The following is a 71355-nucleotide window of genomic DNA, read 5'->3' on the forward strand; positions in this document are numbered from 1 at the left end:
CAGCTACGCTCTTTCTTACTTTCTTTGGCTCCACATAGTTCTTATTTTAAGTAATCAAAGAAAACATGGATGATGGGGTGGTAGAGATTTCAGACCATGCTGTAGATACATTTGTTGATGAATTTCTGAAGAATACCCGGACTTGCAGTCAAACTCACACTTGTAACCCACCTGGCCCTGATGCTGCACACACATACTTGCTACCACACCCATACCCAAGTTCTTCCGTCGGAAGATGATGATGGTGCTAAGAATAAAGAGCATTCCGTTCCCAGACCACGAATAAGAAGGCCTTCCAGAAATAGAGAAGCAGTTCGAAAGTACAAGTAGAAAAAGAAGGCGCATACAGCTTACTTAGAAGAGGAAGTAAAGAAATTGAGGCTGTTGAACCAGCAACTTGTTAGAAAATACAGGGGCAGGCAATTCTTGAAACATAGTTTTTAAGGCTCAGAAGCTTGTTTCTGGACCTTAGAGGAAAGATTGATCATGAGTTGGGTGCTTTCCCCTTCCAAAATCAGTGTAAGACTTCTTCTGTTCTAACGGAAGGTGATTGTAATCCACAGTTTACTGTTCGGGCAGTTGGACTTTGTTGTCAAACAGATTTACCATGCTTCTGTTCACCTGTTGGGTCATCAATGCAGGCTAGTATCGGCACAAGCGCGAAAGCAATGGTGCCATTAGGAGGAAATTGTCAGCCTGCAGTAATTGATTGCCAAGCAAATACAAATGAGATGGTTAGTGCAGTACAAAACTCTACAAATAGTAGAAACCTTTGTATCGTTGGCAACAGAAGCTGAGTAAATATAGCATGTAAGTTTCTTCTATACCAGAGCAAATATTTTTATACTACTACCTATTGCTATAACATATTTTAAGAGTAATAGATTAATATAGTATTTAAAATATATGAGTGCTATTTTGATGTCCATATTTAAAATCCTTTACGGTGATACGAATTTAGGTCAATAAAGTAGCATACTTGTTGATAATGTTTGTAGTTTTGGTTTCTCTGAATAACTTATATCATATCCATCGTGTATATAAGACTTCCTCTCTTTGTTTCTTGATCTATGTTTAAAGAACTTTTGTTGATGAAAGTTCTTTTAGTCAATAACTTTCAGAACATGAAGTGACATGGAACTCAATCACTAATGAGGATAATGTCATCCTAGGATCAACTGCGATGTAGAAAGAAAACCATTTGCATCGAAAATGAGTCGTGTATCTTTGGCAAACTAAGTTTTCTTTTGAAGTTCTTAATGCATGCAGTGTTCCTACTGAATTATTAAATTGGGACTAGTTGATGGAATGTTACAACAGAGAAAGCTGATGATGGCTACATCAATTTTTTGCAACTTTCCCCCAAGATGGAGATAAAGATCAAGTTATAAATGAACAAAACTTTTCACCTCTGCATGTTCGTCATTTCTGAATCTCGAGTCAAAATCTCAGTCTATTTCAATGGAACTGTTTCTCATTTCAGCATACAAACACCATTTCCTCATCCAAAATGAAAAGATGTCATCAAACTCGTCTGGTGCCCTTTCCATGATGTTGCTAGTTTCCGTAATTCTCTGAGCTGTATAAAATTTGTAAGTTGCTTTGAAATCTTAGAAGGTCTCAACAAGGAATGGTATTGCATCAGCTTTGCCATTAGCTTCAATGAAGTTATTGACGAAAGCAGAGCATGCTTGATGAAACTAGCTATCTTGTGAAAGAACAAAAGGAATAATAGAATAAAAGGAAAAGAGAAACTCATGCTTCGAAACTGTAAATGCAATAAGAACTATTTTTAATGTTTAAAAAAAACAATAAAGAACTATTTTTCTTATCAAGAAGCTCAATAAAGAAACTGGGCCAGAAATCCTCTCGTCGTGATGGCAGCGTGACTCTGTTTTCGTGGAAGAAAGCTATGCGAAATTACAAAAATAATCCTTGTAATATGAATATTTTTGTAATTCGATAAGTTTCTAATTTTGACACATATACAAAGATATAAGAGATATTTAGTGATATATCCATTTTTAGCACTAATATTGTAAATAAATCATACACAATTGAATTTCTATAAACAAACCCAAAAAAAACTCAAAAAATGACAACTGCCATTATTGAATTTAATATTAAATTACTTTGATGTCCTATTGAGTGTTTTGGATATTTTTATGAGATTTTGGAGTTGGGCTTATTTTAAGAAATTGATGTCAATTTTGTAATTTATAATAAGTTAAAAGCTTTTTTGTTATGTTGTAAATGAGTTTTGGGTGTGTTTCTAAAGTCCATTTCATATGGGTTATTTTTATAATTTTGGCCTTTATATTGGGTATAATAATGAATCTCCCAAGATATAATTCATCTGAAACACATATAATGCACATATGTCAAATTATAATTCGCATAAATTTAGTTCTTACCTACTTCTGTCTTCAGAAACACATATACACATGTCAAATTATAATTCGCATGAATTTAGTTATTACCTCCGGTAGAATGAGGCAAATATTTTCCTTTTAGCTCTTTAGTTTGTTTGTCCAAAGATTGCAATACAAGGATATGACCTAAATTATCTTAATCAAATTGATGAAAAGAGAACATGTTGCGGTACAAATTATGTGTTTTTAGATTTTTTGGGTTTTTTGTTTTTTTTTTTTTTTGGTAGTAGATTTTTTGGGTTGTCTCACTTAATTATAGGTAACATGTCACACCAACAATATTTAGTCGTCTTCAATCGACAGTTTGGATATAACATTGAAACCCAAACCCAAAATTTATCTCAAATTTCATATTTGCAACCCTAAGCCCAGTGTTGGGTTGAAATGACGTTAATGTTAACTAAAATTAAATTAGACTCGTGAAAAAGTTTGTAACCCCAAATAAGCTCTAACTCCTCATTGTAAAAGCTCTCATTGTTTACTGCAGTTCCCTTTATTTTTAACTCAAGGTTAATAAGTTCATGTTCTCCAATTAACTATTGTTTTCCAATTAAAGGAGCAAAATTTATAAAATTAAAAGTTTTAATCTACACGAACTAGAAGAAAAACTGAATTTTAGCAACTATTTTTATAATTCGGCCATAAAGCTAACACTCAAACTAAACACAGAAGGATTGAATAATAGAAAATGATATGCTTACTACATTTTATACCACATTGTGTACTGCCTCTTTAATAAAGGTGGATTTCATTCTATTTGTGGGCTCAATCTCTATTAAAGAGGTGGTACACAATGTGGTATAAAAATGTGGTAAGTCTAGTATAATTGTAAATTATATTATATTTCTCCAAGAGGAGGATATATATATAAGTACAAGTTGACTTTTTCTATAAGGAAAAGTAATTAGCTAATTACAAGGAATCCTAACTAGAAAACTATTCTAATTAGGTGACGTGAATACACCAGAAAATCAAGGATCACGGGATCCCTGAACTATGGCTCACGTCAACATTCCTTCTCAAATTGGTGCGTAGATGTCTCATATGCTCAACTTGTCAAGTGAGTCATGAAAAACCTTTGCTAACACCGCATACATTAAGATATCTACCAACTGTTCTTCTTACTTTACAAATATTATATTGATTAGCTTTTCTACCAGCTTCTCCTTGATATAATGCCTATCCACTTCAACAAGCTTAGTTATGTCATGTTGAATTGGATTATTTGCTATCTCTCTCGCAACTTGGTTGTCACAATAAAGCTCCATGACTTTCTTTAGTGGAAAACCAATTTCAAACAAGAGTATTCTTAGCAAAAGAAGCTCACAAACTCCTTGTGCAATGCCCTTGTATTCTGCCTCAGCAAAAGAACGAGCCATTACATTCTACTTCTTACTTCACCATGTAACCAAATTACCCCCAATGAAAGTGAAGTAACCTAATGTAGAACATCTATCTGTTATATTACCTACCTAATCTGCATCTGCATAACCCTTGACAACCAAATGTCCTAGCTTTTTGAATATTAAGCATCGGCCTAGAGCTTTCTTCAAATAACTCAAAATCCTCATAACTGCAGCTAAGTGATGACAGGACCCGATCCAAATTCCGCTTTGGAATTTGAGTCGGACCCTGTGCGTGTCCGACACTTGGCAATTGTCGGGCACAAAAGACATATTTGCCCTTCTAGTTACAAACTTGATTTCAATTTAGCCTTGACTCCTACCGAAAATTCGGCAGAGTCTCCCCTGTAATTTGCTCAATCCTAAAATTTACACCTGTCAAAACGAGCATAAATATCTACACAACCAACTGCCAGCATAATTAAAGATACAATTCACAGTCCAGTTCTCAATCTAGGGCAAATATCATAGCAATTCTAATAGTTTACAGATGAGTTAATCCTTTTACAAAACAAAAGTTCTGTAAAGCAAAAGAAAGGCGTGGAAGACTGAAAAATGGCCCGGTGGTGGATTTCCTGTGCACGTCTACAGCCTGGGGGAGCAAAACATTCAAAAAAATGTGAGTGGACAAAAATAAAGGTTCAGAAAATAGCATTAGAATATACTAACCCCCACTGTAAAAATAGTTAAGTACAACTGAATATTTAAACTGCCTTTGAATCATACTAAAATCAAGGCATTCACATATTTATATATCTGCAAATCATATTCAAGATCCATAAAACTCGCATAAAAGTACTGTAATCAATTTAAAACTACCACCTAGGTGTATCCCTTTATTTCTGTCAATTCTTGATATCCGTCAATTCCCCTGGCAGGTCTCGGGGACACAAAGTCAACCCAAGCCGCAAACTGGCAGGATTCAGGGGACCGTAGTCAGCCTGATCCGCAATCCTGGCTATCACGGTCCGGGCGTCTCCGAAACTCGTGAGGCAAATGTCAAGTGCACTGACAAAACTAAAGGTAAACTGGATGTCTGTAGACATCGTCATATCTGAAGGCAACATATACTGAAAGCAAGCTGTTTTCTATAACTGGGTACCCACGGTGGTTTAAAAAAAATATAAAATTTCTGAGAAAATATAACAAGTCTGGAAGATCTGCTGAATAACTGAATTTTTATTAAATCAAGAACTCTGCTATCATAAGAAAATATAAGGTTTCTGAAAAATCTGATAAATAACTGAATTTTTGTTAAGTCTGGAACTATGCTATCATTTTATCTGATATGAATCTCAATCTCTGCTTTTCATATCTCTTTAGCATATTCAACTAAGCAGCATATAAATAAGGTATTTAAATTCAACAAATCATGCTAGGAAATTTATACTCAATAAAACTTATTCAAGATCAAATAATGAAATTCATTTGCATAAAATTATTTATAAAAGAAAAGTCCACTCACTCCTGGTCCGAGCTAACTAGACCTTCTGAAGGTTCCTCCTGTAGGTCTGCCTGGTCCCGGGTGCCTGGTTAAACCATCATGAATATTTAATTAATAAAACTGCTCGATATAAGTTAGGCAATTAAAACCCTGACCCCCGGCTTCTAGAAGTGCGTGCACTAACTTTAAAGTCATTTTTCTGCCCACTTATGCATTTCAGATGTTTAGAACTGCCTGAAAAGACCCGAGACTTCACTAAGCGATAAACTTCCATTTTGGTCGATACGGAACCTCATGGGGTCTACGACCTCCAATTACCAATCTGAGAGTTCCTATAGGTTCCTCACATTTAAGTAACCATGTCCTGCTAGTCTGGTCTGAATCGGACGATCGGATTGACCACGATCGTGTAATCGCATAATTTCTAAACCCTAGCCCCAGGGTTCGCGATTTCGGAGTATCCGGACTCCGATTCACAATCCGTTGAATCCTACACGATTATGAAATTATCTAGAACAACATATCTGAAATTGAGTACGATCCAACGGCTCAACAGTATTGAACCCAGAAATCGCACAATATGGAAAATTCGTTCGAGGCTCAAACGGTATCCAAATTGAGATCCGCGAAATCCTACGCGCTCGTGACAACCTGAGGATCGTAACAAGATACAGTGCCACTGCACTACGCTCACCCACGCGCTGCCGCAGGCGCCGGCAGCGATGGGTGTCCAAAGCGATTACACCTCGTCGGAAAAACTTAAAATCACGGCTCCAAACTCCTATCCTAGGTAAAACACCATATTTGGAACCACTTTTATTCTTGGACCTACCCCAAAAATTGACCGAAAGTGGCCGATCACGGAGGTCGAAAACCGGCTGAAACTTCAATCTCAAAAATCCAATAGCTACACCGAGAATCGATCAATTCCTACCCAACAGACAGCTAGAACAGCTCGAGAGGTTCAAAATTCATACCTGGGTCGACAAAAATGGTGGCCGGAGGAGGGAGATCGGCGGCTGTGAAGATCAGATGACGTCGGCCGCTTCTTCTCCAATTTCCGGCGAAACCGCGGCGGCTGGAGGCGGGAGGTGGCTGGGGTTGGAAGAGGACGTCGTCCCGGTCATTTTGGTACTGGCCTCGTCCACAGCCGTGGCTGGTGGCCGGAGTTACGAAGTGAAGAAGGAGGAGGGGCAGAGAGAAGTAGCGGGAGGGAGGGAGGGAGGGAGGGAGGGAGAGAGAGAGAGAGAGGGAGAGCTGGTTTTTATAAAATCCCACTTTGAAATATTTACGATTGTGCCACTGGGATTATTTTGACCATAACTCTCTCGTTACAACTCCGATTCGAGCCCACTACGTGTCTATGAACTCATTTCACCGTGCTCTACGTAACGGTATCTGTAGAATGGTCAAATTCCTTTTCGGTCAAAAAGTCAACTTTTCCTTAATAAAATATTTCAAGGGGAAAATTGTCTTTTCTCAAAATAAATTATTCCTTAATTATGAATTTTGGGTTTGGGTTATTACAAGTGATCCTCACTAGGAGAATGCATGAACTGGCTAAAAATACTAATTGCATATGCGATATCTAACCTAGTGTGCAAAAGATAAATTAGTCTTCCCATTTACCTCTGATATCTCTCCTTGTTGGTTGGCACTTGATCAGGATAGATTGCTAGGTGATGATTCTGCACAATAAGGGTTTCGGCTAGTGCACACCCTAACATACCAGTTCCTATCAACAGCTCTAAAACATACTTATTTTGAGAGAGATAAATACTAGTAGCAGAGCAAGTTACTTCAATTCCCAAAAAATACTTCAAAGCCCCCAAGTCCTTCATCTCAAACTCTGAAGCTAAGTACTTTTGTAATTTACCCATTTCAACAACATCATCACCAGTAACTACCATATCATCGACATAGATTATCTGCAAAGTAATCTTACCATCCCTGCATTTGATAAATAGGGTATGATTCGAGTTACCTTCATGACATCCATACTTCTTCATTGCTTTAGTGAACCACTCAAATCATGCTTGCGAAGACTGCTTCAATCCATAAAGGGCCTTTCGAAGCCTACACACCTTCCCACTGTTATTAGACAACCATAACGAGGTGTCATGTCCATGTACACTTCTTCTTCTAGATCTTCATGTAGAAAGGCATTCTTTACATCAAGTTGTTTGAGAGACCAATCTAATTATAGAACTCGCATCGTATTCATTTTTGCCACTGGTGCAAACATATCCTAATAACCACTCCATACGTGTGCGTATACCCTTTGGCTACAGGTCTTGCTTTATATATGTCTATTGTACCATCAGCTTTATGCTTAACTGTGTACACCCATCGACATCCAATAGGTTTCTTTCCTTTAGGTTGCGAAACTCTCTCTCATGTTCCATTCTTCTGTAAGGCTTCCATCTCCACATTCATTGCTCCCACCAATTTTGTGTTTTGCAAAGCTTCTTCCAATCAATTAGGAATTTTAATTCCTTCCATCTGACTGAGAAATGCTTTAGCTTGAGAAGACAATCTGTGTGTGCAGACATAATAAGTAATGACATATTTCACCTTGCCTTCTAGTGAGAATATGTTTGGTGGTATTCCCCTATTTGATCATGTAGGTAATTTTTTCACAATTTCAACAATATTTTGAGAAGCACTGGGATCCGAAGGACTTACCTCAAGGATGTTCAGTAGAGCATTAGCAGGTATGTTCAAGATAGGGGGTCGCTGTTATCCAATTCAGAATCACTGCTGCCATGTTCGGCTCTACTAGACTAGTCAGCAGCTGCTTGGCTCGGCTCAACTAAGTTGAGCGGCTATAGTTCCAGTGCACTATTTTGTGCTTCTTTCCCCCGTATTTCTATCTCAAACCAGTTATGTGCTTCCTTTATTGTATTATCCCCATGAAGAACATGATTGGGCAAGTCTAACAGAAGAAAAAAACATCTCATTCTCCACAAACGTAACATCCATAGTAACATAAAAGCGGCTACTAGAAGGATGGTAACACTGGTAACTCTTTTGTTGAGGTGCAAAACCCACAAAGACACAGTAGAGGGCACACGGATGTAATTTGGTCTAGTGAGATTTATTGAGATGGACATACGCCACATAATTAAAAAAAAATGCACGGAGTGAGATTAAGATGAGAACAAACAGGAACATGAGCAACCAATGTCTGGAGTGGTGTTTTGAAACCCATAACACATGAAGGCATACGATTAAGAACATAGATAGCATATTGAATAACTACGGTCCAAATGGTTTAGGGAACAAGCCCCCTATAAGGAAATCTTAGGCAGTCTAAAGAATATAGCGATTTTTGCGTTCAGCCATACCATTTCGTTCTGGAGTCTGTGAACACGTAGTTTCATGGATAGTGCCTTTGTCAGTGAAGAAGTCTGCGAGTGTGTGGTTAACAAATTCCCCTCCATTATCTGAACGAACAACTTTAATCGAACGAGAATATTAAGTTTGAATCATCTTGTAAAAATTATTGAATAAAGAACCAACTTCACATTTATGCTTCATAACATAAAGCAAAGTTAACCGAGTACAATCATCAATGAAAATCAAAAACCACCGAACACCAAAAACAGTAGTAATCGGATATGGCCCCAAATATCTGAATGGATTAAATTAAACGAAGATGTGCTTTTATTCAAACTAGGTGGATAAAAAGTTCATTGACTTTTTTCAAGAATACAAGTCTCACACTGAAAATCAAAAAAATTTAGTCCACTAAATAGAGATGGAATTAAAGACTGCAAATAAGCAAAAGAAACATGACCCAACTGCCAATGTCATAACCAAATCTTCTTATGCTTCTCACTAACACCACCCCCGAACCTGATGAACATGACCTGGTGCAATGTCATCCATATAGTAAAGCCCTTATCTCTTAGTACCATGCCCAATGATGTTTCTGGTAAGAACATCCTGAAGCAAACAAAAAGAAGAGAACATGAGCATGCAACAATGTAAGTGTTCGATAACTTGTCCAGTAGATAATAAATTATGGGACAAAGTATAAACAAGCAAAGTTTTATGGTGGGAGTAAGAATGATGGAACCAGCCCCAATGACTGAGTTAGATTCGCCATTGGTGGTAGCCACACTTGTTTTAGTAGGAGCAGTCATAGAATGAAAAAAAAAAAAAAAAAGCTTTATCATAGGTCATATGATTAGTAGCACTCGAATCGATAATCCAACTTGTATCTCGTTGGTCGGAAAGCGTCAAAACTTTTCCCCTGTTACCTTCGGAGTGAGCGGACTCTGGAAGGGATAACTGGGAGAGAACAGTAAGAGAATTATCAACTGAATGAGTTGTCGTGTGTGAGGTTAAGACAACTGAGGTAGCATCGGCTACAACGGTAGCAGCTATACTGCTCTTGCCAGTCTTTTTATTCCCATGGGCTGCCCTTCGTTGCTTCTGGCATTCAAGGAACCACTTTGGAAACCCATTCTGGTAAAAACATGTAGCCTCTGTATGACGGTTCCCACTATAGAAAGTGCAATGCATGTTTTCTTTTTCCTCAGGGGTTGAATGGGAAAAATAAAAACTAGCAGCAGGGGCTTTGGAAACCGTTACAGCAGAGGATTCAATCTTTCCATCATTCTTGAGCATCACCTCCCTGCGTTGGGCCTGACACATGAAGCAATATCATTGTTCCATTCAACCGTATGGTGAATGTGTCGCGAAAGTATCATTGCGAACTATAACAATTGGTTGCGTTCTATCAAGAGTTTTGCAGGTTTCTGAAGCGCTGGATCTTGCAGCGACGGTGGGGGTGTCTAAGGCATCTTCGAAACCATGGACAAAGAAAAAGTTTCGAAGGTAGGTTGTGCCGGCTAGGATTGGCGGGTTTGTGTTTTTAGGGTCTTTTGTCGCACTAGGTTTGTGACGACAAGGATATTGTCACTATTTTGTGGTTTTTTTTTTTTTTTTTTTTTTTGGGTTGCCATAAATGGTAGAGGTTGCCGATGGCTAGGGTTTTTGTATCTTTTTCTGAGAGGCCAAGTTTAACCGGCTCTGATACCAACTCAAACACAGAAGAATTGAATAATTGTGAATGATATTATATTTCTCCAATAGGAGGATATTGATGGGTTTCCCTCCTTTGTGAAGGATAGAAAAAGAATGGAAAATAAATAGTAAAATAAAAAACGGAAGAATTTGACGAAAACGAATGGAAGAGAAAAGGAGAAGTGTCTCAACATGCATTGCCCCCAACTAGTTAGGAATATTGACTATAAAAGCAATTGTCTTCTTTTAGTTCATTGCATCCCTCAGAAAACCAAAACTTATAGAGTTTTGAGAGATAGTTCAACCTCACTTGTGTGTGAGAGTAAATCCTCTTAAGAAAAAAAATCAAGAGAGAGTTTAGCCACCGATGTTTCGTAAGATTATTGTATTCCCATTATTTTTCGTAGTGGAAGATATTTAGTGTTATTTTTGTTTGCCCATTTTATTTACACAACAGATCATGGGATTGCCAAATTTATTTCTTGGCTTTTTTTTTCCCCATCTTTCTCAACAGATATATATATATATATATATATATATATATATATATATATCAGTACAAGTTGACTTTTCCTATAAGGAAAAGTAATTAGCTAATTGCAAGGAATCCTAATTAGATAACTATTCTAATTAGGTAACGTGAATTGCATCAGGAAATCAGGGATCACAGAATCCCTGAATTATGGCTAACACAAACACTAACAGGTTTGAGAAAATCAGCTTAGACTAAATCACCTATATAAGCCGTAGCTAGGGTTGCAAGAATAAGAGCTTCAATACCACTTGTTCGGGGAATTGATAAGTTAATTCATGTGGATGTCTATTTGTCGGGCTGTCCACCATCACAAGCAATACATTTATCAAATTCAAAATGGATCCTAAGAATGAACCGGATATAGACAGTTCCAATAAGATTATTTCATCCTTAAAAAAATCCATTTTTTGATTTACTTGATTCCAAAACCTTGGTTAATGAGTATGAACTTCTTGGAGGAAAATCGTCTAACACTTTTGTAGTTGCATACCCCTTTCTCTCCTATGCCAAAATCATCTACAATTTGCTCGACAAAGCATAAAATTAAATAGTTATGGTTGTATTAAATTTTTCCTTGTCCTGTATATGCTGGGGATATAATGATGGAGAGAAAGGGACGTCTATGGTCAAGGCCAATGCTCCATTTTTCTCGTGTTTTCAATTTGAGTGGTGAGGGAGAGATGCAAGGATCCTCAAAGCTAGACTTTACCAGATCTCATCCATCCCACTTATCATTAACAAACAAAATTACTTATTCAACTAACGCAACCACTTCAGAATGTAAACAGTATTTGCCCCTTTCTGTTTTTGTATTTCCATGAAAGCTTATAAAGTGGGCCAACGTAAGCCCAACTCACAACACAAACAAATACTAAGAGAATAAAATATAAATAATAATCAGAAATATAAATAATAAACCTTCGCTTGGATTTCGCGGATGCGGAGATTGTTAGTGTAAGTGGCTGGATACAAGCCATAATGTATAAGTCTCATATCAAAAAATACGATGACTTGAACTGTTCTTCTTTTATTTTATTTTTCCTAAATCAAGGATATCCTTACAAAAATAACTAATCAAATAAGAAACCATTTAATCATCTACTTATGACCATTAAACAAAACAACATGGTACTTCTTCTGATAAAGTGATCAAATTGTTTTTGACTTTGTTCATGTTTTGCTGAGGCTATCCTTAAATTGGAATCTAAAAATGAAGACCGAAAATAAGTGGAGGAGCGCCTAGTTGCATCCACGAAGTGGCCACATCTCTCTCTCTCTCTTGGAAGACCCACATGATTCATTCATGCAACTATTTGCCCCTTAATAATGTTGCCATAACAACCATTTGCCTCGTAAAACCTAGACTAAGACATCTCATGGCCAACAAGGGGGCACATGGCTTCCCTGCTCTTCTGTACCCCCAAAAAAAAAAAAAACTGCAAATTCTTAATCTTTAATGCTAATTACATGTGAAGAACAAAAAGATTTGAAATTACATTTGGTAATTGGTTGAGAACTCAATCACACGCATGTCCCACGTCTAACCTTTATGGAAAAGTGCTTCAAAAGAAAAACTACAGATGCCCTGCGTGACAAGAAATACTCACTTGGGCAACTCAAACAACAATAAAAAGAGACAAAAAGAACAAATACGTGGTTAGATAGACTGGGTAAGGTACATAAGGAAATTGGAAAAGGGAAAAATCCAGCCGCCTATAAGTCTCTTAGATTTATAGAGAAATGGGTGAAAATCTCTTAGATTTGAAGGACTTGTGTAAAAATAATAATATGTATATTAAATTTTTAGAAAATTTATCCAAAACATGAAAACAGATGTAAACTTGAAGAGAAAACCCTAAAAATATTAAAAGTATCTTTAAAGATATTAATATATATAATATTTTTTAAAATAAAATGGAAGGAGCTCGGGACCACACTGGTCCCTTAGTGGCACCGCCCCTGAGAGTCCACCACGTAGTTCCAGCCTTTACCAAAAAAGACAGAATTTTTTAATTTCCCAAAGAGTAAATCTTGTATTTTTTTAATCTTGAGTTGGAAGACGTTCAAAGTTAGTGGTCTTATTTGTCTAGTTTTTTTTTTTTTTTTTTTTTTTTTTTCCTGTAGGAATTTTATAAAGGTGGTTAGAATGGAAATGACAATGACTGAAAACGCATACCAATCATGATTCTTGTTGTATTTCTCTCAACTTTACTAGAGGTATTGAATTCGAAACTCACTTTGAGGGGAAAAAAAAAAAAAAAGTAAATTACCAAAAGTACATATATTAATCATAACCAACAGAAACTATCTAATTTTCTCTTTCTTCTAGAAATTGAGTTAAATCAGAGTTTTAATTTGCGATACTTTTATTCAGGGGCCCACAAAATACAATTAAGATATTGACTGAGCCAATGAGTCGTAAACAAGCATTAGGAGCATCGTTCAATGATTAATCCAACGTGAAAATGACATATTGCGGCCATTTGCATAGAATCTGGACCACATCGCATTTTAGTGTGCCTAATTGGTCAAACAATAATAAATAATTCCTTGCAACATAAAAATATATACTCTAAGTGTACGATTCTTGAAATTATTCCAATTATGTTGAATCCAATCTAAAAAAGTATCTTCAGAAAAACGATGGACATTAACAATGTCATCCAATTGTATCAATGCATTTTAGTATAACTGCAATCCAGAAAAGATAATCCAAAGTTTTTAAGTTTGTATTACAGAAAATACAAACGGGGGGCTAATATTTTTATGTGTTGCAAGTTTTTTCTTCTTATACAATTGGGAATTGAAATTATTTCATTTCTTCTTATACCCATTGATAGTACTAAACATGCCATAAAAGAAGAGCGATAAACTCAATTATGTTCCCAAAAGAGAAGTTCATACATTGTTTGAGTTTGCTCAATCTCGTTACATGCTAAAGATTAAGGTAGAGCTCTTGGGAGTTACTAGGATGATTTCCAAGAGGTTTGAAGAAGTTTTAAAGGTCAATGATTTTCACAAGGTATTTAGGCTGGAGATTATTGATGTTGGCTTACCTAAAGATATGGAAGGAGTGAAGGAAGATACCGTCAAAACAGTTGTAGTCATTTTGAGTGGGCTCTACCGCTAGAGCGGCGCGAGTGGCGCTCAAGCGGGAGCTGCGAATCCAGCACGTATCCCTGGCGAATATGGACAGATTTTCTCCTAGTTTTGGGGTGGTTTTAAGTTTCCTATTATTTGTATAATTGTAGTAAAGCCCTCTGACATATAAATAAGCACTTTAATGCTAGGTTATGATAACATGAGAAAGCTAAGGCATCAAATTAGGTTTGAACCAAGGGTGAGAAAAAAGAGTGCTAGGGTTTGTGAGAGAGCAACTAGGTTCTTCATTTTAAAAAAATGGGTTCTTTCATACTAATGAATTTATCGAGGATCACCAAGAGGACGTAGGCACAACGTGGAATTTCTATAAATTCTTATGTTCTTTGTGTGCTTGTTTACTTTTTGGTTTATGTGTACTTTTTCTTTGTCTGGCTTGCATGTAATAGTCGTGTAGTCCATAAACGATAAGGTCTTGGAGTGTTTTCGAACAACAAGTATTTCTTTTTTGCATACTTGGTTGTGGGTTTGGCTCTGATCCCTTTGATTTTCACAACAAGGTGTGTGACAGACGGTGGAGGAAAGGTAGATCTAGGTGTTTATTCCCCGTCTGATTTTTGGTATTCTCTCGTGCCTCGGCAGACAATGATGTTCCTCTCTCCTCTTGGCAAATATGGTTGTCTCTGTTATGGATCTGGATGGCTTTTGTTGGGCATTATTTGTAGAACAAAGTGTTGTTGCTCATTTAGTCTGTGTTGTTTGGTTTCATAGATATGGTGTAGTTTGTTATTAAAGTCTAGAAACTCTATGAGTTGTCTTGTTTTCTCTTATAATTCCTAGAACTTTTGTTGAATTTGTTGGATGGTCTAGTTTCTCTAGGAGAGTTATGCCGGTTAGCGGTCAGGATTTGTCCTTGATATAATTGACTTGATCTAGGACAAGTAGATGGTAGATAGGGGTTTTAGACAAGTTCTTTGCAGTTTATTCTCTCCAAATCGTTTCAATTCTAGAGCTGACTCTAGTCACTAGGGAAGCTTTATCCATGTACATCGTATTACTAATCGAAATTTCTCTCTATGTACTTTTTCAATTAATCTAATAAAATACTACTGCTTGTTTGGTCAAAAGAAAAATAAACAGTTAAAATCATGATATTACATTATGAGTTTGCTCAAACAAATTATTAATTTCATGTAATTTACTATCTAATTAGCTTATATACACATATATTCTCATATGTTGACAACCGGATATTATTATTGTGCGCTATATATTTTATACTACCCCTCCTTACTTTCCTGCATGTTTACAATCGCATCCGCACGATAATAACGTGCGGACATCCATATAAGAGAATAACTATATATATGTGTGTGTGTGTGTGTGATTTTACACGTGTGTATATTATTAAAGAAGCTCTTTGTTTTTTTTTTTTTTTCTTTTTTGAGAAAATTAAAGAAGCTCTCTTTATTGTTCAGTATCTTTTATAATATATTTAAGGATTGAAGATAATAATTAATATGGTAATTGTAGAGTTCTGTTTCCCTTCCAATTCTTTTTTTATATGTATAAATACAAAGGGAATAGGTGTTTTCTTACATACACACTATCAATATATCACGGATGTTTGAATCTGAGATCATTAATCTTCAAATCAATGCCATTTTTCACTAAACTAAACCCCTTTGACGAATTATCTAAATTTTAGTGTCATATTTGTTCTCCAACCATTCCCATTCCTATACTCTAACCTTCTCTTTTTTTTTTTTTTTTTTTATCATCAAGCTGTAACATACATCACATCCTTATAGCTAGTCCTAGTCGACATATATATAAATAATACATTTAAACTTTTAAGTTGATGCAGACTTTGTATGCACCAACGACAAAGTATAATCTAAAATTTGATGGAGAGGTCCACTCAAGTCTCAAACTGTATACAGCCGCGGCGTCGCATCTCATACGATGCCCCGTCTTCCACATATATAAATTAGTCAGGCAGTTCCAAAGCTCTCTATTTCTCCTTTTTGTTTTTCTTATAATGCGCTAAAATATCAAATGTTCCATGTATTTTATTCCTTTTGCTAATTTAGTACTTCTGTTTTTAATTTAGGCAATTTGATTCATATGTTTGTTCTCGTTAGTCTATGCAGTCAATTCCGTCAAATAATTTTATTTTTTTAAGATTTAAATGTCAAAATGATCACTATATACTTCTTTTTTAAATGAATTTTGGTCATGCGTTTTTTTTTTTTTTTTTGACAATTTGTCCAATTTGGGGGTGGGTGTGGTTGGTACAGGGGCGGATTCATATAGGGGCAAGAGGGACCCTGCAAGTTTAGAATCCACCATTGAAGACGAAGATGTTGACCCCTACAAATTATCCATAAACTGCTTGATGAAATGATCCAGATGACGTAGTACACCAGACCAGCAAGCAGCGCGCTCGCTGCTTGCGCGTAGCACTTTGTTTTTGTTTTCCTGACGTCAAACGACAAAGTTGTAGAGATTACCTTATTTCCATTTTCAGCATTTAAGTAAATTTCTTTATCCTTTTTACTTTCATTTATTTTATAGTACTCGTTTTACTTAAGTTGACAATGTAAATAAAGAAGTACCCCCAATTTGGATTCAAACAAAAATACTAGAAAATTAAATTATCATCAAATCAAAATTTGAAAAATCGGTTTTAGTGCAAAATACAATTTAGGTTAAAAATGATGGCTTATTAAGTCAATATATATACTTCATACTAAAATCTCATAAATCAAGTTTTCTTATTTGATGTGTAAGAAATAAAAGCCACCAAAAATTATCTTGAGAAAATGATTATTCCAAAAAATCATTTTTCATACTTAGCCAATATTTTTACATAAAACCATTTTTCATGTATGATATGAATGCATGAAGGGACCTAAAGTCAATCTAGCTAAAAAGCCTTAAATGTTCAATCCACAAAGAGTTTTACAAGAATAACCTAACTCTTACATATTGAAGAAATATTTGCTTGAATAAGCTCCCCCTAAGACAATACTCATGAGGATCCAAAGTTTGAGAGTTAGAGCCCAAAAGAAATGTAGATAAAGCCCAAAACCAAAACGACGACGGACCTCAAAAATGACGTAAATGCCTTAGTGAGCAGGATTGCACCAATATATGCCAGCTCTTACGTCAAATAGACAGGATGCCTTGGGAAGAGAAAAGGATTACGCTAATTTTTTTCATTTATTATCACATTCTTAGATATATTTCTAGTTTATTATAGTATGGCTATTTTTTTATGTTGATGCAGTTCTCTTTGATAATGAACATGAGCATTTTGTATGGTTTTATATATTAACTATGAATTAGAATATTATCGTTTCATTTCGATGGGTCTATTTTGTATAGAAATTTTTTTAACCTTCTATACGTTGACCCTGGAATGAAAATTCCTAGATCCGCTGTCACACCCCGGATCGACTCCGCCGTAATACGTTATTGTCCGCTTTGGGTCCCCATTGCCTTCACGGTTTTGTTTTTGGAAACTCACGAGCAACTTCCCAGTGGGTCACCCATTCTGGGATAAACTCGCTTAACTTCAGAGTTCCCATGACTCCGAAGCCAGTGAGCTCCCAAAAGGCATCGTGCTAGTTGGAAGTGGGCATGTACATATCAGGCACATCACCCCCTCTCCGTTGGTTGATGTGGAATGTTACAATCCACCCCCCTTAGGGCCCGACATCCTTGTCAGCACACTCGCACCACAAGGCAAAGTGGCTCTAATACCATTATGTTACACCATGGATCGGCTCCATCGTAGCACGATATTATTCTCTTTGGGCCCCCGTTGTCCTCACGGTTTTGTTTCTGGGAACTCACGAGCAACTTCCTAGTGGGGTCCCCCATCCTGGGATTGCTCTAGCCCAAACTTGCTTAACTTCGGAGTTTCGATGACTTTGAAGATAGTGAGCTCCCAAAAGGCCCCGTGCTAGATGGAGCTAGGCATGTACATATCAGGCACATCACCCCCTCTCCGTTGATCGATGTGAGGTGTTACATCTGCCACTAGTTAGGTGACAAGTTGCCGAAAAGAGGAGTTGGGAAGTTTGCCGAAAGGTAAAACGACAGGAAAGAGAGAGCAGGGTTAGTGCCTTAGGTTGGGCTATTGGTTTTCATTCTTTAAGTTTTTTTTGTTTTACTTCTTAATCTCATTTTTAATCATTTTTAACCTTAACCTTTTATTTTCAACTAAAATTTTTATATTTTTCAAGTAGTCACTTATGAACTTTTTTAACTTTAATTTTATGAAATGAGTTACACCAGCTAACTGAGTGAAACAAAATAACTATATTGACTAATTTGGTCAAATAAATCAAACACATAGACCATTTCAACATTTAAGCATTTAAATATAAGCTCTTTCGTCCTCTAAGACTCAATTGAAAACAATTTGGAGTTTCAAATAAACTTTTCTGTTTGTCTCCCACGCACTTCTCTTAATAAAGAAATTATATGTGCTCATACTGTGCAAAGAAACCCTGCACAAGTGTGAAGTATATCAACTTGAATTTCAAAGTAGATTAGTTTATTTAGTTCCTAATATCAGGTGTGCTAAGTGGGGTAGAAAGTGAACTTAATAGTTCTCTTATATCATGTGTTTGATTATGTTTAATTTAAAGTTGTCTCATTGTCTGCAGGCCACCAATGTGCACCACTCAACTATTTTAATACAAGAAAATTAGAGGGTATCTATAGCCTAGGATTTCAGATAGCGAAAGGAAAGTTTTTAGCTTTTCTTAATGGAAGAGGAAAGTTAAATTCAATCAACACAGCCTTCTAGCTCCAACTAAAAAGATTATTTACTTCTTCAAGTTCATACCAAAAAAAATATTAATAGTAACTTTATAAAGAGATGCGGATTAAATTAGTTGGTCAAATAAAAAAATAAAAATAAAAAGAGTTAGTTGATCAAAATAGTGAGTCCACCTCTTTGAATATGATCAAGAATATGATCAATTATTCAATCTTCATTGCTGCAAATAGTTTAGAATATCATATATATTGTTAATATAAAAAATTAAAAATTAAAAAAACCAACGCTATGGGCATTCCATTTTAGCTTGATACACTACTTCTAGTACAAAAGAAAATGGGTTAATCATTTTATTAGTCCTAAATTTTGACCCAATTTGCATTTGAGTACCTCAATTTTCAAAATGGTTCCCATTTTCCTTTAACTTTAGTTTCGTTTGGACAAATGGTCATGTCGTCAATTTTGTTAACTTTNTTATGTTAAATGCAGGGGTAAAATAGTATTTTTATATTTAAACAAAAATAAATATATAAAAAATCACACCTTTAAAATAACAATAAAAGAAAATCAAATAAAAAACCAACAAAAAAAAAATCAAGTTTTGGGGGGGAGTAGAATTGAGATAGAGGGGGAGAGAGAGAGTTTAATTTAAATTTTTTAGTTTTTTTATTTATTCATATTTTAATCAATTTTGATACAAAAATACCTTTTAGCCCATGCATTTAACAAAAAAGTTAACAAAATTGACGGCAAGATCATTTGTCCTAACGAAACTAAAGTTAAAGGACCACGGGAATCATTTTGAAAATTGAGGTACTTAAATGCAAATCGAGTCTAAATTTAGGGACTAATAAATTAATTAACCCAAAGAAAATTATATGACGATCCCGAAAAATCCCTCAATTTTGATCAAATAACAGTTGCCTAGTCACAAAATTTGGGAACATATTAAAATAAATACAAAGATTTTGTTGATGATGACCCAAATTTGCCAGAAAATCAGCAATCATATTTGCTTCACAAAACACGTGCCGAATTTCAAAAATCTGAAAATGTTGTACGACATAAACATATTTATTTCTATAAGTACAGAATTGTATTGTAACATATTTATTTCTATAAGTACATAAATGTATTGTAAATTTGTAACATATATATAATTTATTTCGTACTGCAAGCAATTAAATGAGGACTCTCCATATTAAACTATTATCTTTGCAAGCAAGACAGACATGTCCATAACCATAGCTACCAACCCAGAGAGATTAAGTATCAATTACCTCCATTGTCAGAAAATAGGTAGCTAATGAGACACAATTGTTAGGCCATCTTTAATAGTAGGCTAAATCCTCAAATTTAGTTCTTTCACAACCAAAACTCATCTGCAGTAATGAACTAAATGTAACATGTCACCAGGTCAAATCTAATCAGCGGGCCAAAAGGGCCAAATGCTTGGCCAAATGTGGCCAAAAGGTTAATAGGAAAGTTAACCATATGAAATGAAAGTGTTATGAATTGACGTGGGGAGTAATAAACTGCATGAAAAGTGTTATTCTACAAGAAATCGCAAGAATATAATCCTCATTACATGAAATAATTATTGAAATTAAGAACAATATTGGTAATTTCGACCCATTAACTCTACCCAATATCCTCACTTTTATTCACTTTAGGTGCCGACTAATGTAGCACTTTGTCTTTAAATTAAAAGTTGTTACAAAGTAACACTAGTGTAGTGGTTTGGAACAATTGTTTTTTAGAAAAGGTCATGAGTTCGAGTCTTAGTACTCGTGTAATGTGTGTGAGTTTAATATATTATCACCTCTCTCAATAAGTAAGGTGGTAAAAAAAAAATACAAGTTGTTACAAATTGTTACACGCTCCAAACCCACAATCACAAGAATATTGCAAAGTGTAATTAATCAACCCAAAAATCAAACACATCTCTCGCATTGCTTCCAGCCTAGTCTACAAAGTTCTCAATGACATAATAGAAAATAGGTGAAGTAGAAAGTTTACCTCCACTTGATCAAATATGTCCTCACGTAGGGTTTGTTGCCATGGCACTACAGCTTGTCATTTTTAGCAACAGATAAGTAGAGAGAGAGAGAGAAGGTGGGCAAGGACATAGATCACCGACTCCGGCTCGAACGGCCCGTTTGACACCTCTAACTGGTAAGGCACGTAGCGAACGGAAAGTCCTCGCCACTTCGGTAAGTGAGTGGATTTGGGGAAGGACAATAGATCACCGACTAGTAAGGCGCAGATGAAGAGAGCAAAGCTGACCTCTTCTCAGCTGTTTGCTTGCTCTACATTGTTTGAAGATAATGGAAACAAACCGCATGGTTTTTGTCCCCCCCTAAAAAAAGCAAGCGGATTTCAAGGCATGGTGGTTCTGGTTTTGGGAGAAGAACCCAAAAAAGCTGACTTGATTGGAAATCAGATTTGGCAATTAGCAAAAGCTGACGACAATTCACGTGAGAGCTGAAGCTGAAGGACCCCTTTCTTTAAATCCTCTAATTCTTATCACTTATTGTGTCGCATAAGTTATGTGTCCTTCAAACTGTGAGTCTTTGTTGGCAACACTTTGCATGCCCAATTGGTGGGAGACAAATAGTAATCAGACCATTAAGGGCGTGTTTGGCCACTTTGGTAATGTGATGCATGATTAATTAAAGGGATGATGACATGCAATATCTTTGTCCAATAATATCACAACTAAATATAATGATTTTATTAGTAAATCATTGTTTTCCTTATCTATGATTAAAGTTGGAAATAAATTATTTTTCATGAGTTAATGTGTTGGGTTATTGTAGTTCCTTTTTATGAGTTTTTAATTCAAAAGTTACTTGGAGAATTTGGTTGCCACCTTTGTTGTTGAAGTCATGTATCATTTCCAAATACCATAAAATCAACTAAATTAGATATTATTTAACTATTTGATTATTCGCATTTCATTTCCGTAACAATTTGTACATTTTGGATGATCATATAACTTCTAATTCAGATAATTTTTTTCACGAATTATCTAGAACATAGACAGTTCGGCTCTAGGGGTGACCCTAGGGTGGTGCAAGTGGTTCCATCGCATGGGGCCCCCGATTCTTAAGGGCCCCTGAAATTTTATATATTATATTATATATATTAATATTATATGAATCGTATATATAGTATAGCGTCTGGATATTTGCACAACAGCGTGTTCAGGGGAGTTGGTTGAAGCACATATCTATTTCGCAAAAGGGCCAGAGTTCGATAACATGGAAGCTTAACCACACCAAAGGAGGAGTATATACATCTCCCAAATGTTCTTAAAAATAAAATAAAAAGGTTTTCTCCTCGAAGAAAAGTACTTTCTTCATTCAAAACAAAATGAAAAAAACTTCATGGCTTCGTCTTTCTCTTAAACTCTGATTTTCTGGTAAGTACTCATCATTGTTCAATCAATTTCTCTTTGGTTCTTTTTTCAATCCTTTGACAATTTATGTTATTCTTTCAATTTCAGGAATTTGAACACCAAAAAGAGAAAACTCTAATTCCTGAATTCATAAAGACCACTCAAAATCAAATAGTCAGATTCAAATCTCAATTCAAATTCAGATATGTATCTAAATTTCAATCTATTCTATATATTACATGACTTATTTTATTAAATTATTATCATGTTGATGATTGGTTATATAAGAATATAGTTTGTAGAAATATTTATCTATTTCTTGCTGGGGTTTTCTTCCAGGTTATAGGGTTTTGGAATTTTTCTTTGTAATCTAAACATGCCACCTACTAGAAAATATGTTTCTGGATATACAAAAAGGCTTAGAAAAAGAAAAATCGAGGAATTGACTCAATCTCAAAGAGGAGCTCTTGATAGATTCATTGTTAGAGAATCACATGCTACAATTGATGAAAATATTTTCAATGAACAAGAACAAGATGATGTTGAGGAATTGCAAGATATTGAAAACAATATGGATGAATGTGTGGGTAATGCTGAGCAGAATGAGAATGATGACAATGAAAATGCTGATATTGATGATCACAATGAAGATGTTGAAGATGTAGACATAGAAAATCATAACAATGAGAACGTCACTGATTTATTCAATGCGGAACCAAGCCAGTCCATTCCATTGGATATTTATGATCCAAGAAATTGGGATAATATTGATGATTTCTCTTCTAAACGGACTAGCTTTGATTTCAATTGAAAGTGAACTTCTTGAAAAACTTGATTATGAACATTTGATTGATGATTTCTCATCTAAAAATTCAAGAAGGTCAATTTTTAGACATTAGTATTGTACCGGCTGTGTTTTTTTTCTTTTGGGGTAAAAGCTCTCGTAATAGTTTTAATTCTTCAATTCTTCAAATAAGACAGCAAATACAATGTGAATGATTTTTGGATAATCAGGTATGTTTTTGTTCTTACTTTTGTGTTTAATGCAATATAATCTAATTTGTTAATGACATTTGTGTGCAACGACTCTTTAATTTGTGATTGGCAGTTTTTTTTTTTTTTCCTATTAAACACAGATTGCTTATTATTGGAGGCAGCAAGGGACCTTATAGGGGCACAATGAGCTTATTTTTGTACCACACATTTAACTTTATCAAATGGAAACATTTAAATTTTAATGAATTTGATTTCTGATTCTCATTACATATTTATTGATGGTGAATTTTAATTATAAAAAAAATTATTTATGACATTAAGTTATGGCAAATTTTATAGTATTTTTGTATTAGATTATGTGAGGCCCCAATTTAAGTTTCGCACAGGGCCATCAAAATCTCAAAGACAGCCCTGTTCGGCTCATTAAGTTGCATTGTAAGGTAGCATAGATAGAGTACATGTATAGGTTTGTAAGAAAAAGGTGGCTAGATAGCAACGTAATTCTACGGTCTATAAGTAATGGTGACCAATCAAATTATATATAAATAATTCATAAGCAAGACTTGGTGGCAGTTTAGCTGGTTGTCTAAACTCAATTCATACACAAGACATCAATTAAGTTCATAAATAACAGGTCGCTAGCCTGTGAAGTCGTTTGCTAATTAATTCACGATGAGTTGAATAATTCCAAACATTTTAAAATAAAGCTGTAATAATTTCTTAATGATGATTGGATGTGACTTGGAATGTGAAAAAGACACCGGAGACGTTTGTATATGGGAATATTATTCCATCACTTCAAAATAAATTTTAGTTTAGTTTCTGTCTTTGTTTATACAATAATCAATTAATATTTAATAATATGGTTACTTGTCTAATTTACATTTTGTAATCCACTCCAACTTTCCCAATATAGGAGGGAAGTCTTATAAAGCGAATATACGTTTATTTACAAATGTAAACGGAAAGCATGTTGGAATTATTCAATTAATAAAACATGTGTAGCTATCAATGAACCCAAATGAGAATTGACACAAGCTATTAATCGTTTGACTCACATTGCGAGGGGTTTGTAGCTCAAGTTGATAAGAGTAGTTACTTCAACACTCGAAATCATGTATTCGAGTAAGTAACTGCTCTTATCAACTTGAGCTACAAACCCCTTGCTATATTAGATTCACAGTTAACATATATGCAGCATTTTTTTGTCAAACAAAGTGTATGGAAATTCTCAGATATATTAAGTTATTTCATATATGTTCAGATTTTTATTCTTCTCAAATTTGGAGGTATTTATAAAGAAATACAAAGATTTGTTTACCCTAAATGCAATAGGAAATAAATCTCAATTACAATGGGACAAAATAAATAGGTAAGCAAATAAAATCCTAACATAGTACAGAACCAAAATCCTAACTAAATAAGAACTCGCCAACACTCCCTCTCAAGTTGGCTCAAAGACATTTCACATGCCTAACTTGACAAGCAAGTCATAGAACACCATACTCGACATTGACCAATCAAACAACTGTAGAGAAGGTCTTGTCATAAACCATGAGTGAAACAAAAGGCAAACCAAAGCAAAGATCTAAAAAATAGAGCACACGGCAGAACATAAACCACACGGCAAAACACATACGGAAACCATGTGAATACAGCAAAGGCATGGCAAGGCAACAAACATAGAAATCCTGTGAACACGGTAAAGGCAAGGCAAGAAAGATATAAACCCTGTGAACATGGAAAATGCAAGGCAAAAACAAACCCTAAAAATAGGGTAAGGCAAAGCGAAGCCAAACCCTAAAAAATAAGGTCAAGGCAAGGCAAGGCAAAGCAAAGACAAAAGGCATGGGCACAACAACAGCAACGGCAATGACCACAGCAAAGGAAAGTGAGGCAAGCAATGGCAATGTCAATGACGGCCACGACAACAACAGCCAAAGTGAAGGAGAATTCCTCCATATCTACTTTACTTAATTCACACAAACACAACTTCTCTTCACCCCCCTTTCCACACATGTAAGTTCTTTTCAAAATGTGTTTTGTTGTCTTGAGCACCGAGGCTAACATCCCTTCACCAAAAAATTTGAGTTCAAATTATTTTCTAGGTGTCGTATGCATTGAAAGCAAGAGTATGTGGCAATCTACATTTGATTTTATTGCGCAAACGCCAACCCTCTTGCACTACATGGTGCGTGTTACATTAAGATTGGATTTTCCAGCATAATTCTAAGACATAATAAATTTGGCACATGTGTGTCTCAAGAAAGAAGGTTTTTTTTTTTTTTTTTTTCACCTAAAGCACCTAGGATAACATCCCTCTGCTATAATATTGAGTTCAAATGACTTTAAATGTGTAACATTTATTTAAAGTAACGATGACGCTCGTTATGTCCCACTACAATAAGTTATGTGTCGGGTGATATTTGAGTATACGCTATAAGGGTCATCTTGTGAGCATGTATGATTGTTACACACTCATAATGGGTGTGTGGTTTGCCCTCCCTCATATGACTAATCACTTTAATATCTATTTAATTACAAATTCATGTTATAATATTCAACAAAATATGACAAATATATTAATAATTTTTGTAGATATATTAATGTTCCTATGTATGCTCATAATTTAATAATAATGTGTTTTCAAATATATAAAATCAAAGTCTAATCTTAACGGCCGAAATAATAAGTCATGTTTATATTTGCTTGCACTACAATAATCCTGGCATAAATGTAAACTTTAGTAACAATCAAACCCAATTAATCCATGTCTAGTAATAATTATCTGACATGCCATCCATAGTAGGATACACAATACTGTCACTAGTTTCTAGATATCAAGAATCCAATCGTACCGTACCATTACATATAAACAGGGAAGCATCCTTTTCATTCTGAAAACTGATTTATTGCCATATTAATTTATTTTGCCCACTCCCATCAAGGACCAAGTTATACCTTGCCATTCAAGAATTTATTTTATTAAATATGGTTGAAACTATTCTATCGTAATTGCATATTGTGCATCGAACTCAAATGCAAAAAGCGAGTACGTTACTTTGATTAACTGACCTATTTCATTTTTTTTAATATCTCAGATTCATTTAAATCAAAGATATTTTGGGAATATAAAAAAAGAATTAAAAATAGTTTCAAATGACAATATACAAATCACAAGATAATCTAAAGGCGAATTAATAATTTTGAAATAAGTTGTGATTGTCAGCACCTGAGTTTTCATCTGCAATACACCTGGGAATGATAGAGAGAGAGGAGCAAATTTGATAATTGATAGATGAACCCACCACCCAACTCAACAAAATTAACAAAAAGGCTTACAAATTTTAACAATATATTCATGGGCCAATCAACAATGAACCCACGCGCTTGTTTTAAGCTTCAAATCTCACGCGTGGAATTGACAAGCAAGGAATGTTCTGATCACAGAGAGAGAGCTCAAAACATGCAATTGACGTTTGGTTTGGTATCAATGAAACATTAATATGCACGTAGCAAGGTTTTGTTTTTAAATGATATAAAATTAGTAATTGATTGCGAAATTGAAGAAATATAAGGTGATGGAGCATATGGCACTCCATGTAAATTGGGTGTCATCGTTTTTGGTATTGGTAATGTAGGTATGTTGGAAATGTTCTCTTGCTTTTTTTTTTTTCCTTAAATTTTATACAGAAAATTAAAAAAGCACGAATAAAAGTTGAAACGTGAAACTGTAGCACGAAGGATGGGGGAGTGACTAATGTTTGCAAACACATCAACAACAAAGTTTGCTTCTCTAAACACATGACGGAATTGAATGTATTGAAAAGAGAGAGCTAAAAAAAGATAATATGCTTCAACATTATACAAAGACACGAATTGCACTATTTATTTTATTTTTTAGGGAGATTCACTATAATACTAATGAGCCCTACTAAAAAAACCATGAAATGGACTTTAAACAACATCCAAAACCCATTTAGAATAAGGCTTTTACTTCTTTTTAAATATTGATTTCTTAAAACAAACCCAACCCAAATCTCTTAAAAGTGAGTTAATTTAATAATTGAAATTCAAATTCAATCTCATTTATTATGTTTATAGAAATTAAATAGTGTAGGGTTTATTTATAATTTTAGTGCTAAGAATGGGTATTTGACTAAATATCTCTATTTTTTAACTGTGTGACTCAAATTACAGTAAGACAACATTACATTTAGAATATATAATATTGAAAATGTAAATCTCTTAAAAGTGAGTTATAAATTGAGATGCAATCTCTCACATGTTTATAAGAAAAGGGTATATTAGCATGTATTGCTTGAAAGTAAAATTTATGAGAGAGTGGCCACACCCATGTGGAAGCTCCATGGTTCCTTCTCTCTATTGAAAGCCATACTTTACAAGTCCCAACTACTTTTGATACTCACCACCAAGAGGCAACAACAATTTGTACTCCCTTAAAAAAAAACATAACTGAGTAATAAACATGAAAAGGTTGGAGGGAAAAGTGATTGGGGCTCTTTGCTGTAAATTATAATGAGGTATGAGTTGGGTGTTTGGAGAGTGAGAAAAGGAAAGAGAGGGATTGGGAAAAAGATTCAGTCATCATTTATTTGTTGTGGGGGCATCTTATAAAAAAAAAAAAAAAAAAAAAAGACAAGTGAGAAAGCGAAAATGCAAGAGCAAGAACCTTGCCTCCCTATATCCTATGCAAATCCCCATACCTTTTGTAGTTTCCTCACCATAAAAAAAACAAACCCATACTCTCTTTTTGCATATTGAGGCATTATAGTATCATAAACCATCATCATAATGACAATTATTTTACAGGGAGTGAACAAAAGCCCCACATATATAATAAGCTGGTGGGACATGAGCACCAATGACCCCTAATTATGTTCTTGAAGATGAGAGAAAAATAATATTAAAAAAATATTGCCAAAGTTTTTATATAAAAAAAAAAAAATCACAAAATCCCATTTGCATATCACTCATGTTAAAGCTTAATAGCTTACTAGCCTCTTCGCATACATTTCTGCGCCTGCGAGAAGTTTTTTTTTTAAATTTAAATTTATTTTAGAATAAAAAAGATAATGATTAGTTGTATTCCAAAAAAATAAGATTCATTATCTGATTTTTCTTTTAATTTTAATTATTTTTAATATGAAAAATTGTGAATTTACCATATTATTCTTATTTAATTAATAATTTAAAATTTTAATGTTTCATTAACCAAATGTATTTTCTGGTATTTTGAATGTTTAACCATTCTCTAGACTTTGGAAAAGGCCAAAAGAGAGAGAATTTTTTTAAAAGAAGCCGAAATGAACAAAATTTCCCTTATTTATTTTTTGAATTTCTTAATGAATCTTTTATAATTGCATGTGTTTAATTTGAAAGTTGAGAAGTTTTTTTTGTATTTTTTGAAAAAGCTTTGGTTTTTCTGAAAAGGTAAATTTTTTTGGTGATTTAAACATAAATTTACTTATATTATTTACATTACTGTTGTTTATTTATTTATTTCAGTTCATGTTGTGAGAGGCATTGACTCACCCACAAAAACATAGATAGAAGGAGACCATGAGACCATGAAACCAAATTCCAAGAGCGTAAACCACATTGCAATTACCACACAGATGCTTGCTCCCTCTGACAAACTTGGTCCCCATGAGCCCATCCAGGTCTCCATTGGCGCGTGTGAGGACCTATCCACGTGAACGCGTGGAGTCAACCAGGGTGTTTTTGGGTTGGGAAAGAAAAAGAAATGAGAGAGAGAGAGGTGAGAGAGGAAAAAGAGGAGAGAGACAGAGAGAGTGTCAGAGGTTAGAGGCAAGAGAACGTGCAGTATTTGAGGCACAGATCTGGATCCACTCAAAACACCCAACTCGGGCACCCACACACTCACTCAACTCACTCAACTCGGGCACCCACACACTCACTCAACTCACTCAACTCACTCAGTCTCATCTCACTGCTCATACCTCTACCCGTCTCTGTCCTCTATAAAGTTCAAAGGAGAGAGAAATAATAGATGGAGAAGTAGAGAGAGAAGAAAATCCACAGCTAGAGAGAGAGAGAGAAAGAGAGAGCTCAGAACCCAAAAAAACCCAGCAGCAGAAACACAGCAACAGTTGCAGCAGTGAAGCAATTGATGGTTCTTCTGCTGCAAAAGAGCGTAGAAACTAGAAAGAAAGGCGGTGGTTTGGCCTTTGGAGTAAAAGTTTGACTAGGAATTAAGCCAAGTCCTATAGCTAGAGCAAGGATTTTTATTACAGGGATAGAAAGATAGTATGTTCAAGTAGTCGAGTTGGGAGACAAAGAAATTAGAACAAGACTCGTATCCTCTTTCATGGGTAAGCCGTACTTTTACAGAGAGAGTCCAGTTTCAGCTTTCAATTTGGCAAAGAAACTAAAGAAAACCGATTTTTTTACATGAAAAAAAAGTGTGTGGTTTTTTTTGGTGGTTTTAGACTTTCAGTTTTATTGCTATTTCTTTATCCTTATGACTCTTCCAAGTTCCAAACTTTCCTCTCTTTATTTGCTTTTTGGAGAAATTCAATCCCCCCAAAAGCCTTTTTTTGGGGTTGGGTTTTTCCTTTCCTTTCAAGAATTAAAGGCAACTCTGAGCTTCAGCCTAGCTAACCAGTTCTTCTTTTTAATCAATCAAACCACACGAGAATACTACTTTTAACACTCCACGCCTTTCTTTATGGTTTTTTTTCCTCTCTCTCTCTCTCCCTCTCTCTCTGTGTCTTTACCTTTATTTATTTTTCTTGGGTTTTGCAGGAATAATAAGATAGAAAGAAAGAGAACACTCTTATCTCTCCACTCATCACAAGAAGTTGTTGGTAGGTAAAAGGTTTTGTGTGTGGTTGAGAAAGAAATTTTACTTGTTCATGGAGTAGAAGAGCAAATTATCACTTTGGTCTCTCTCTCTCTCTCTCTCCTCTCTTTCCTCTGTCCCTCTCAATTTTTTCAAAACCAGAAACACAAGATTTGGAGGGTTGGTGGCAGTGAAGTTTAGCACACACCAACCCCAACTCTGCTATCTCCATATCATCAACATCAGCCATGGATTCCTATGAAGCTACAAGGATTGTTTTTGCAAGGATCCAAAACTTGGACCCAGAAAATGCTTCCAGAATCATGGGTCTGCTTCTGATACAAGATCATGGTGAGAAAGAAATGATAAGGTTGGCTTTTGGCCCTGAAGCTTTTCTCCACTCAGTGATTCTCAAGGCAAGGAAAGAGTTGGGAGTGCCCATATCAAACTCTCCTTCTACACCGTCCACACCTTCTTCACCTTCCCCCTTTCTTTCCACTAACCCAATCACTATCTCGAGGCAGAACTCTACTTCCTCGTCTTCCAGACTCTCTCTCTCCATTCCAAACCCATCTTCTTCCTCTGCTTCAGCTTCTTGGGCCGCTCTCTCTGAGCTTAGAAACCAAGAAGAAAATAATTTGATCATGAGCCCCAGCAGCAACTTAGCTCTCAATGGGTCCTCTTCATCATCTTCCATGATGAATTCCTCCTTACCCTTCTATGGAAATGGAGGGACTGATGTGATTGATGAGTTTCAGCTTCAAGAGCAGCTCTCTTTCCTCAACGATGGCTCTCCAGCACTTGGTCCCAAATCCCCTGATTTTTTCTACCCCCAAACTGACTTGTCTTCAAGTCCTACCAATGGTTCTGATCCAGCCCTTTTCTCCGCTTACCATGGCTCTGCAAATTGGGGCGGTGGTGGTGGTGGGCCCCTCCACCGGAGAAGCTGCTCTGTCAGTGATGTGTGCTCAGAGGACCCAAACTCTGCTGGGTTTGGTTGGAAACCCTGCTTGTATTTTGCAAGAGGCTACTGCAAGAATGGAACCAGCTGCAGGTTCTTGCATGGTGGAGGACTTGGGGACTCTGTTGTCGATGGTGGTGGTCAAATGGCTGTTGGGTCACCGAGCAAGCTCGAGATGATGGACCAGTCATGCCATGAAGCACTTCTCAGATCTAAAACTGCTCAACAGCAACAGCAAAGACTTGCTGCTGCTTCTCAGCTCATGGCCTCAGCTAACTCCTTCCCTTATTCCTCTAAGTGCATGAACTTCCTTCTTCAGCAGCAACAAACCGATGCCCAAAGGTACAAAATTTAATAAAGTCATCTTTTTTGGTATTAAAGTTCTAATCTTTTCTGTTATATAAGTCAATCTTGCTGTGAAATCCACGTAGGGCTGCAGCTGCTGCTGCCTTAATGATGGGTGATGATATGCACAAATTCAGTCGATCCCGGCTCGAAAGAACGGATTTTTCGATGAATGGTGGTGGGGCAGGAATGGTGAACCCAGCTTCAAGGCAAATTTACTTGACTTTTCCAGCTGATAGCACTTTCAGAGAGGAAGACGTCTCAAACTATTTCAGGTCATTTTTCTGATCCTTAGCTTTTTTAGTGCAAACATTTTTTACAAAGGCATGGTGAAATGGGTTGTTTTTGTTTTGCTGACTTTGCTTGCTGTTGTTTTTGAATGGAAAATAATGAAGCATTTATGGGCCGGTTCAAGACGTGAGAATCCCATACCAGCAGAAGAGGATGTTTGGTTTTGTTACATTTGTGTACCCGGAGACTGTGAAGCTTATTTTGGCCAAAGGGAACCCTCATTTCGTCTGTGATGCTAGGGTGCTGGTTAAGCCTTACAAGGAGAAGGGCAAAGTCCAGGACAAGTACAGGCACACTCTCACTTCTTTTTTGATGTTGTTCCCCTAACTTAAACTTCCACTGATTATAATATCGTTACCGGAAGTAATTATACTCGAGGGAAATTAAGCTAATGCTGCTTGAATGTTATTAATTTGCCAGGAAACAACAGCAACAAGTGGACAGAGGAGATTTGTCTCCCTGTGGTACACCTACTGGCCTGGATTCTAGAGACCCTTATGATATCCAGCTAGGTAGCTAATTCAAGCAAAACATTAGCCTTCAAAGAGTTATTAATTGTCACACACAGGGACAAAATTATTTTGCATTCAACCATGCTTCTCTTGAATTGTAGGAGCAAGGATGTTTTACAATCCTCAAGACATGTTGTGGAGGAGGAAGCTGGAGGAGCAAGCTGAGTTGCAGCAAGCACTTGAAATTCAAAGCCGAAGGTTAATGGGTCTGCAGCTTCTTGATGTGAAAAAGCATCACCACCGTTCTCTTTCTTCCAGCAGTCCCATTCAGTCCCCTACTCAGTCTCCAAGCATGTTTAATCAAAACCTAATGTTTCCTTCAATTCCCAATGGCCCAGAAGTTCCGCAAGGTATTTTTGTTGCTACATTTAGAATGGTGTAAATTGGCGTCATGGTTCAATACGGTAGTTGACATTTTAATTGTTCTCGATCTTAGAGAACTCTACCCCGATGCCACCCACTGCTTCAGAAGTGGATGACGATCAGTTGCTTAAGGAAGCAGCTCATGTTGTGTTAGGTAAAGAAGTAATGGCCAACAATGATGAAAAGGGCAGTGGCAGTGGCAGTGGCAATGCCAATGCCAATGCCAATGGAAATGGCGAGGAAAGCCCCCGCGATAATGTCAATAACTTGCTTGAAAGGTATGCAGGATTTTGCATCAAATTTCCGTGTTGGTTTTCCAAGTTGTATGAACACAGTGTTGAAGCTTATGGACCTTATAATTGAGTGCATGCAGCTTGGAGCACAACCTTCCTGATAGTCCTTTCGCGTCTCCAACGAAAGGCGCCGGTGAGTACACGTCCTCCTTCCCCAGTGGGACTACTGAGGCCAATGACTCCGATGCCTCAGCTGCTAACATGAACTTGGCCACTTCACTACTCCCAGCAGCTTCGACACTCGACATGGCGTCCTTCAAGTCTTTCAACTGCCAAATTCCAAGGTTACCCCATACTCCTTTCCATCCAATTTATCCATGGCATCATGGTGTCTAAATTATACCTAACTTGGGAACGTTTGATTGAATTCAGGTTGTCCTCTGGCCATGGAACCATAGGAGGGATGTATGGGGGCACAGGAGCTGGACCGAAGTGCCCGGTTGGAACTTCCTAGTTAAGCTCTTAACTAGGTACAAATTACTTTCAAAGCTTAAGATTTTGTTTTGTTTAACCTCCATAACATAATCTCTCTGATTATTTGGCTGTATTTGCAGGAGGATCAAGAAGTCAAGTTAATAAACCAAACAAAACCCACCAAAAATCTGTAGAGATCATCATCATCATCATCATCAAATCCCTTCCCCACCAGCAGCACCGCCATCATATCATCAAATACCATACCAGTTACTACCATACAAAAATGCATACGTAAAAGGCAGTAAAGGAAGTGGGTCAGCCATTTCCTTTTCTTTGTTCTTTGTACTCAGTTTCTGTAGTTGAAGTTGCAACCACAGGTTTAAAAGTTTTAAAGAAGAGAGACAGAAAGAATCAAAACACGGTCAAAAAAAAAAAAAAAAAGTTTGTAACTTTTGGCACTGTAATTTTAATTGTCAGCCCTCCCAATTGTTCCCCTTTAAGTGAAACAATTGCCAAAATCTAGTTTAGTCTGTTAGTCTCTGTTTTAGTGTAAAACAATCTTTGTACAGCAGAAGCGGAGGCGGAAAGAAGCTAGCTGATAGAGGTAAAAAAAGAAGAAAAGAAGGTAAATTTGTAACTACAAGGCTGATTCAGTCAGAACTCTTAAAAGGGCAGTTGAAATTGAAGGAGCCTATGAGGAGGAAGGCAAGCTGTGAAGCAAAATCAGTCAGCTGAGCTCGAGTACGATATTGGGAAACTTTTTTTTTTTACCATTATGAATCAAAGATGTGTTCCTGCTACTTGTAGTGGTTGTTATACACAGAGTTGTACCCTTTGCTGTTAAAATGTTTAAAAAAGAACAGTAAGAAAAACTTAGGATGAAAATCAGAAATGAAACAAGTGAGTTTTTTACTCTAATTTGTGGTATCTTTTTCGCTTCTTTCTGTGCTTTGGCTTTTATGATGGGGGAGTGTTTTTTTGTCTCTTTGTTTAAAAGCCACTTCCATTTTTTCTTCTTTTTGTAACTGGTGGGATACTGTCTTTAAAATTATCTATTCATGGGGAGCTAAAGACTAAAGCAAGCGGGGACCACCCACATGGGTGGTGCTGACGCTGCATGTGGGTCCTACTCATTTATCTAATGCCAGATTGGGGGTGGGGCCTACACACCAAAACCCCACCCATGTGAGTGATCTATGCAATGCCACTATCTCTCTCTCTCTCTCTCTCTCTCTCTCTGCAGAAGAGAAGAGCCTTTACTTTCTTCTCTCTCATTGATAGGAGAAGGAGAGGACATGAACAGATCAAAAAGTAGATGTTGATGCCCCCACGTATGACAAAAGTGCACGGATACAAGAATCTTTTGGGGTCTGTAGCCTTGTGAATGCGTGAGAGAAATTGGCAGTAACTCAGAGAGAGAGAGAGAGAGAGAGAGAGGCCCTAGATTTTTACTGTTGCCTCGGAGTTTGGACCAAAAAGCGAGGAGTAAATATAAATGCAGAGATAGTGAGAAACAGGTAGGCAGGCAAAGGCTTCGGTAACTACAAAGTTACCATAACCGTGCTGCTATGTTGACATGTAGAGATTATAAACTGAAAGGGAGACCGTATCCATATGCTGTTTCCCAATAGAGACAGAGAGAGAGAGAGAGAGAGAGCTAGCGTATTGGTGTCTTGGGAATTTATGATTAGGGTTTGTGGAATGATGGGCTCAACAGTGTTGTGCAATTAATAAGTGATCATGGTGGTCGATTTAGACTTTTTTTTGTCACTGTATTATCTTCATTAGAATTAAATTGAGTTACGTTTGTAGAAAAATGACATTGACGGGAGCAAAAGGGGTGAGGAAATCGGACAATTGGGTTTCAGAAAAGTAGGATTTTGCCTAGATTCGCTTATCAATTATGAGCCATGATCATGATAGTTGAAATAAGGCAATCTTTTGTCACATGTTGTATGTTACTAGGTTACTAATTTGGGCGGCACTCCTTCAGCAAGAATTCCATAATATATATATATATAGATTTTAATGCTTATATATATATTTTAAATTTTATATAAATTATATTTTATTTTAATCTAATCTAAATTACGGGGAGGATGATTCGAACTGATATAATTCATAATAAAATTGACAATATGACAGCATTTTACTAATCATTCAATTAAGAAGCTAACAATGTAACATATACTATAAATACTTGGTTATATTATTCTCTCTCTATGTGTATATTATGATTGTATGAAATTATGTGAAGTGAGAAAAGGGTAAATAAGAAATCATTCGTTCGTGTATAATCTCAAATGAACATGATTGTGCCGGAAGAGGATCCAAGGCGTTCTCTTTTGGCTTTTTTTTTGCCCTTTCTATTTTTGCAATATTTTTTATTAGATTGTAGGGTAGCCCACTTTAGTTATAAAAATAAAAAAAATTACTCGAGAGCCCTAGCAAGCACCCAATATCATTAAGATGCATGTTTGTTGGGTGCATGCTAATTACAGAGGAAGTGTTCAAGAAGAAGAGGCTCCTCCTCCATCTTGTGCATATGGATGGATAGGGTTTGTTTGGTCAAATTGTGTGTGCGGGGCTTACGGATGGATAGGGGCTTACGTTTTCATATGTGCGGCTTTTTCTCATGTCAAAATTATAAGAAGCCAGTGGTCAGGATTTTACAAAAGAAACAAGGAGCACCGAATTGATGGTGTCATCATAACTACATAACTATATCCTTTTCAATATTATCGGGTCGCTCATAGTTTATGGGTTCAATTTTGACCCGATTCGTATCCGATGTTATGGGTCTAAGTGAAATGTGGTTTATAAAGTGTTGCAATTTATCACCTATGTCAAGTTCTATTTAAGTTTCATATCACATATGTTAAGTTTTATTCAATTTTCATTAGCATGCCTCTCACATGGAGAGAGATACGTCCATCTACATATTAGGGCTCGCTAATGACTACATCTTATAGAATGGTCAAGGATCTAATATGGAGGAGATCGGCTGTTTGAATGGAAATCGATTTCAGTGATCCCTAATATGTAGATGGAATAAAATATCATCAACATGAGGGGCATATGATATGTTTTTATTGAATAGTAGACTATGATAAATTGCAACACTTTACAAAATTCAGATTAATAGTAAAAATTAAAATTTTATGTGGATTACACATGCTTAAAAGTTAAGGTGATATTTATTCACTTTGAGTTAATTTAACTATCATTTGCTTCCTTTTTTATTTTATTTTTTCCTTTTTCCTTTTTAGATTTAGAATGCACATTCTAATAGGAGGTATGGTAAAAATTTTGCATTTAAAGTCACCGCCCAACAATAAGAAATCATATCAAATATTAGAAAAAGGTAGGGAAGAATAGAACCTTATTGATGAAAATAAAGAAATTCAATAGCCATCCGTCCTCCTACGCGCTTCTCAAAACAAGCCTCAAGCATTTATCTGCATAATGATATTATTAGGGAATGATCAGTGAAATTGGCATTCCATATCTTACCAACTTAATTGTGTTAATAACATTTGCACAAGAAACGAGAAAGGAGTACCTAACTCCATAATTTTTTTAAAAAAAATATGTAAAAGGGCTTTGAGGAGGAGTTTTACACAAATATTCGTGGGGTGTTCAGGAATTTTGAATTTTGTCCACATAGGTCGAGGTGGAAGAACACACTAACAACTCCATAAACTCATTTAACAAAGATGTAACATTATTAATTCATTCATAAACCAAAAATTTAGGAAAAACCTATTGGAGTCCGACTCTTCAATATTCAGGCACAACAATTTTTTCTTCTTTTGTTATTCTAAGAAAAAAGGAAAGCATATGAAACCCTCCATTTGTCGATGTTGGCATCACTTCTCCCCAACTAGCTCAACCTCCCTCATCGCCACTATTTCCAAAATTTGGCCTAAGATCCGGTTTATTTGCATAAAGACACATAGAGAGAGCTAGCAAGCCTCAGATCTGATTCGTATGTAGAGAGAGTAGAAAGTGATGAATAGAGAGAGAAATATAGAAATAATGACCGATACAGATCGACGAGGGAGGAGTGGTGTCAACACATGTAGGTGAAGGGTTTTGAAATATTTCCCTTTTTTAGTCTTTCCTTTTAAAATTAGTAGTGTGAGAAAAAAAAAACATAAAATTTCCTACTACACATCAACTCTTCTTCTAAAGATGTAAAAGAAATTATAGCAAATTAAACTCAACGTACGTGAATTGAACTTCAGAAATCCTTAGAGCAACGACTTTCCGTCTTTAATTTCGTCAATCCTTCTTGAAAGAGCAGAAGAGAGAGTGATTCTGGATTAGGTAGTTTTGTTTTTTCTTGAAGGCGGAAGGCCGGAGAGAAAGAGAATTGGAGAAAAGGTAATGATTTAGAGCATTCACAATGACCGGCGTAAATTTGGGATCTATAAGAGTAACTCTAGTGGGAGATGCCAAAAACCGTGCAATTGGCCTTTTTAGAAACCCAATCCAAAAACCAAGCTCCGATGGGCCGGATGGTTGGTTACTAAAAATTGGACATGGCCCTAGTTTGTAACCGAAAAAAAGAAGAAGCCAAGCTTATGTATTCTTTTTAGCAACTAAAGTTTCACGGGCCTTGTTGTTGGCATTGTGTGGTTTCGATAATATGCGTGGACGTGGTAACTGGACCGGATGGAAAAAGTAAAAAAAAAATCGATTGACTAAAATGTCAATAAACCGGCATCGAACCAGACCAGACTGGTTCCAGTCGATTTCGATTTCGATTTCACACCCAACCAAACCATACCGAATCGGATCAGTTGTGTATAATTTATGTTTTTTACAAAATTATTTAACTCTAATGTTACATTTTTAATCTCATAATAAATATTTCCCCAAGCCCAACTTCAAAACATCTCTTTTTTTTAAGCCCAATATCTCTATTTGTATGAAATTGGATCATTTGTTAATTTTCAAGCCCAAAAAATAAATTTTAGTTTGAATTTGTATAAGAAAAAAGTTCAAAAAAAAAAAAATTTCCAATCAAAAACTAAAAACCAGATCGAAATCGATTCAAACCGAACCACCTGTTTCAAAAAAAATAAAATAAAATAAAACCACTAAAATTTGACTAGTTAAATAATACCGACACCGATTTTGATTTAAGATAAAAATTAGACCAAATTAGACCGCGCCCACCCCTAGTGGCCATTATCCCACATCCGAGAAGTACTATAATAGTCCACAACTTACGAGCAGTTGATCCACTACGGTTAGATAAACCCCACACTTGGATAGGTTCATTTTGTTTTATCTCACACAAGGTATTGGACCTAAGTGGTTAGGTAAGAGACGATATAGTGAGCTCTTACGGGTACCTTACACAACAATGATACTAGAGACTAGTGCTTTGAATTGGGCTCCCTTCAAGCAGATACAATTTTGATATTGACTAATGCCTTGAATTGGGCTCCCTTCAAGCAGACACAAAAATTGTTAACTCTCAGTAACAAAAGTAAAATGACCTTGTGGAAGTTAACGAGAGAAAGGGTATATAGAATACAAAAATGAAGCCAGTTAATATTGGTACTAGAGACTAGTGCTTTGAAATGGGCTCCCTTCAAGCAGACCTACAAACTATAAACTCTGAATAACAAATGTAAAATGAACTTGTGGAAGTTAAAGGACAGAAAATGATAAAATATTTAAAATATTAAAAGTTGTCTTTGGTTAATGAATTTATTAAGCATTGAAACTTTACATAAAATAAGGATATAATATAGTAAATTAACATTTTTTCATCTTAAATTTTTTGAAATCGAAATAAGAACATGAGGTCCTATTTTCATGGGACACAACTTCTTTTTCCTTTTTTGTTGTTAAATTCTCTTAATTCATAAATAAAAAAATAAAAAAATAAAAATCAATTGGCACGCACGTGAATATGTGTGAAAGGGCCAATATAAAAATGAAGCGAAAAAGTAATAGAACGGAATAACATCATGAATACTTAATAGATTGACGATTGAAGGAAATTTATTGCCATGAGTTTTGCGAGCATATTTAGCACATTTGTACATGAATGAGATGAAGGAGGTGAGGGAGAAACGAAGGAGAAAACAAGAATTTTAATTTTGAATCTTTATGGACCTTTAAAAAAAATTAGGGTTCACTCAAATTCAATATACATTGTGTTCTAACTAGCCAAAAACTAGCGAAATCCCAAGAGAAAATCCTACGGAAAGACACCTTTGCACTTGCTCCCCTTGGGAGTTGTGGCCTCCTTCCCTCCCCTCCCACCTCTCAGCCTTTACCCTATGCTTTCCTTTCCTCCCATCCGTTCTCATCTCCTCTCCTCTCATTCTCTCACTCTTCCCCCAAATCCTTCTTTGTTTTTTCGTTTTGTTTTCTGGTCGGGAAGGAGATGCCTTGAAACACTATCATCACCTTGATAGTCGTCGTCTTTTGGCCCACGCACACATCCCATCATAAGGATTTGACTCCAGTTGTTAGCCTTCAACATGAGTTTGAGCTGCAAGGCGGGGTTGTTGTTGGGTTGCGTTGGATTCAAGTTTAGTTGGTACTACATTATGAGTTTAGCCGGTATGGCGCTACAACTTTCTTCAGGTTGCGCGACAGGATGTGGAGCGGTGATCCTGTTTCTTAGTTTGTTTCCATCGAATAACTTCTAGAAACCTTTTAAGAGTTTGCTATGTTTTTGATTATTTTTCTAAGGTTTTTAGATTTCGACTATGTCTCTATTCTAAATGCGAGACTAATATGAATTTCAGGTTCAAGTAAGTGTGGTTTTAGTTGCTGAAAACGGGATTTTAGTCATTTTATTGGTTGCACGTGATTCTTCCAGATCAATTTAGCTTGATGTTGCATTTGGTCACTAACGATGATGTACTCATATTCGGCGTTGCTTAAATTTTGTACTTTCTTTTGTCAATAAATTTTTCCACAAAAAAAATAATATCTATATTATATTCCATAAATTTACTCTACACCACTGATGTCGTTGCTAGGTATGGGTTGTGTGATGGCAGATGGGTGGCTGAGGGGTTGGGCTGAGTCGGGAGGGAGAAAAAGATGGCTAGGTTCCCTAGGAGGAGACATATATTTTTGCTTTCTTTTTATTTTATTTTAAAATTATTTAAAATTAGTTTTAAAATGTAAAGAATTTTTTTATTAGTTTTTTGTCAATGTGGAAGTTCATGTCATTAAAAATTGGGTCCCATTTTTGACACCAAAGTATTTAACAGATTCATTAACGGTGTAGATAACATAGGGGGTAAATTGTAGGTTTTCCCGGAGTTTAAGTATGGAGTTGTAAATATTCCCAAAAATGGGTATGAACTTGAAAATGACCCCATAGTTTGGGGGGTATTTTTTAGTTTGTCCAACAAAATACTAAGAAATGGGCAATAAATATTCTTGTCATGGCACTTCTACCATTTTTTACTTTGTTATGAACTTTTTTCAAAATGGATGTCCTTGCTTGCTGTGACCATGACCTCCGCATTAGAGTACTGTGTAATTGGCACAGGCCACAAAAAGTCTTGCTCAATGAAGTGCCAACCCCATTTTTATGGCCTTTTAACAGTTCAATCAAGAAAACAAATGTGGTTTTTTAACTTACAAGAGGATTGCTTTTGGGGTTTTGCTCCAATTAAATCGAAAGATGGTTTTTTGGTAATTTGATCCAATTCTGAGGTTTTAGTTTCTATGTAAAGCGACTTTTTTGGGGCTAGAAGTATTTCCATCAATTATTCTGTGTACAATTTCGTAGCTTGAGTTCCTTTCATTCAAATAATTAACATACGAAGGTGAGAATAGAGCCAGTTCAAAACCAATAAGGACCTGCGTTAAATTTGAAAGCATGTACAAAACCTTTTTTCTTTCTTTCTTGGGTTCGTATTTGGTCATGTCCAACTAAATTAACAGCAAAGCCTTAGTTTTTAGTTTCTTGAACGATTAAAATGTGGACCAATTTTTAGTAGTACTTTGGCACAAGTTCTATTCCACCAAATAAAGATATAGTGGGCGAGTGGGGGTCGCTCTCTCGTTTCTACGAGGAGAGAAAAGTCTTGATGGTTAGGGTTTCTTCCTTGTTTCCCACAGGAAAAGTCTTGGTCCTCTATGTTTTCCTGAAACCGTCTCTCCAAGTGCTCTCCGGATTGATATTGGGTAACTGGATCTCGTCTTTTCCTTCTCTGATTTGGTTTTCCTTGCTTGATTTGGTAGTGGTTCTCTGGGTTTTGTATCGTGTCTGGCAAGCTTTGTTTTGAGACTTTGGTTCTTAGGTTTTGGTAGCGCCTTTCTCTACAGTGCAGGTTTTGCTCTCCGTCGTTTCCAACACCCTCTGCTTTTTTGTTTCAGTCCTACTTGTATGGGGGAGAAGGGAACCCTTCTTTTGGCTGGGGAGCCGACCCTCGACGAGATTGGGACTTCGCTTGAACAACAACTCGTGCTTACATATCGGGAGAAGGTGGGGGTGTGATAGGGGCTTCTGCAATATCCGATCGTTTTGTGGGTTTTATTTATGGCCTTGTTGCAAAAGTGCTAATGCCACAGGAGGTCAATCGTGATGCTTTTATCAAGAATTTCTCCAGCCTATGGAAAGGTAAGGAGGATGTCTCGATTAAGGAAATTGCACATAATCAGTTTTGGGTTCGGTTGTATGTGACTGTGATGGCCCCCGAGTTCTTGATATGGAACCATGGGCCTGTCGGAGATCCCTCGTCCTGCTGGCGGAGAATCCAGATGATGCCTCTCTCCCCATGGTGCCGTTACATTATGGGACCTTTTGAGTTCAACTGCATGGTATTCCGAGTATTTGTATGACAGTAGCTGTTGGGGCCACTTTGGGTGAGGTATTATGGGTGGATAATCGAGATGGGGATGATTGTGTGGGTCGTTTTATTCGTATCCGGGTCCGTTTTGATGTTGACTTGCCTTTAATACATCAAACACCAGTTACTTTTCTTGAAATTGGAGAGAGACTAATAGATTATGTTATCAATGGGCAAGAAATGTTGTTTTATATATTAAATCATCCTATATTATCTTTCAATATGTAGAATAACCATAGTCCAAGGAATACACAAGTGGATATGAGAGCTATGTAATGAGATTGCATACATGGAGATTTCTCATCATCCCTATTCTGAATATGTTCCTGGTCATATGAATATTGATTGGGCGTCAATATTTCACAAAGACTAGTACACACAGTATCGTCTCTATATGTAGGGAATGAAAAGGTCTCAAGTCATTAAGTGTGGAGACACATCAATATGTGTGTAGGTGCTTGTAGAAGAACAAGTACACTGAACGTGATCCAACACATAAGTTACAGCATAGAAGTCTTTACTCATATGTCAAGCTGGAACTCATAAATTACAATGGTGCAAACTAATCCTTAGACCTGAGGCATCATAGATATTTTGTGTCTATGATGTTAATCTTTGAGGGCATTATACAGTCAAGCTAAATTAGGTATAGCCTAAAGATGCTCATCAGGATTTTCAATAGAGTCATGGAAGCAAATGAATGTACAACAAGGAATCTCTACTCTCAGTAAAGGAGAGAGAATACTCCAAAATATGATTGGTCAAATCTCTGCGTAGAATAGTGGATAAAACTTGAAAGAAGAAGTCTTCAAATCTTATCAGGATAATCATATAAAATGAATGATTCACATTAGGATATTGACAATTGGATTCCATGATCTAATAATGTGAATAAGGAGTATTGACATAAGAGAAGGATTCACGTCATTCCAATTTGAATAGGTTCTTTCACAACGTCTTATTTAGCTCGGATAACCTTGACTTGCTGTTAGGCGATAACCATGGTTTGTGGATGTCCTACAATGTTTCAATTAACCTTTATTGATAGGAAGAATTAAATGAAATTTAATTCGAATATTATCTCTGAGGAGTTGAGTCAACCCACTACCTTGCTAAAGATAACCTACGAATTTGCACACCCAAAGAATGTGATTAGAGGTACAAATGAGGAGACACAAGTCAATAGTTGATAATTAAATGTCAAAGTCAACAGTCAAAAGTTAACATGTTGACTAAAGCAATTGATCAAAGTCAAATAGTTAGACCGGGTCAATTATAATTTAATAGTTAAATTATAATAAAAAGTTAATTATGAAATTAATATTGACATATAGAAATATTGGATTGAGTTTTTAAATATGATTTTAAAGGAAATAGATAAAATAACCCAAAAGGCTATTGGGCCCAAGGAATAAGTGAAGCAAGATGACATGATCTATTGACCAAATGGAGCCCCAAATACACACCCAATTGCCTTTTGTGTCGTCCTATATAACCTACGTATTGGAGAAAACTAGCTAGGGTTTTTCGTTTCCTACTTTGGTTGATGAGTGATCATTTTTGTATCTCATCTTCCTAAAACCAAAAATTGGTCCAATCAAGAAGTAGACTAGCATCCATACTTCTTGATTGCCTTCTCTTCATCTTTAGGAGCATTTGGTGTGGCGAGGTAGAGGACTCCAATCTTGGAGCCTTAAGGTGAATGAGTCAAAATCAAGAGAAACAAAACGTCTTTCCAACAAAGGTGTTCATTCTTGAGAAATCAAGAAAATGTCATCATGGTAAAGATCTATTCCCTTTTTCCTTTTTTATTTGTGTTCAAAGAGATTAGGTTAAGATACTTCGTTTAAAATGAAAAAAGTTTAGCTCAACTAGTATAGACGAAATAAATCCGCCATTTAAAATGTTTTTGTTGTATAGGTTTAGCTTAAATGTTTTACTTTTAAGGCTTTTAGGCTCCTCAAATAAAATTATTTGTCATACGACAACTATTCTTCAATAACCATATTTCGATGGATATTGTGAGTCTTCAAAGGAAACTTTGTTTTTTGGCCGAAAGAAAGCGGCTTAAACCCAAGGAAATTGGATGGATCTGACCAAAATAAAAAAAAAAACAAGTAGAGAAAAGGATCAAGAAAACTGAATGAGAAAGACGTAAGGAAAAAATAAGAGAATATTATAAAATAAATGTCTCAATTAAACCATCGTGATTTTCTTTATTCCGAAGAAAACCATGCATGTTGATTTGATCACAATCCTCAATTGGATTATTTCCATTTCAATAATTAAAGTAATCGTCTCTTGCTATATCTGTTTTTACCCTTCCTATAATTTGACCCCAAAAAAAAAAAAAATCTCTATTTTATCCCAACTTAAATTAAAATAAAAATAAAAAAATCCTAAATATCTAAAACAGAAGGGAAATTATTTGGTTTTTTTTTGGCAAAAATGGTCACAATATTTGAAGGGAAACTATGGCCAGACCATAGAAGATAGGGGTGGGCATTCAAATCGAAAAATCGAGCCCAAATAAACCAGAAAAAACATGATTGATAAAAAACTGAAATGAGTTGACCAAAAATTAGATGGAACCGGTTTGGTCCGATTTTAGTTCCAGTTCTTTTAGTGGAAAAACTAGGCCAGGCTGAGCTAGACTAATTTTGTATTTATTAATTTTTTAATAAAATATTTAAGCCCAATACTAAATTTCTGAACCCATAACTAATCTTTCCCTAAGCCCAGCTCTAAGCCCAATACTAAATTTCTGAACCCATAACTAATCTTTCCCTAAGCCCAGCTCTAAATTACCTCTCTTTTCTAAACTTCAATGTACCTTTTTTTTTTTTTTTTTTAAACAGTCAAATAATACTTGACAGAAGTGAGGAAGAAGGACTAAAACTCCACTTGTGGAAGAGGCTATGGACTACATAATTTAATAAACTCAAAGACTACATGCAAATCAAAGTATAATTTATGGACCATTTCTACAAATAATATTAAATTATTCATAATTAATTCCCCATTTAACATTGCTTATTTGGGGCCAAATCACTTATTTTCACAATTTTAAGGCTCGTTTTGAAGTGATTCTGGATATGCCAGAATCACATGGAAGGTGCTTCATAAAAAATACTTAAAACTACTTAAAGTGATTATATAGGGAAGTGATTCTCCATAAAAGTGCTTTTTGGTCTATCCAGAATAACTCCCACACGAGCCCTTAGTTTCTCATCCCGTTTGGTAAAAGAAGAGAGAATTTATTTTTAGACGAAATTATGTGACTCACTGTGATTTGGGAAAGCATATGAAAGGATGATTATTATTTCACCTTTCGCGTAAAGCAAAACATCTAATTTAGTCATTATACACATCCCACAACACTTTTACACAAATGTTTACCAAATACTTATAAATTGATTTTTGTATGAATATCACTTTTAATATAAAATTTATCCAACGCCAAACTTCTTTCACTCACAGCTGTAAAATGATGACCATATATATAGTCCCTGACCACGAGTTTGTGGTGCATTTAGGAAATTAATTGAAATGATGACCGCCTCTTTTTCTCACTATATGAACAGAGAGAGAGAGAGAGAGAGAGAGAGAGAGAGAGAGAGAGAGAGAGAGAGCACAATATCATATCTCGAGATATTCTGCAAAATCAACTCTTTCCTCTTAATACACCAACATTCCCGCCATACCCGGCTTTGTTTTGAAACTTTCCATAACAAAAAAAGAAAATGATTTTTTCATATATATATGTATAAAAACCTCTTGCCCTGAACTCAATTCATCATAATAATAAAAAATCAAGCTAATACTACTAAACTACACAGCCCTGCTGAGTCACAGAGGAGCGAGTCAGAGAGTGATCTCCATCTCATATTCACAAGAAAACTACGATGAGAGAGAAAATGGAGGAGTATTTGAGGAAGAACTTCGACGTGGAACCCAAACGGCCCTCCGACGAGGCCTTGATGCGATGGAGATCCGCAGTCGCCGTCGTCAAGAACCCAACCCGAAGGTTTCGCATGGTCGCCGATCTCGCCAAGCGCGCCGAGGACGAAAGAAAGCGCAAGAACCTCCAGGTCCGTTCCAATATTTCCATTGTCATCATTATCATCGTCGTCCGTACGATTTCTTTGATCAGTTGTTACGTTAATTGCATGCTGCTCTGTTTTGGCTTCAAATCTTTGATTAAGAAAATGGAAGGAGTGTGTGAAATGCATGCATTGATTTTCCTTCTTTGGTGTTTTTCCGAGATTTTCTCGGAAGCCAAACATGCCTACGAGATTATTGATAATTTGTTTGTGAGGTGTAGTGACCGATAGATCATGTTCTGTTTGTTATAATGACTGTAAGATCTTTAGTTTTGAAATTTCTTGGTGATGATCGTGTTAAAAAATTAATTTATGAACGTAGTGTTGATCATATAAGAAATCAGTAATTGGATGAGTTCTGCACATTTTGTTTTTTGTTTTTTTTTTTTGTTTTTTTGTTTTTTTTCGGTTTGGGTGGTTGAATTTTATTACAAGAAAATTTCAAATTGATTGTGAACGGAAACTGTCGTCTGAAGCCAATGGCCAATGTGCTTTGAGAGGCGGTCGGGTCAAAATCCATGAATCCATGACAATACATTTGTCGCTGGCGGTGGTGGGGTTTTTTTGAAGTCAATTAGGCGGCCATTAGGCTTACGCGCTGCCACAGGCTGCAACACGTATTGCTGAATTATACATCATACGAGTCACACAAAAGGTGGGACCCACATAATTAAGTGGGTATAAACTCTCTATTAGGAGATGTTAAGTCACGGTTAGTAAATGTGGTCCAAATAGTAATACCGTGCACTTAACATCTTTCCCAAATAGTAATAACATGTTTCTTTGCACTAATTGACTCTCCTTTTGCGAAACTCACCTTCAAATTGTCTTTTTACTTGGTCTGGAAAGGGAATTGTCTAACTTTTTCCTACCAAATATGATTTCTGTCTGTTTGTATACATATGTCATATAGCTGGGATTGGATTAAGTTTAAGTGCTATTGCTGGAGGTGGATGCATTTATTTCACCAGTTATATTTCATCTCTCCCAACTTAAGTTTCTAAAAGTCTCCTACTTTAGGGTGTTGAATCTATTCATTACTGTGTATTAAATTTATTTATTGACCAATAGCTATACGGGGGTTACTAATATATAAGCTTGATGAAACAATTAAACCAAAACGGGAAATATTTTTGTTTTCACTCTCAAGTAGAATATACGAATGCCTCTAAAGAAGAAAATTACCTTTTGCTGTTGTTGCTTTGAGCTAAGCCTGGACATTGCTTGTGGGAAGTGATTAATATTAAAACAAAGTTCAAAACTTCCATACAAAGTGATGTTCTTTGTAAGTTTTTTTTTTTTGTTTTTTTATTTTTAATTTGTATCGTTACTTTTGGTTTGGGCTGACCAAATTTGTACAGAATTTATGAAGTCAAGGCATTAGTTTTATGCATTAGCACTAGGATAATATATCTATTTTTCCTATAATTCCCAGTTTACAATTAGTTTGTTGAAAGCATTACGATTTCATAGTGTGAAAAAAAGGACTGAAAAACAAAAGGAATGAAGATTTCCTGCTGATAATCTTTTCAATTTTATGTTCTGGACGATGAGGAAACTTCTTTGCTATTTCAGTTGAAATATGAAATGAAGACATTTGTGATTATGCAGTGATTTCTTTGTATATTTTTACTCTAAAAGGTCAAGTGTCCTGTAGTTTTAGCCCACTTATACTTTGTTTTGCTTTGTATATAATTGCTTCACTGAGACTGATTTGGCTCATCCAACAAGCAGTATATAAAACACCCTAGTCCGTGAGCAGAGTTCTTTCCAGGATTTCTGAATTCAGTTTTTTCAGAATGTAGGCAAACTTATTGGACAGATATACATGCAAGATTTTGGAGAATGTTCCAAAGTAACAAGCCCAGCTCTTAATTACTTGGTCGTATTTGTCGAAAATGACTCTGGATATGTTAGTATTCAGCTTAGGAAAAGGAAATATTCAGGTAGTGCTCCTTTGAATTTTGCTCACATAACCAAAAATTAAGGGGAAGTTAATTAGAGAAATACCAGATTTTGATTTGAAAAGGAAAACAATTACATGCTTGAGCTAATGTTAGGATGGCCTGCGTTGGTAATTTGTCTGCATCATGAGTGTTTTTCATCAGGTTTGAAGACATTAGGGATCTGTAAAGCATGAAAAGCATGTTTCATGTGGTTTTTATTTATTTTCTTAATCTAACATTTTGGTTATGCTTCCATTGATTCTGACCAGGAAAAGATACGTGTAGCTATGTACGTGCAGAAAGCAGCATTGCAATTCATTGATGGTACTACTCTTTTTCATTATAGTAGCATCTCTTTCACTTAATCTTCTAATTCCTTTCTAAGTTCTGTACTATTTTATACAATACAGCTGGCAATCGTGGGAGATACAATCTATCCAAAGAAGTTAGAGATGCTGGTTTTGGCATTGAACCTGATGAAATTGCATCCTTTGCTAGATCTCACGATAACAAGGGTTTGGAAGGACATGGAGGAATAGCAGGATTAGCAGGGGATATTTCTGTATCGCTGAAAGATGGTGTTGTTTCAAGCAAGATACCTGTTAGGCAGAATATATATGGTCTCAACCGATATGTCGAGAAACCTTCTAAAGGTTTTTGGATGTTTTTCTGGGAAGCCTTACAAGATTTAACTCTAATCATCCTCATGATTTCTGCCGCGGTCTCTATAGGTGTTGGAATTGCAACCGAAGGGTGGCCGAAAGGTATGTACGATGGCTTGGGAATAATACTCAGCATCCTTTTAGTAGTGATGGTCACTGCAGTTAGTGACTACAAGCAATCATTGCAGTTTAAAGAATTAGACAAGGAAAAGAAAAATATCATGGTTCAGGTGACTAGAGATGGACGCAGACAGAAGGTCTCTATCTACGATTTAGTGGTTGGAGATATTGTTCATCTTTCGATCGGAGATCAAGTTCCAGCTGATGGTATTTTCATATCAGGCCACAGTTTACAAGTCGACGAATCGAGCTTGTCAGGTGAGAGTGAGCCTGTGGACATAAGTGAAGATAAACCTTTTCTTCTTGCAGGAACCAAAGTGCAAGATGGTTCTGGTAAAATGCTGGTGACATCAGTTGGTATGAGGACTGAATGGGGACGACTAATGGTTACTCTGAGTGAAGGTGGAGACAATGAGACACCACTGCAGGTGAAACTTAATGGAGTTGCAACCATTATTGGAAAAATCGGTTTGGCTTTCGCCGTGCTGACATTTTTAGTTCTGACTTCAAAGTTTTTAGTAAACAAGGCAGTTCAGCATAGGATGACACACTGGGATTCCAGTGACGCATTAAAGCTTTTGAATTATTTTTCGACTGCTGTCATTATAATTGTCGTTGCGGTCCCAGAGGGGCTACCTCTGGCAGTGACACTAAGTCTTGCCTTTGCAATGAAAAAATTAATGACTGATAAAGCACTTGTTAGGCATCTATCTGCATGTGAGACAATGGGTTCTGCTACTTCTATTTGCACAGATAAGACAGGAACCTTAACAACAAATCATATGGTGGTGAATAAGATATGGCTCTGTGATGAAACCAAGAATATAACAAGTAATCATGACAAAAACGTATTGAAGCCCGTTTCAGAAGAAGTATATAAACTCCTTTTGCAGTCTATCTTTCTGAATACAAGCTCAGAGGTAGTCAAAGGGGAAGATGGAAAAAATAGTATTATAGGTACTCCAACAGAGACTGCAATAATAGAATTCGGCATGCTTCTGGGAGGTGATTTTAAATCTTATGGTGAGGGATATAAGACACTTATGGTTGAACCATTCAATTCAGTCAGGAAAAAGATGTCTGTACTAGTGGCTCTTCCTGGTGGTGGTCGGCGACTAGCATTCTGCAAAGGAGCATCAGAAATAGTTTTCAAAATGTGTGACAAGGTTGTTAATACCACTGGTGAAGCTGTGCCTCTGTCTGAAGAGCAGAGAAATAAAATCTCAGATGCCATAACTGGTTTTGCTTGTGAAGCTTTAAGAACTCTTTGCTTAGCTTTCAAGAATGTCGAAGACGATGCTGGTGAAAACAGTATTCCTGAAGATCAATATACATTAATAGCTGTTGTTGGAATTAAGGATCCTGTGCGGCCTGGGGTGAGGGAAGCTGTGAAGATTTGTTTAAATGCTGGGATTACTGTAAGGATGGTCACCGGCGATAATATTAATACAGCTAAAGCCATAGCTAAAGAGTGTGGCATTTTGACAGAAGGTGGTTTGGCTATAGAAGGGCCAGATTTCAGAAATAAGAGCCAACAGGAGATGGCAGAAATAATTCCAAAACTACAGGTTTTTGTTTTGCCATTGCTTTAATAACTTCCTCTTATACATGCTCATTTGTGTTCATGGAAAATAGTTCCAGTACCAAATTTCTGTGAAGGAAATAAGTGGAAAAAAAAAAAAAAAATGCTTCATGCAGGTAATGGCTCGATCCTTGCCTTTGGACAAGCACACCTTAGTAAAACAGTTGAGGGATGGGTTCAGAGAAGTTGTGGCAGTTACTGGAGACGGGACTAACGATGCTCCTGCTTTGCACGAGGCAGACATCGGACTTGCCATGGGTATTGCAGGAACAGAGGTTTGCAATAGACCCTCATCCTACACTAGTGCAAATAATTCAAGTGTCTGCTCTTTATTCAAGTTTCTATCTTTGTACCATTGGTAGGCTAAAATTCGACTGTCTGCAGGTTGCAAAAGAAAATGCTGATGTTATCATAATGGATGATAACTTCACAAGTATAGTGAACGTTGCTCGATGGGGTCGTGCGGTTTATATCAACATTCAAAAGTTTGTACAGTTCCAGCTAACAGTTAACATTGTCGCTCTGATGCTCAATTTCATTTCAGCATGTGTCTCAGGTGTGTTCATCCGTGGAACTAATTAAACCTTTTTATGCATTTCTAATACTTCCAATTGTAAATAAAAATCTTTTGACATGCATTTTTACCTAATGTAGATCCTAATGTTCCCTTTAAATAACTTACAGGATCGGCGCCGCTAACGGCTGTCCAGATGCTTTGGGTAAACTTGATCATGGACACTCTTGGTGCCTTGGCACTGGCCACAGAGCCACCAAATGATGGCCTTATGAAAAGACCACCAGTTGGAAGAAATATCAACTTCATCACTGGGATCATGTGGAGGAATATTATAGGTCAAAGCATCTATCAAATTGCTGTCCTCTTGGTTCTCAAGTTTTGTGGGATCAGGCTTTTGAAGCTCACTGGTGCAAATGCAAATTCCATTCTCAATACCATCATATTCAACTCTTTTGTGTTTTGCCAGGTACCATCCACTGATACATTGTTTTCTTTTTGTTTTATCTCCATTTAAATCATGATTGTTTGCGGTAAATAACATCATTCTTCTATTTGTTTTTGTTTCGATGAAACAAAGAAAAGTGGAACGAAGATCCTCGAAGGATCCCAATATTCCAGAAATCTTAAGTGTATATATAAAAAATTTCAAATTCTACACAGCTGAAGCTGAATGTTTTTTCATTCATTACCATCAAATTTTGCATGTCAGGTATTCAACGAGATTAACAGCCGTGACATGGAGAAGATCAATGTTTTTCGTGGCATGTTCGATAGTTATACTTTCATGATGGTGATGATCGCTACAGTAGTGTTCCAGATCATCATAGTTGAATTTTTGGGTACTTTTGCACAAACTGTGCCACTGAGCTGGGAGTTGTGGTTAGCAAGCGTCTTGATTGGAGCTGCAAGTTTACCCATTGCGGTCGTCCTCAAGTTCATTCCCGTCTCAATCAAGAAACAAACTGTCAGGGATCAAGAGGATATATACGAACCTCTCCTCCGTGGCCCTCAGCTCGCATGAAAGATAGAGATGTCTATTTTTCGAAAGATCCTTGTGCAGAATCTTGGAGGGATTTTCTTCTTTCTTTTTCTGTTGCTTGTTTGCATAACTTTCAACACCACTTCCCGTTATTTTGGTTGTACATTCCAATGTTCATTGAGGACAGCTAGAAATTGATCTTCTTTTTGCCTTTTTGGTGCTATTCGTTCAAATTCGATTTATATAGTTGAGCTGGGAGCTGTATTTTTTGGGACAGGAATATCCAGGATTTATTTGCAGGCTGAGTTTTATGCATTTGTTCTCATTTTTTTGTATCTGTTGGGTGTTGAGCTTGTTCCTTTTTACGTCTAGATTTTCAGACATCATATGTTGAGTCTGTTTTACTTTGCAACCAAACCCAAAACACATAAAGGTACCTTCTTGGAGGGATTGGAGAAGAGAGAGACGCAGATATGGAGGTATTGGAGGTCCGGGTTGGGGCCGACCCGGAGTGGAACTCAGTAAGTGGGAGAGAGAGGTCCGAGTCAGAGTCACTCACCCAGCATCTACATGAACGTAAGACGAGACATGTAGAATCTGTAGCTCTCCATGCTCCCTTCCCTTCCCTTCCTTTCCCTTCTCTTCCCTTCCCTTCTACCACATGGCTCGTTATACATCCCGGTCGTCTGCCTCAATTGCAGCCCAAAACGACGGTGTTGTTGTTGACGGTAGCCAGCCATTTAGCTTCTACTTTTCTCCATCCGTCTCTCTGCGAAAGAGTGTGTTGTATGTGTGTGACAATAGGGTAATGCTAGCTCACCACATTTTTATACCAGATTGGGTACCATCTCTCTAATAGGGTGGTATACAATGTGGTATAAAAATGAGGTAAGCCTAGCATTTTCCGTGACGAATAATTGTTGAATACAGGTGGTTAGCAACTGGGTTTGTATTTGTAGCTTAAATGATTAAGAGTATGAGTTATTTACACTAACATTCCTAAGGTTTTCGAGTTTTTCATCAAATTCCTTGAGGTTTCAAAAATTACACGAACCCACTTAGGTTTTAGATTGTTTTCACAAAACCCTTTTTCGTTAATTGTTCGTCCAAATTTCGATGATTTCATTGGAAAAACTTATGCAAATGACAAAATTAACGTCCATGAATGTATATGCAATCTAATCTCAAAGGCTAACTTTGTCATTTGGAGCATTGTTTTTATATAAAATCATCAATTCTTAGAAGAAAAATACACAAAAATGGGTTTTTTGAAAAAAAAAAAATTTAAAACCTCAAGAGTTTTGTGAAAAACTTGAAAACCTCAAGGGTTGTTAGTGTAAATAACTCTAAGAGTATTCAACCCTTCATATGAGGTCTTTTAGGTTTGATTCTCCTCTCCCCCATTATCGTTGTATAAAAAATAAAAATAAATAAATAGAGTACCATTGTGGGTAGTAGTTGGATGTAATTTACAGATTAGTTTGCCTTAATATGATTACGTATTTAATTGTTATATTTGGTTTTTGACTATAAGCTGGGTAGTATTGGTTTTCACGTTTGAAAAAAAGAAAAGAAAAAAAAGTGCAGGAGTACTATTGCAATTTTAATTGCCTTAAAATATCTTCAAATTTATTGTCATGACGTTGGACTTTGAATTAAATCATTTTGTTTCCAAAACGTGCAGTAAGATAAATTCCCTAACCGGACAATTCTTATTTGCCAACGTCTATTTGGAGACAGAGAGCACATTTGAACAATTGTTATTTTATTTTATTTTTGTTTCCTATAGAGCAAAGGAATCCAAATTCTATTCTAGTTGGTAGCTTGGTGGTCAAGTCAAGTAGAACCTAATTTCCTAATATGGGATGAATTCGATTGGAAACTCCACCACCAGTTCTTGGTTGGTATAAATACAAAGGTCCCTGCCTTTGCATGCTATTCATACCATAAGGTACTCAAGCCTCTAAAAATGTCGGTAACAGCAGGTGTTAGTGATACTGTGATTGCAGTCAGGGATAAGCTCAGAGGTAAAATTTGGAAAACAAAAGTTAGAAGGTATTGGCCTGTGATTGTAGTCAGGGATAAGCTCAGAGGTAACATTGGGAAAACAGAAGTTAAAAGGTATTGGCCTGGAAAAGCCCCCGAGTGGGCATATGATGCCGACGAAATGGGGATATTAGGATGTTCACAGCTGCTTCATTGGAGAAAGCTTTCCCCACTCAGGAATATGATGTTGTTAGAAAAGATTATCCTAGACTCCGCTGTGTGGCTGAGAGCAGGATTGATAATCGGGACGATGTTAGAGCTGATCATAGGCGTATCGGGCAAGCTGAGATTGTTTCAACAATTGAAGAGGAATCCAAGAGGCAGGAAGGGTTAGAAGCTGAGGAAGAGGACGCAGATGCTTTGGAGGAAAGAAGAAGAAGGATAAAGGAGAAGTTGCTTCAAAGGGAGTGTAGAAACTGATTTTCCCTTATATTATTCATATGATCATTATACAATATATATAAAGTTTGTAGAGAATAATCTACAGTTACAACAAGTCATTATCACAAACATAAATATGGAGTTATGGCCTAATAACAACGTAACTGACAACTGTCCATTTCCTATCATTAGTAGGATTAACTATTGTAACTGAAATACTATTGTAACTCCATAACACTCCCACGCAAACCGAACGCGCACAGCATAGCAAGATTTGAATGAAGAAACCACATGGTGATGGAGATGGCAGTAGCAGTCGTCTGTAGTAGTCTAGTAAGGGAAACAAAAAAGAAGAACTCCATAGGTGCAACAACGGCTTGAGAGAAACAAAGTAATAGAAAAATAAAAATAATGTCCATTGAGAGGCAGCAAGTGAAGGAGCGCATGGGTTCATGGAAGGAAAGAATAAAATGAAGGGCTGACATACAAGTCAAATGTACCTAGGGAACAACTCGTGAGAGGCCTATACCAAGGCAGAAGCACAGAGGAAGAAACATGGGCTGTGCAAAGGGAACACCAGCAGTGTAGCATGGCAGAGAAAGAGAGACGGCTCGGTGAGCAATGACAGGCAGTATCAACAAACAAGGGGAAATGATAGACACCACTATAGAGAAACCATCATAAATACATAAGAGAGAGAAACCATCAGAAATACAGGAGAAAGAGAAAAAACCACAATTGTAGACTAGGAAAAGTGAAAGTAAAGAAAGTTTTTTTTTTTTTTTTTTTTATAAATTATTTTATTTATAGATATGGGCTTCTAATAAAAACAAATAAAAACAAAATAAAAGAACGGAAGCATTAAGGTAAGGAGCACGAGTGTTTGGGTAGGAGAGAGAGACGAAGCTTAAGGGAATGAAGGGGCAGCATGCGTGTAGATAGATAATGGAGAAAGAGAGGGAGTCTTGATATAACCAGAGAAAGAGAGAGAGTTCAAGAGGGAGTTTTGATAGAGAGCTAAACACGGAGAGAGTGAAAGATAAAGGCTCATCAATGAGCAGAGAGCTTGACAGGGAGTGTTGAAAAATAAAAGGAAATGGCAGGGGCAGAGAGAGAAAAAAAAGATTTACTGATTATAGAGGGGAGGAGAAGATGGAGAACTATACAGAAGCAAACACCCTTTCGGGCAAGGAGAGCCAACGATTCTCAATGTTGGCAAATGAAGGATCGCTAATTGGTGTTAGCCATTAGCTTTGATACCATGTAGAAACTGATTTTCCCTTATATTATTCATATGATCATTGTACAATATATATAAAGTCTGTAGAGAATAATCTACGGTTACAACAAGTCATTATCACAAACATAAATATGGAGTTATGGCTAATAACAATGCAACTGACAACTGTCCATTTCCTATCATTAGTAGGATTAACTATTGTAACTGAAATACTATTGTAACTCCATAACAGGGAGCAAGAAGAAGGTCCACTCCTGTCAGAAGACGAGGAAGAGTCTGAGTATGATACTGACTCAGAAAAGAAGCTTACTGGTATGGTGATGCTGAAGCCTGTCTTTGTTCCCAATTCAGAGAGATATCCTATTGCTGAACTGTTGCAACTTGAGGCTGAAGAACGAGCCCTTGAAGAATCAAGGAAGAAGAATTTGGAGGAAAAGAAGAGAGAGACAAAGCAGATTGTGGTTGAGGAGATTCGGAAGGGTTTGGAACAGGAAGCAAATATTGCTGATATTGATACTGATGATGAAGTAAACGAGGCAGAGGACTATGAAGCTTGGAAGGCAAGAGAGATAGCCAGGATCAAGAGCGATAGGGACGATTGGGAGGCAATGTTAAAGGAGAAGGAAGAGATTGAAAAGGTTACAAACATGACAGAGGAAGAGAGGAGGGAGCGGGAGAGGAAGCATCCGAAAGCTGCACCACGACGAAAGCAGAAGTGGAGATTCATGCAGAAATATTACCACAAGGGTGCTTTGTTCCAGTCAGAAGCTGATGACTATGCTGCAACTGTCGGAACAGATGGAATTTACACGCGTGATTTCTCTGCCCCAACTGGAGAAGATAAGATGAACAAAACAATATTGCTCAAGGTCATGCAGGTCAAACATTTTGGTCACAGCGGAAGGACGAAATGGACGCATCTTGCCAATGAGGATACCACTAATTGGAAAAATCCGTTAAGTTCAATTTGATTCATGAATCAACAACTATGAACCCTCAATCTGTAAATGGAATCTACCACTCTGAATCCTCAGTAGGTTGAGTAAAAATTTTAGGATAATATGCAGAAAAACTACATTGATAACTATCGTTGTGGTCATAGGAACAATTTTAAGTTTGAAGTCATAGAACATGGGAAAAGTTAATCTTTTCTATTTTATTATCAATTTGTTCTGGTCATATTCATATTGTTACGTTCATTTCTATATTTGCAGGCTGAGTTTTAAGCATTTGTTCGCATTTTTGTATCCGTTGGACGTTGCACCTGTTCGTTGATACGTCTAAATTTTCAGACAACGGGGAGTCAAGTGTGTGAAGTCATGAAACTCTTTTCAGCTGCAGTTGTAGAGAAACACATTGATGCTACGGTTATAGACAGGATCCATGAGTGCAGGATTCTACAGGAAGAGAACTTCCAATGTTCCGTAAGTGACTCACTGGCTCGGCACATTTTCAGAAAATTAGTTAGGGATATAATCTCTAAATTACTGTGAATAAATAAATTAAACATTAATACAAATCTGCTCCAAAAACAATTTTTTTAAAACTCTTAGTTATGCAAGTGAGTTCTGTTGGTTGTATAAACTACTATCCAACAGTACGTGAATGCAAGGGAACTAATTTATACTTCTTTTTTCATTACTCTGTTTTTCTGATATCAACCAAACCCTATTCGATGCCAAAGTAAGAACACTATTTGCAGAGTTATTTGTGCAAAGTAATGGTAGAGATGTTCTTACTCTTGTCTCAAGATGGGTAAAGGCACGTCATGCTACGGTATGAAAGTGTTGAGGAGTTTAATTACCCCTTGTATTTGTAATGGCATTTCTAGTTAACATCAAAGTGCAATTAACTAATAGTAGAGGCTAAATATCACGATGCTACTTTTGACCCCAAAAAACAAAGGGTACTACAATGATGGCAAAGAATTGTATAGAATTCACACACCACCCATTCCTTTAGCCAGAATTTCCATTTGACGACGGCGATAATATTGTTGGAGCTCATGAGGCATTCCACTTATATCCATCAACATTATTCTCTCCTCTTTGTCTTCACGGTCGAGTCGAAGCCTCTCTTTATCCACCTCCAGCCTTTCTTTATCCATCTTAAGCCTCTCCCTAAGCATCTCCATTTTCTCTAACCGATATTGCCTTTTCTCTTCATTAACTTGGTCTCTCCATTTCTCCATGATGTGGAAGAGATCAACAACTTGCTTATTTGCATTGTCATTCTTATGGTGATCTTTTGTCTTCAGCTTCTCAGCCTTCATTATTAACGGTCTCTCCATGTTCCCAAAATCAGAATTTATGACCTCCCTCCTTAATGGTGATGTCTCCATGTTCTCAACATCACTATCTGAGACGTCCTTCCTTACTGGCGGTCTCTCAATGTTCCCAAAATCAGTATTTGGGATGTCCTTCTTGATCACTGGTCTCTCTGTATTCCCAAAATCAATACTCAGGACCCCCTTCCTTGTCGATGTTCTCTCCCTGCTTCCAAAATCACTATTTGGGACATCCTTCCTTACTGGCGGTCTATCAATGTTCCCAAAATCAGTAATTGTAATGTTCCTTATCAGTGGTCTCTCTGTGTTCTCAAAATCAATAATTGGGACGTCCTTCCTTATCAATGGTCTCTCCCTGCTTCCAAAATCACTACTTGGGACGTCCTTCCCTATCGGTGCTCTCAACGTGTTCCCAAAATCAGTATTTAGGACGTCCTTCCTTATTGGTGGTCTCTCTATGTTCCCAACATCAGTATTTGTGACCTCCTTCCTTTTTTGTGGTCTCTCCATGTTCCCAGATTCAGTATTACGGACTTGGTCCTCCACAGGTTCTACCAAACTCTGTGAAGTAGAAGGAGATGAGAATTCAGGAGAGAGACTTGTACCTTTTACTCTATTTGATGGTTTTTTCTTGTGCATATCATCCACCCACTTTGGGGCATCCTTCAACAGCTTCCAGCAATGGTCAAAATGAAATTTTTTCTTTTCCAATTTTTCGTATAATTGTTTCGAATAAAAAAACTGCAAAAAAGTTCATTATCAAATATACACAAACACTGATTACCAACAAAATAAAATAAAAAAAGATTGCGAAAAAAGAAGTTTACCTTATCCTGCTCATTCATGCCATATTTGTGCTCATTTTCCACTTGAGTAACATATTCACAAAATTTTTTGGTTGCAAGTTGAATAGTTGACCAACGTTGTAGGAGTGATTTCTCCTCTCGATCACTTGCAAATGTTTTGTAGTTGTGGAAATATTGTGTCACTCGCCCCCAATAAGTAGCCTTTGGTTGACCTTTTATGTGTACGACATTCATGCTGGTTGCAAGCCATCCTTGTACAAGGAGAACATCTTCCTGTCTAGAGAAGCTCAGGCCCCGTAGTTTTCTTTTGGCAGTATCTAATTGAACCGGAAATTGGGAGGAACTAGCAAGGAATTGTCATTATTAATCATGATTTTGGGGTGAAGAAACTGAGGATCCATGTAAAGATCAATAAAAACACTATAACAAGAAGAGAAGAGTATATTAAATTATTGGAGTTGAAATGTGTAGAAAATATGTGAGTCATATACAATTATGGGTAAATGAAACTTAAAAAGGATCATCCCATTTAAAAAAATGATGATCTAAGGTATTTCTTATAATTTAAAAGAATGACGATCTCATTTTGCTATCTCATTCTCACACAGAAAATTTGATGTGTGAAAGTGAAGTAGCAAAAGTTGAAGAGTTTGTTGCTTCATCAGTTGGAGTATGAAAAGCCTATGGCTGCCATCCAATTACATGTATTTAAAGTTCAACCAAAACTATTTTTTGATCAGACAAGGCAAATGCACGAGCTATCTATAACTCGAAACATGGATAAAGGCAAATATGCCTCATAAGTGCAACAAAACCCAATAGCAGCAGAAGAATTTACTTTTGGATATCTGAAAACTTGATAATTGTCATTGATGCTATTATGCAATAGTTCAAACGGTGAGTACAACCTAGTTAACTGTTGTGACACGACTTGGGAAACTAGAACAAAAATACAATACAAGGGTCCTCTAACATTCTTTACATTTTACACAAACAAAATCCTCACTAGTTGATATGTTTCTGAAAAACATCATCCAGACTCTCAGTCCAATATGGAAAAAGAAACACATTGTCTAAGACTTCAACTACATCATCACCCATTTAGGTATCGTCTACTTTGGTGAAGGGTCAGCTTGCTTTTTGACAAATAGCTTTCCTACATCTTCTGTAACAATGTTGCTCCTGGACCCAAAAGCAAAAAAAAAAAAAATGATGATAAGATTGAAAAACTCTAACGTATAACAAAGTTGGTATATTAAATGTTGCTCATGAATACAATACCCCAAGTTCCGGGATTGCCACCATCCCAAAAAAGACAAAGAAAAAGACCAATAGTTTTAGAATTCATTCCCAATGTGAATAGATTTCCTAGGATTCACCAAACACCGGAAAATTTTATTGTATTCCTAAAAAGTTATTTCCCATAAAATTACCAAGCCTTGGTTTTAGCAGGTTTGCACAATGTGAAACTCAAACTGGTCAATAATTATCAAACTCACCAACACAATAATATCAGATTCATGCACAGTGACCTGGAAACTCACAAACCTAATCCTATACAGTTGAAGTCAGACTTAAAAAATATTTTCAGAGCAGCAATTACCCAAGAACAATGTTTTTCGGTACAAAATTAAATATGACCCAGTAGTATGCAACCCAAATACATCTTCAAAGTCTAAAGGATGTACCACTATAAGCAGTGAGGAATCCTATGAATATAGAGCAATGCAACAGAATTCCTATCAGGGACCACTTAAAAAGAGTCCACTTCATTGGTCATCATGACCGTTATGCAAGCAACTACCACACTCCACGTGTACAAACTTTTCCCAGTTAAAGAAAGTCCGTTCCATTAAAAGTCATATGCATTTATATCTGCCACATGCTCCATATGTGCAAATGGTTCTCTCTCATATGTAAATTCTACTAGTAATTGCAGAGAATAGGGGAGGGTTTTGAGGGATCAAAAAATTTTATTTAAATTTTATAGTGCTACTTTATCCCTATTCAACTCAAAATTTAACACGTCCATGGTTTTTTTGTTTTTGTTTTTTGCTTTGTACTTTAATGTGAAGGTCAAAGTCAGAAAATCCGCTCATTGTAATGGTATAATTTATTCACTAAAACTCTTCACACAAATCTACAAATTTAATCATATCATCATAGCTTGATCTATATGTAAGGCGAGTTTAGTTAAAACTCCAAAAACATGGCAGTTGGCATTTAAATGTCAAATTACTACTAAACAAATTCTCTAGTCATGATTACTTGGAAAATGCAACTCAAGATGTACTATTCAAGAAAGTGAAGCTCACATTGCAAGTCATATGCACATGGACGCAAAGTGCATGTCTGTAAGGCTAAACAGTTTAACATAAGCAGAATCGAAAGGAGAATTTTTTAAAACGCGTACAACTCTGATATCAAATAAGCTATGGGAAATATCAAACCTATTGAAACTAACCTTCCGCTAAGCTGAGGTGGAACCAGCATACCACCAATTGTATCGGGAACATTCTTGGAATGAGGCAGGTTACCTTTGGGAACTTTACTGCGGGGAACAGAGGAAACAAATTCATTTGACTCTCTCTTGCGTGATGCACTTTCAGCTATAGCAGCTGCAACACGAGAAGAGTGGTCGACACCACTAAACATATTGGATGAGAAAACCGGAGAATTCAAGAGCATTGAAGCATCAGGAAGTTTCTCAATTGAAGGAGCTGATGAATGGGCAGTACTTTCAGGCTGCTGATATGATGAAACAACGGATCTATAACACACAAAAATACAAAATTAAAAGGCATCCCAAGGAAGTGAGAAGCATAATATTCCCAGTAAGGAGAATATAAATATAAAACATTGTGACTAATTTTCCAGCTGTGAAAATTAAGGACAGTTAAGAAACCCCTTCTTTTAGCACCCAACATTTCAAATCCTGAAAATCAAAATCTCAATTTATCTTTTAAAAAATTTCATCTTTGAAATTGAAGTCCAAAGATTACCAATCATTCTGACACTCCGTCAATCTTCACAGCAAAAAATCACCCTAAATTTGCAGATTTGGAACTCCAACACCATTCTGTTAAACATTATGCAACCCCCAAAAAAAAAACAAAAAAGCCAACCAGCTACCATAAATAAAAGAACATGAAAACTTATTTTAGTGCTATGCGTCCTCAAAAAGTTTTAGTTTCCCTAAAAATGGGAAGTAACCCTAAGTAAGCTAATGGCAATATGCTTCTTCCAATAAACCCTCCAATTGTCCTTTCTGATTTACAACTCACATATGCATAAAATAACAGCATTCCAACACAAACTACAAAGGTTTTTACAACTTGAACAGAACAATTTTTATGTGTTTATATTTTTTATTTTCTTTTATTTTCCCTATGGTCCCAAACAAAAATAATGAAAAAATCTGTATTCAGAATAGCATAAAATTAAAAAAGAAAAAAAGTAAATCCAACAGAACTAAAAGTTCTCAAATTTAAAAATGAAATTTAGAGAAAATGAGAAGCATGAATTACTGGGTGTGAGGACGAGTCGGAGGCTGTGGATCGTCCTGGGGTACTTGGGCTGGCTCGTTTTCCTTATTTTCCCTAATCTCCTCCGATACGTCGTCGTCTGAAGATGCATAGTCCACCAACGACATCTTCCGTTTTTCCTCTTTCACTCTCCTAAACTCTTCTGACTCTTCACTTTATGCCTCGGGCCTCTGCACTGTTTTTTCTTTTGCCATAAAACGCTGCTATTTCTTTCGGCCAGTAATAAAACGCTGCCCCTTTGGCAAACAATTTTTTTTTTCCTTTTTTTTGTTTTTTTGTTTTTTTTTGTTTTTTTTTTTTATTTGAGGATAATAGTTTTGTTCGATATTTACCGCTCGAGTCCTAGGTTCAATTCTCCATTCCTATTTAAAAAGTTTAAATGAAAAAGAATTGTGTTCGATATTCCATTCCTGTATAAAAAGTTCAAATGAAAAAGAATTGTGTTCGATATTCAAGTATTATTCACCGCTGCGTTTTGGTTTGGTTTCTACCAAATTGACCCCATTTTTATTTATTTATTTGGCCATTCGTTGAGGAGGGTATTATTATATGTTGGGTTGCCTCAATATTATCTCTTACATGTATCAACCCGTGGCGCACTTAGGAGGAAGAATGAGAGTTTGAAGTACTTTTCCACTTGCCAACCCATGTTCAATTGATTTTGATAACTGTTTTCACTATTCCGAAATAGTGTGTTTTACAAGCAATGGCCACAGAATCTTTCCATATAAAAAGAAATTTAAAAAAAAAAAAAAAACAGTGCTCAAAAAATAAAAATAAACCCATATATGCTAAAGAGTATAGGAAAAAAAAAAAAGTTAAAAAAGCGCGCACACACAAAGAACCGTGCAAAAACATGACAAATCAGAGTAGAAAAACTTGGGAGACATTTGGAGTTCTGGGCCACAAGAAGATTGCTAAAATCTTAAACAAGTGCATATAGCAAGAAGTAGAAACTAACCCATTTTAAAAAAATTAAATTAAATTAAATAGCCTATTTCGAATCTGAGAGAAACGAAATAGGGTGGTATGCGAATCAAGACCTGTCACCATCGATTTCTAAATTTTCTACTAAACAATACACAATTAAAGAAACCATCTGATGCCCAAGCGTTCTCCTAATACATTATCCCCCACAAGTAGAATGCTACATAAAACTACAATACCAACACATCTTGTCACTTACTTGAGAACTAATAAAATTACATGCAAAAGAAAGAGATATCCACATCAAAACTTCTGGCCAAGAAGGGATGGCCTGTAAAAAGCATGGGTTTGTGCAATCGCAATACGATCTCGAGGGTCATTCATGGTCTCATCCCTTAACGCTTGAAGAATAGCCTGTGGTGGAAACTCCCTAAAGATTCACATAAGTAGACAGCATTAAATTTTGCTTCTACTAATAATTCACATTGTCAGAAAGCAATAGATTTATTTTCTAGTCTAATTTCAACCAACTTTATGGAAATGCAATACCTTATTATAAGTATTCTGTATAGCATCTTCAAGATAGGGCAAAGCTCAACTGGAGCAATGGGCTCGTTCTCTTCAGGATGTAGGATACTTAAAGAGGGCTGACTTAGCAGCTCAAAAAATGCTTTTACAGCAGAGACCCCCTGCAAAAATAAAAGTAGGAATATCATCAGCAGAGAAGTTACAACAGAGTTGGCCCTGAATCACTTACTGGCACTCTTCCAAGCGGCTAATATAATTTTATTGTGAAAAGACGACGGCCCCCACGTCCTTTCACTAAAAGAGAAAGCAGTCACATGACATACAAATTCATACTCCATGAGTAGTGCAGGGGGTGAAATTGCTCACACAGCACTAGCTGCAATGTGCCCATATTTTAAACAGCCAGTGAAATGAAACTTGAACACAAAAACTAATAGTAAATTAATAAAGAAGTGGATTGCTTATCCCAGGTTAAGCCAAACATAAGAATTGAACGGCAATTGATTTAGCTTTTAATGAAATAATGAATTAGAATTCTGAAACGGATTACCCAGAACAACAGTTTGTAGGGCACAATAGAGGAGGAATTGGTATAAGGAATCCACATATTGGCTTCTATCGTATAGAATTATGTATCTTACATGATCTGCCATTCTACAATTACACATAGTTTTACTTTTACAGTACAGAGTCAATGAGATCCAATAAACAATGAAAGTTTCCAGTTCAAGCTACTCAACAGATGTTCCCCCAGATTTTTTAATATTTCGTCAAGAGAACTTTCAGCAGCCATCAGAATTTTTTTTTTTTTTTAAGTACTCTGCAGAATCTGATTAGAATTTTTTTAATTTATAGTTGCAACGACTTGTCGTTAAACTTTATCAATGCAAACAAGGATCAGGCAGGCTTCACATTATATTCAAGTCATGTCTGCAAGTCACACCCCTGATTTCATTAAACAATAATAGTGATATACAAACTTCAATGCATTTGTAAGTATTCAACACTCCTTCCCCTCTCTTCCTGCTTCAACTTCGTAATCCAACCAGTTCTAGTATAATTCTAAAAAGGCTCATGTTTGTTGTTACTTCACCATTATTTAAGGTGATTGAGATCAGTACCTGAATCATACCCTTGCCCTTGATGCTATCACCCATTTCAAGGGTTAACTCCCCTTTGGCCAGCTTTTGTCCATACCATGCATTACGACCTTTCAATAAGGTTACATATGTGTCAGCCAACAAAGGCCCTGCTAGCCTCTCTGGTTCTTCGGCCAACAAATGGGTGATAAATATCATCTCTGATGTACAATGTGCGAAGTATACCGATTTGCTGGTGGCACTCTCATTGGTTAACGCAGCTACCATTCCTGTTAAAGCATAATTCAAAGTTTGATGAATAAATTAAAGCCTTCAAGTATAGCATGATAAAATCACAGGACTAGCATACGAAAGAACATCACAGGATAACACAAAGCAGGAAAATCCAAGGCAAGAGGTCACCTTCCAATTGAAATGAGATGGAATCAACTAGAGCAGGCAATTAACATGGAAATCTAATTTTATCTGGAAAGTGTCCCTCTCTATATGTATATATATAGATATCATGAATTTGTAATTTTTAGTCCTGAATCTATAGATATATGAGACTTCCTGAATTATTATTTCACATCCACTACAGTACTTAATATGTGGTATATCAAACATGGTAACTTATAGCGTAACTTGTAGCGTCAAAGAGTAATGCCCCTTCAAATGAATGATTGTGGTACCTCTTAGGTTTTATGTGTACTCTCTCCCAAACCATTTAAATTATGAAAACTACACCACCTAAGACTGTACTTAGTATGTGTTAACTTGCATTGCTGTCCAACCATTAAGGGTTAAATTGAAGAAAACCACCAAATTTCTTAACTTTTATGAAATGCAATTTATGCAATCATATCCATTGTAATTGAAAAAGGTTGACTTTGCTTCTCTTCTATCTTACCAGCTCCAATGGCATACACATTCTTCAATCCGCCCATAACTTCATGAGTAACAAGGTCACCATTGTCCCACACGATGAAGTGGGGCTGCCTTAAAAACTTGGCCAATGGCTTTCTCCACTTTTCAGATCCACATATGCGAGCATTAGCGTATTCATTGTTGTAAATCTCTGAGGCAATATTGGGTCCTCCAAGGTAGAGAATGTTCTCATTTGGAACACCAGCTGCAAAGCACAGTACATATTAGATAAAGACGGATAGCCAGGGTGAAAAAACCTTGCCAAGTAACTAATTAATAGCAGATCTACCCTAATCATACAGGCATTCCATGATGTACGAACTACTATAACTGTATAAGAACAAAAATAAAGATCACTTTCATAATATCAGAGGAAAGCCCACCAAGAATCTCAAGGCCTTCATTCAATTCAAGAGAGGAGTGGCGAGTAGAAGTAGCAACAAACCAAACAATTTCAAGATTAATGAAACTATTATAAAACACACCAAATAACTAAATCAGCATCAAAGAGAAGAGGAATGTTGAGACAGACAGAAAACAACCAAGAAGAATTGCTCAAGTAAAAAATAGGTACCAGTGCAAAAATTGCCAACTATTAAAGAAAAACATAGAATCAGTCTTACTTGCTCGATTGATAATTTGAGTGGGTGTAATTATGCGTGGTTCAGGCTCCAATTCAGCCTCGACACCTTTTGAAAGAGAGATGATGACTGGCATTGTTACCCTCTCTTTCCAGTACCTACTAATTTCTTCAAATACCACACTAGTTTCTGTTGATGGCAGCCCATTCACCACAATGTCAGCATCCCACACAGCCTCCTGCAAATTTGTGACAACCTTCAAAGGGCAAAGAGGGGTGTCAATCATATTGATGCAAAACCCATCTTTTAGTAACTCATCTGCATAAAGCGTCCGATCACCTAATCTTGCCTCAACATACTTCAAGTAAGCACACCGCCTAATCAGTCTCCTCAGCACATCTTCCCTTGAATTGATCACTTCAAATAAATGTTCTGCTGTGGCTCTGTCAACAGATCTTCCTGGTCGTCTCCATATTCTTATTTGGACCTTCTCTCTAAAGTGACCATAACTATCTTGCAACATAGCAGCAAAGACACTTCCCCAAGCACCTGCACCAACACCAACTATCCTAAGTGGATCACCTTCTGTTTTGCCCATTAGACATCGAAGCTCATCAAGCTTCTCCTCAACAGAATCATTTGAGTGCTGAATCAACCCATTTGAGTAGGCATTATGGGTCACTGCATCAGAAGTCCCAATCATCATCTTCTTCTTCTTCTTCTTCCTCCAAATAAACTCAGCTCCAAGAAACTAAAGATTAGCACAGCCAGTTACATGCACAAATGCTCATAGACACTTTAAAAGTTTCCAATATTATCCTCTCCAAGAAGAAAAATGAAAGATTACACTGGCAATGACGAATTCCAAGCTGATCTCTTCTAAGCTACAAAAAAGGAACTTCCTAAGTTCCAAGATTTCACACAAAATTTGGAACAACCCACTTTTGATTTTGTATTTTAGTTTCACACCACCGCCAAATGAACAGCTCAAATCAGAAACCTCACAAACATCGAAAAACCTTTTATTTTTCTTAGGGGATTTTCCGCCAAAATCCAAACAATCCCTCTAATTCAATTTCCAGCTGCCTTTGACCCTAAAGAGAATTCAGATTCTACAACAACAGACAATACCAACAACGATTTACCACATTGGGTTTTAGAATTTCTTATCCAATCACCACTCACCAACAAACCACATAAGATTGCATTCAAACACGCAAAGCGAAAACATTGAAAAATCAGCCAACAAGTTCGATTATCCACCCACCAAAACCAGTCGATGCAAAAGCGCACTACGCAGACAAAACAAAAGTAAAGGGAAGAAGAAACAAACTGTACTTTGTATTTGCCGGTCGGTGCCTCAACGCGGTGAGATCAACTTGGGCTTTGTCTTCTTCTAGTTAATATGCAGAAGCGTCTGGAATTTGACACCCTTTTTTTTTTGTTACAGTGGTTGACAGTAAGGACCAAAAGAGAAAAATCAAGCTAAAAAGCTGGCTTGCTGATGTGGGTTTTGCGTGTGAAATGAGAATGGGGGAAAACGAAGCAAAACTACGTAGATGGATTAACAAAAATCAAAGTAAATAATAGGAAACAAGAAATTGCCCTCCTCTCTACTCTACTGGTGGTGGGTGAGAGAGCGTTCGTTTTTCTCCAAGAACAGCTGAGCATGAAATTGTGTCACGTTGTCAAATGTTGGCTGTGCTGTTCGTCAGTCGTCACAAATCCCAGTGTGACATATTCCCTAATTTTCTGTTTTTTAAAAAAAATTTGTAATCATTCCACTTACACTTCATTTTATTTTTAAATAGGAATTTTTATAGAAATGTAACTTATACTTCAGTTTCAATTTGTCATATAAAAAAAGAATTAATAGAAACATCACTTTAAATTTTCAAAATTCATGATTTGCCATGTAACATTATGGTCCAATTTTCCATCTATTTTAAGGATATTTTAGTTTTTTTTAAGAGTATTTTAAAAATGAAAAAATCATTATAAAAAAATTGTATATCTTTTAAATAATTAAAATTTTTATAAAAAATATATTTCTCACCTTCTCCCATCCCCTGTGCGCCACCAACGACTTCAACCAACCTCGCCCAACTAGAAATCCATTCCCCCTTCCTTCTTCATTGCCTCTTCCTCCATTCCCCTTTCTCTATTTCCCTTCCTACTTCTCTCTCTACCATGGAACACTTACCCTCCACACACAAATTCCCTTAACCCACCCAAATTGAGTCCACATTTTTCTTCTTCTTTTTTCGTTTTGTTGTTTTTCCATTTGCATATTGAAAACTTATGGAAGGATAGCTACCAAACTAACAATTCGGTAGCCTACGTAATAGATGGTGACCAAGCAAACTTTAGATCCTTCAATAGCAACACAGTGGTGTAAGTTAATGAAACTATGAAGACAAGAAAGGGTTGGATTTTGGGTGGGAAGCTTAAGTAGTTTTAAATCAGGTATTTGAAAATTTTCAGACATGCTCAGTCAACACCATAAAAAAAGATATACATGCTCAAAAAGAGAGAGAGAGAGAGAGAGAGAGAGAGAGAGAGAGAGAGAGAGAGAGAGAGAGAGAGAGGGGGCTCCTGTGCAATGTGTTTTTGGGGTGGGTGAGGTGGGGTTGGGAGCGAAAAGCCCTTTCTATTTTATTTGGTTTGCTCAAGGTAATGGGGTTCTTATATCTGTCAATCATCTCACCTTGATTTGAGTTCCATTAATCTCACTTCACCAAAGAAATTTAATTTACTTGGAGAAAGGATGTATTGCAGAAAAAGTAATTGTGGTGAAGATAACCGATGATCTACAACCGACGAGATGCTTTGATTGAATTGAAATCCTTTTATATGATTTCAGGTTATTTCATTAGATATGTAACCAAACTTTAGTCTTTATGTTTCCCACATATTTAAGTGATAACATTTTTGAAGCGATTTATAAGCGCGGGGTGGTTGTCTAGGCTTAGAGCATCCACAGTGGGAAGGTGTATTTTCAGGGTGTAAATCCACTTTTACATCCCTTTTACACCTTCGGGGGTTGTAAATGTAATTTTTGCTCCAGTGGGGAAGATGTAAACCTAAAGATGTATAATTGATTTCTTTCACCTTTTCTGTTGTAGGTCCCACTTTTATCTACTTTTCTTACATTTTCTCATATAGGTCCCACCTGCAAGAGATGTAAAAAAAAAAAAAAAGATTTATATGTGCATCTAAATTTGCATCCCACCCTAAATTTGCATCTCATGGTGGTGATGCAAATTTACACTCGTTTGCAACTCTCCATTGTGGGTTATTCCGATCACAAATTGTGTATATTTAACATACACCTCATTATACACCCTCACAATGTGGATGCATTGTTGGGGTGTTTGGGTAGAGGTGGGGTTTTGGTTTCTTGTTTAAATTTTAGTTTTCTTGGAATTTGGTTTGTGACGCGGTGGTCGGAGGTGCTGTGACTGCAAGCAATGAGAGGAAGAACATGTTCTCATAAGAATGTGTTCCATGTTGATTCACTTTTTTGTTTAAGTTAAATTAATATATCATGCCATGAAAAAAAAAAACAAAAAAACAAAATGTAGTCTTTTCTGAGCCCTTAGATTAAATCCAAAGGTGGATGGGGTCCAAGAGAACGGGACTCTAATTTTAAATTAGAGTTAACACTGTTGGATTTGAAGTCAAGTAAAAGAACGCGTGTCAAGCAAATAAAGAGGGACATTTAGTGATACCAAATTTGGCTCCGTTGTTGGTGGGGTTGGAGTGGGGCAGAAAGGAAGAGAGAATTTTTTCTATATATTTTTTCTTGAAAATTAAAATACTAAAAATACCCTTTAAAATGGATGGAAAATTTGATGGTGTCAAAACCAAATGACAAATCATGGATCTTGAAAAATTATGATGACATTTCTCTTAAAAAAAAATTTCATGTGACAAATTGAAACTGTGGTATAAGTTCATATGACATTTCTACAAAAAGCCATTTTTAATACATTTTAATCATCTTTTTTTGTTCTTTCTCTTTCCTATTATACCCTTACACTAAATTAAGGTTTTTATAAATGCAATCAAGAAAAGTTAACTGAAAAAAAAGTATCATCGATAACAAAACAATCTCTATACAAAATTCAAGCAAATTAAACCATATTTAACTTGTGTTTCTGTTTGGAGGTGGGAAAATTCACCCGGGCACCTTGGAATTGCTGCCGAGCTTTGAGGATTGATCACGGCTGGGCTGGGGTCTTGCAATAAGGCAGTCGAAACTTGGAGAAATTGGTCGGGCTAGGAAATGAAAGAGTGCGGCCGGATTTGGAGTTGGTGAAGTCACTATTGGGGGTTGAGTCCCAGGGCACGGCCGGAAGAGCTAAGATGTGAAATGCGGCCGGAGTTTGACGGATGGAGCCCAAGTAGTGTGGCCGAAATTTCGAGGCTAGTGCCCAGTTTTTTCGCCACCAGAGGCGTGAGGGGCTACAAGGATTTCTACGACCGGGCCCTTCGGCTTTTTGGCGTCTAGAGCGGCGGGATTTGTTGGGATATAGCGGCCGGGTGAGCTGGAGAAAATGGTGGGACTACATTCGAAGTGCGGATGGAGAGGAAGGCTGGGCTATGCTCGAATGCGGCGGGAGGTGCTCAAATAGGATACGGCCAATTCTCAAGAGATGCGTCCGGGTTTTCGAATGATAGCTACGATCGAGATCTTTGGTTTGAAAATAGTTGCAGTCGGGGTTTTGTTTCATGCTAGAGATGTGAAGGGTTTCTTGCGGCTGGAGTATTTGATCTCTTTGCAAATTGGGTTGCAGGTTTTTGGGTTGGAGTCCAATTGTCTTATTACATATATATATATATATATATATATATATATATATATATATATATATATATATATGAATGAATGCAAGTTGTGGCTGGAGTCTTTGGGGGTTTGAAAGACAAATAAATGAATGTGCATGTGCGGCCAGGCTCCCAAGTTTAAGCCTTCCTCATCCTATTTTATGCTTACATATATATATATTTGAAATTTAATATATATTATATGGGTGGCAATATAAGAGGAATCGGAAGTCCAAGTTCAAGACACCGATCCAAGCTCAGAATTTTTGGAGGATTATATGCA

The 71355-nt window shown here is 36.4% G+C and overlaps 5 protein-coding genes and 2 pseudogenes across 9 annotated transcripts; 5 read left to right on the forward strand and 2 right to left on the reverse strand.

Moving 5' to 3' along the window:
- LOC117619115 overlaps positions 1-1061 on the forward strand; it is a 1760-nt pseudogene extending 699 nt beyond the window's left edge.
- Positions 1062-22518: 21457 nt separating this feature from the next.
- LOC117617395 (ciliogenesis-associated TTC17-interacting protein-like) lies at positions 22519-22953 on the forward strand. Its single transcript, XM_034346749.1, has one exon. The coding sequence runs from the start codon at positions 22519-22521 to the stop codon at positions 22951-22953; it is 435 nt and encodes a 144-aa protein (XP_034202640.1).
- Positions 22954-29063: 6110 nt separating this feature from the next.
- On the forward strand, positions 29064-34064 carry LOC117617849 (zinc finger CCCH domain-containing protein 53-like). 4 transcript variants are annotated; one of them, XM_034347444.1, is made up of 11 exons: positions 29065-29494; positions 29928-29989; positions 30127-31267; positions 31357-31545; positions 31666-31875; positions 31982-32073; positions 32175-32423; positions 32510-32714; positions 32810-33013; positions 33102-33199; positions 33284-34064. In XM_034347444.1, the coding sequence occupies exons 3-10, from the start codon at positions 30213-30215 to the stop codon at positions 33181-33183; spliced, it is 2286 nt and encodes a 761-aa protein (XP_034203335.1). In that variant the 5' UTR covers positions 29065-29494; positions 29928-29989; positions 30127-30212; the 3' UTR covers positions 33184-33199; positions 33284-34064. The 4 variants fall into 4 exon arrangements, with proteins under 4 accessions (XP_034203336.1, XP_034203335.1, XP_034203337.1 ...); XM_034347445.1 differs by having other exon boundaries at positions 29064-29494; positions 29928-31267; positions 33102-33182; XM_034347446.1 differs by having other exon boundaries at positions 29066-29494; positions 29928-31267; positions 31666-31851.
- An 11772-nt stretch (positions 34065-45836) lies between these two features.
- Positions 45837-52177, forward strand: LOC117618783 (calcium-transporting ATPase 4, plasma membrane-type-like). Of its 2 annotated transcripts, XM_034348510.1 has the most exons (8): positions 45837-46077; positions 48305-48380; positions 48446-50119; positions 50327-50385; positions 50516-50674; positions 50784-50955; positions 51084-51382; positions 51626-52177. In XM_034348510.1, the coding sequence occupies exons 1-8, from the start codon at positions 45892-45894 to the stop codon at positions 51935-51937; spliced, it is 2937 nt and encodes a 978-aa protein (XP_034204401.1). In that variant the 5' UTR covers positions 45837-45891; the 3' UTR covers positions 51938-52177. The 2 variants fall into 2 exon arrangements, with proteins under 2 accessions (XP_034204401.1, XP_034204400.1); XM_034348509.1 differs by having other exon boundaries at positions 48446-50385.
- A 1687-nt stretch (positions 52178-53864) lies between these two features.
- LOC117617396 lies at positions 53865-56533 on the forward strand (annotated as a pseudogene).
- A 795-nt stretch (positions 56534-57328) lies between these two features.
- Positions 57329-62438, reverse strand: LOC117619391. Its single transcript, XM_034349334.1, has 4 exons — positions 62183-62438; positions 61120-61425; positions 58677-58998; positions 57329-58590 (listed from the first exon to the last, which is right to left on the reverse strand). The coding sequence occupies exons 1-4, from the start codon at positions 62305-62307 to the stop codon at positions 57502-57504; spliced, it is 1842 nt and encodes a 613-aa protein (XP_034205225.1). The 5' UTR covers positions 62308-62438; the 3' UTR covers positions 57329-57501.
- Positions 62439-63152: 714 nt separating this feature from the next.
- LOC117618600 (probable glycerol-3-phosphate dehydrogenase [NAD(+)] 1, cytosolic) lies at positions 63153-67976 on the reverse strand. The gene is made up of 5 exons (XM_034348241.1): positions 66285-67976; positions 65645-65866; positions 64777-65024; positions 63677-63816; positions 63153-63557 (listed from the first exon to the last, which is right to left on the reverse strand). The coding sequence occupies exons 1-5, from the start codon at positions 66946-66948 to the stop codon at positions 63431-63433; spliced, it is 1401 nt and encodes a 466-aa protein (XP_034204132.1). The 5' UTR covers positions 66949-67976; the 3' UTR covers positions 63153-63430.
- Positions 67977-71355: the final 3379 nt, after the last annotated feature.

This window comes from Prunus dulcis, chromosome 2 (genome assembly GCF_902201215.1).
Source record: "Prunus dulcis chromosome 2, ALMONDv2, whole genome shotgun sequence".
NCBI lineage: Eukaryota > Viridiplantae > Streptophyta > Magnoliopsida > Rosales > Rosaceae > Prunus > Prunus dulcis.

Bases quoted from the DNA above. Each gene is read 5' to 3' on its own strand.
- LOC117617395 (XM_034346749.1), top strand. From the start codon at position 22,519: ATGCCACCTACTAGAAAATATGTTTCTGGATATACAAAAAGGCTTAGA.
- LOC117617849 (XM_034347445.1), top strand. From the start codon at position 30,213: ATGGATTCCTATGAAGCTACAAGGATTGTTTTTGCAAGGATCCAAAAC. The intron at 31,876-31,981 runs GTTGTTCCCCTA...TTAATTTGCCAG, and splicing joins ACTCTCACTTCTTTTTTGAT to GAAACAACAGCAACAAGTGG. The intron at 32,424-32,509 runs GTATTTTTGTTG...TCTCGATCTTAG, and splicing joins TGGCCCAGAAGTTCCGCAAG to AGAACTCTACCCCGATGCCA.
- LOC117618783 (XM_034348509.1), top strand. From the start codon at position 45,892: ATGAGAGAGAAAATGGAGGAGTATTTGAGGAAGAACTTCGACGTGGAA. The intron at 46,078-48,304 runs GTCCGTTCCAAT...GATTCTGACCAG, and splicing joins GAAAGCGCAAGAACCTCCAG to GAAAAGATACGTGTAGCTAT. The intron at 51,383-51,625 runs GTACCATCCACT...TTTGCATGTCAG, and splicing joins ACTCTTTTGTGTTTTGCCAG to GTATTCAACGAGATTAACAG.
- LOC117619391 (XM_034349334.1), bottom strand. From the start codon at position 62,307: ATGTCGTTGGTGGACTATGCATCTTCAGACGACGACGTATCGGAGGAG. The intron at 61,426-62,182 runs GTAATTCATGCT...TGTGTGTTATAG, and splicing joins CCGACTCGTCCTCACACCCA to ATCCGTTGTTTCATCATATC. The intron at 58,591-58,676 runs GTAAACTTCTTT...ACTTTTTTGCAG, and splicing joins GCATGAATGAGCAGGATAAG to TTTTTTTATTCGAAACAATT.
- LOC117618600 (XM_034348241.1), bottom strand. From the start codon at position 66,948: ATGATGATTGGGACTTCTGATGCAGTGACCCATAATGCCTACTCAAAT. The intron at 65,867-66,284 runs GTAAGACTGATT...TGTGCTTTGCAG, and splicing joins TCAAATTATCAATCGAGCAA to CTGGTGTTCCAAATGAGAAC. The intron at 65,025-65,644 runs GTAAGATAGAAG...ATGCTTTAACAG, and splicing joins TGTGTATGCCATTGGAGCTG to GAATGGTAGCTGCGTTAACC.